Genomic DNA, 72,089 nt, shown 5'->3' with positions numbered 1-72,089 from the left:
TTCCTTATATGACATTAGCCCTTATTTAAGCCGCCATTACTCCCCTGTACCATTATCACTTAAGTTAACCATTATCATTGAATTGAACCGGCAGGTTGCTTTCCTTTCAGTTCGTTTTTGAACATCATGCCATCCAAATCGTCGACTGTCTGCAATTGGGTTCCCTCAATAGTCATTGAGGACACTCTAAAGGACTTCTTTACCATAGGTTTTTTGCCAGGGAAGAATATTATGTCCTACCGTGCGCCTGACCCGGAGGAGGAACGACCCAATCCAAAAGATGGTGAAGTTATCGTCTTTTTTGATCACATGAACCGTGGCTTTTCCCCACCCAGCTCAAAGTTCTTCAGAGATGTCCTCCATTTTTTCAAACTCCATCCTCAAGACCTCGGGCCTAATTCCATATCCAATATCTACAACTTCCAAGTTCTCTGCGAGGTGTACCTTCAAGAAGAACCGACTGTAGAACTCTTTAGAGAGTATTTTTATCTGAACCGTCAGAATGAGTGCACCAATGGCCTTAGCCTGGAACTTGGAGGTATCTCAATTCAGCGTCGACAAGGCGCCGTCTTCCCCCTTATAGTCTTGCCAAGTCATCCCAAGGACTGGAATCAGACTTGGTTTTATTGTCAAGACACTTCACCAGCAAATGAGCATCCACTGCCGGGTTATCGCTCAGAGCGTCTTGACTCCAAATTTGCACTTCCTGACAAACTCACTGCTGCTGAACGCAAGAAGCTGATACCATCCATCAAAAGGATTAATGCTTTATTGGGGAACGGCTTAACCGGAGTTGACTTGACCCGTTGCTGGGTTGCGTGGCGGGTCATCCCTCTAAGCCGTCGATCAAAATTGATGTACGAGTATGGTGGAGGCCCAGATGACTCTCTTCATCACATCTCCGTTCAATTAACTGAAGAAGATATTGTTTCAATGTCAACCCTTCTGGTGAACGTAAAATACGAAGACTATAGTAAAGTTGGGTTAAACCCCTTCTGCAAGCTTAACCCGGTGCCAGAGGTATAGAAACTCTGATATCTCTCCTTTGTATTTTCCCAGCCGTATTGTTTTTTAATACTTGCCTAACCTTTCATCTTGTTTTTACCTGTTTACAGGCCAAATCTGATTTCTAGAAAGTCAAATATGACCATGAAGCTGCCAAGAAAGCGAGAATCGCCGCCATAAACGCCAAGAAAACGACCCGGAGGTCTAAAAAGAAGAAGAGCACCGCTGAAGATTTGATGAAGCTTGACGATACTTCTGAGTCAGAGGTAGCCCTTGACTCCCTTGGCCAATTTTTTAATAATCTTATTAACACTGATCATTACCAGGACGACACTGGGGCCAGTCAGGCCATGGAAGAAGAGGTAACTATTTCCTCCGACTCAGCCCATTTGCCAAGAGAAACTTCGAGTCGTAACCCGGAAAGTAAGTTTTTCACACCCTTTAGCTTATCTGGACCCTCACTTTCTTTTGAAAAAGCAGCAACATGAGAGCCACCGTCAAGCCCGGAACGAAGACGAACCGCCTGTTGTTCTTCAACAAACTCCTCAAAAGCGCCGGAATGAGGTTTACTTCTTTGTCTTTGAGTTTATGTTTAATGGATCCTTTCCCTTGCATTACTTAACTTTATTTTATCTTTGCAGGAGGTGTGTCGCTCTTCTGGCAACTTGTCTTAGACCCAATTTCCGGTCTTTAAGACTGCTCCTGGGTAAGGAAAAAATCCTCTTTCCTCCGTGTTTTTCAAACTGTATCTTTATACTGATAGTCCTATAACATTTCTCTTAGTGGTCAAGCTAAGTCCAAGAAGACAAAGGCAACTAAGCCGGTGGAAGACCCGCCAGTTCCTGTCCTTGAAGCGGCCATGCCATCTTCTCCGTTAACTAACACTCCAAAAGACCCGCCTGTCAATGCATAAGCAAATCCTCCCGAGCCGTTGGTTGACGATACCACCGTTAACCCTTCTGCCACTGGACCATCCAGCTCGGCTAACCCTCCATCACCGTCTGCTCAAGACGTTCTGATCACTGGGAGCCGCTTCGTTGAGCCAGGGAATCCCACCGTGTTGGCTCGTCATACTGCGAAACAAGAGGCACTGGAGAGACAAAAAGTGTGTTTTGATATTTCGCATTATGACCATATGAATGCCAATGACATATTATCCGGCTATCTCAGCCATGTGCACTCCAGCCGTGACTCATAGATCGAAATGGTCAAGCAGTTGCAGCTGAAGTACGAGGTATGTTCTTCCGACTTACTTATATTCTACCAGCCCCCAAGTCTTCAGATTATGAGAAAACCGGAATGATCTGTAGACTTTATGATATATGCTTAGACTTTACCTTTAGATTTTTTTGGAGTCCAATAAAATAGAACAAAGCTTCACCTGTAGTCCCGAAGGGCCGGTTCATTTGACCATAAATGAGCCGGTTCTTTGAATTTTCATAACCGTCTTGTACCGAACTCAACAAATACTGTAGTCCGGCTTACCCTTGAGATACTTGCTGAATATCATACATTAGCCCCCAAGTGCCAAGTGCTGTTACTTTGTAAAGTACTTGGGACTTGAAGTATAGTAGAGTCATAAAAATTTGTTTTGGCATACATTAGCCCCCAAGTGTCAAGTGGCTTTGTAGTGCAAAGGCACTTGAGACTTAAGTCTTGAATTTTGAGCTTTGATACACCTGTATATGTCTTGTAGAACGCCCTATCTGAATTGGGTTCACAATTAACTGACGCCAAGACCCGGCTGGCGGATTAGGAGGCAGAAATCAAGGCTGCCGACTCCAAGCTTCAATTAAGTCTTGGTGAGACGGAAAAACTGAAAAATAGATTGACTACCAAGAAGAAAACCTGGGCTGAAGAGAAAACACTGCTGACACAACGCGCCGAAAAGGCAGAAGCAGCTCTTGAGGAGATTACTACAGAGCTAACCGGTTTAAATAACCGGGTATCTCAAATGGTGTCCGCCATCTTTGGTAAGCCATCTGTACTGACCTTTTGTACCTTATGCTGACCCGGAATATAAACCGATGGCTGATCCTTTGTTTATAAAACATGTGCAGGCCCACGAAGCAAGAATTTGAGCCAAGACAATGTGATTAAACTGAAGGCGGTGTATACCTTAGTATAGCAATTGTACATTGGCGCACAACGGGCACTTGCCGCTATTTCTCCTGCCAATTAAGGACCCAACCGGCTCAGTGATGTCTTAAAAAAGCTGTCAATCCTACCCGCCAGATTCCAAGAAGTTAAGCGATCCTGCGCCAGAGCTGGAGCTTTGACTGCCCTCAGCTGCTCCAAGGCTTGGGTGCCAGATCTAGACTCGGCGGATGTAGCCAGAGGATACCCCACGGTAAAGGAAGACGGGTCTCCGTTTGAACAGGATGACTTCCTTACTTGCGTGAGGGAGGTGAGACCTCAGGCCACCATTCTCGGAGATGAAACAAACATCGATAAATACCAGCCGGGTTTTGATTTGGACAATAATAAGATGGCGACTCCCTCCTACAAGGTGACCGACCTTATCCGCTGGCTCGTCAACATACATTTGCTCCGGATGTTGATCCAGCCGGCTTGATTGATGACGAAGCAGAATTTATTGCCTTGAGCGGTTTTGACTGGTCAAAACCCAGCTTCCAATCAGCAGAAGGCGGCGAGCCAGCGAGGGAGGAGTGAAAACCATCTTCATGGTTTTTTTAAAAGCCTTATAATAGATTAGCTATGAAAACACTGCATAATTTGCCTATGCCATCGCGCATAAGACACTGTGTATGATTCTGTGTTTTGCCGATGTCAATATATGCATCATATTTATGGTTGTCCCCGCAATTTTCCCGTTCTGTTCCTGTAGATAAAAAAGGAAAACCTAGCTTGGCGGCTTAGTACCTAACGGGACAGAACACCCGGTTTACACCCAATATTGTTATCATAGTAGAAAACAGAACCAGACGTAAAAAGAAAACAAGGTTGAAATACCTGTATCTTTGACCTTCGAACCACCGGTTTATATGACCCAGGTGATGAGGTTGATAATCAAGTCTTCGCGAGAAGTCAATGCTTCTGAATACCTGATGATTATCATGCCCTGGCGGCTTGTTGTCAAATAGTCAAGCCGGTGAAAAGACCATGACTGATTATTTTGAAATTGAGACAACAAAACACCAATAAGACAAATAACAGATGGTAACCAAAATTAGCCTTGTAACTAAAGATTGGGGGTTTTCTGATTCAAATACGATCAGCAAACCGGACCAAAGGGGTTAAGCTAAGATTCAAATATGATCATATAGCCCCCAGTGGCTTTGGTGTTGCGCTGATCAAAAGGGTACCGACAGCTATGTTCTCTTTGGTTCGAATACGACCTATGTTTGAACAGGAAGCCCCCAAATGACCTTGAGAGGTTTTTAACGACCCTGATTCGAATGCGATCCAAGTCGGATCCAAAAGGGGTTAAGCTGTGATTCGAATACGATCAAGAAGCCCCCTAGTGAGTTTGGCTTTGAGCCGATCAAGAGGGTTACGACAGCTATGTTCTCTTTGGTTCGAATACGACCTATGTTTGAACAGAAAGCCCCCAAGTGACCTTGATAGTTTGCAGCTAGATTTGAATACGATCATAAGCCGGACCAAAAAAGGTTAGACTTGATTTAAATATGATCAGCTCCTTAATAGTCATTTGAAAATAGTAGTAAAAAATAATAAAGATGCGTATTCTTTCTGAAAAGAAAAGAGACCGATGGTCCTGCTTTATTACTTATCATGGTATATACAACCTCAAAGTATGTACATGATGAGAGCCAGTGGCTCAGGTGTAGTATGGCTGGAGTTGAACAATGTTCCACGGCCGGCGGGTCTCCTCTTCCGACTTACGTGAGTCTTTGTGCTCTCGAACGTCAATGAGGTAATATGACCCATTGTTTAAGTTCTTGCTGACCACAAAGGGTCCTTCCCAAGGTGGGGATAGCTTGTGTGCATCTGATAGATCCTGGATGAGCCGGAGCACCAGGTCACCTTCTTGAAAAGTCCTGGACTTAACCCGGCGGCTGTGATAACGGCGCAGGTCCTGTTGATAAATTGTTGATCGAGCCACTGCTAAGTCTCTTTCCTCATCTAACAAGTCAAGTGCATCCTGTCTGGCTTGTTCATTGTTAGCTTCAACATAAGCCGCCACACAGGGCGAGTCATGACGGATGTCACTAGGCAACAGTGCTTCCGCTCCATAAACCATGAAGAAAGGTGTATAACCTGTAGACCTTTTAGGGGTGGTGTTGATACTCCACAGCACTGAGGGTAACTCCTCTACCCAACAACCCAGTGTTCGCTGCAAGGGAACCATAAGCCAGGGCTTGAGACCTTTTAAGATTTCCTGATTTGCTCTCTTAGCTTGACCATTGGATTGAGGATGGGCTACAGAAGAAACATCAAGCCGGATATGCTCACGCTGACAGAACTCCTCCATAGCCCCTTGGGATAGATTAGTGCCATTGTTAGTGATAATGCTGTGTGGAAAATCAAAACGGAAATCAGCTTTTTCATGAACTGAACCGCTGTGGCCGCATGATGACCCACAAGTATAGGGGATCTATCGTAGTCCTTTCGATAAGTAAGAGTGTCGAACCCAACGAGAAGCAGAAGGAAATGATAAGCGGTTTCCAGCAAGGTATTCTCTGCAAGTACTGAAATAAGTGGTAACAGATAGTTTTGTGATAGGATAATTTGTAACAAGCAACAAGTAACAAAAGTAAATAAAGTGCAGCAAGGTGGCCCAATCCTTTTGTAGCAAAGGACAAGCCCGGACAAACTCTTATATGATGTAAAGCGCTCCCGAGGACACATGGGAATATAGTCAAGCTAGTTTTCATCACGTTCATATGATTCGCGTTCGGTACTTTGATAATTTGGTATGTGGGTGGACCGGTGCTTGGGTGCCACCCTTACTTGGACAAGCATCTCACATATGATTAACCTCTATTGCAAGCATCCGCAACTACAACAAAAGTATTAAGGTAAACCTAACCATAGCATGAAACATATGGATCCAAATCAGCCCCTTACGAAGCAACACATAAACTAGGGTTTAAGTTTCTGTCACTCTAGCAACCCATCATCTACTTATTACTCCCCAATGCCTTCCTCTAGGCCCAAATAATGGTGAAGTGTCATGTAGTCGACGTTCACATAACACCACTGGAGGAGAGACAACATACATGTCATCAAAATATCGAACGAATACCAAATTCACATGACTACTAATAGCAAGACTTCTCCCATGTCCTCAGGAACAAAAGTAACTACTCACAAAGCATAAACATGTTCATAATCAGAGGGGTATTAATATGCATATAGGATCTGAACATATGATCTTCCACCAATTAAACCAACTAGCATTAACTACAAGGAGTAATTAATACTACTAGCAACCTACTACCACCAATCCCCGACTTGGAGACAAGAATTGGATAAAAGAGATGAACTAGGGTTTTGAGATGAGATGGTGCTGATGAAGATGTTGATGGAGATTGCCCTCTCCCGATGAGAGGAGCGTTGGTGATGACGATGGTGATGATTTCCCCCTCCGGGAGGGAAGTTTCCCCGGCAGAACAGCTCCGCCAGAGCCCTAGATTGGTTCCGCCAAGGTTCCGCCTCGTGGCGGTGGAGTTTCGTCCGGGAAGATGTCTTATGATTTTTTCCCCATCGAGAGACTCCATATAGCAGAAGATGGCCACCGGAGGGCCACCAGGGGGCCCACGAGGTAGGGGGCGCGCCCTGGGGGGTAGGGCGCGCCCCCACCCTCGTGGGCAGGGTGTGGCCCCCTGGTGAGTTTCTTCTGCTGAGTATTTTTTATATATTTGGAAAACATCATCCATGAAGTTTCAGGACTTTTGGAGCTGTGCAGAATAGGTCTCTAATATTTGCTCCTTTTCCAGCCCAGAATCCTAGCTGCCGGCATTCTCCCTCTTTATGTAAACCTTGTAAAATAAGAGAGAATAGGCATAAGTATTGTGACATAATGTGTAATAACAGCCCATAATGCAATAAATATTGATATAAAAGCATGATGCAAAATGGACGTATCAACTCCCCCAAGCTTAGACCTCACCTGTCCTCAAGCGAAAAGCCGAAATCAAAAAATATGTCCACATGTTTAGAGATAGAGGCGTCGATAAAAATAAAATACGGACATGAGGGCATCATGATCATTCTTAGAACAACAACTTATATAATTCTTGTCATATAATCTCTTATGCTAGAGTAATAATTCAATCACAATATCAAGTATGAATCGTAAACTTCATTGAAAACTAACAAACTACAATCTCAGTCATTGAAGCAATTGCAATTTATCATAACATCGGAAAGAGTCAATGTATAAGAGCTTTTCAGCAAGTCCACATACTCAACTATCATCTAATCTTTCACAATTGCTGACACTCACGCAACACTTATGGGTATGGAGTTTTAATCGGACACAGAGAAAGAAAGGGGCTTATAGTTTTGCCTCACAACGTTTTTCCTCAAGGGTAATGTCAATAGTAATAGTTCATGAAAACTCACATCCAATTAGCCATATATACCAGGATCTTTCCAACATATTGTGCTTGCCAAAGGATAAAATGTAAAAAGGAAAGGTGAAGATCACCATGACTCTTATGCAGGGTAGGAGATAAAAGTAAAAGATAGGCCCTTCGCAGAGGGAAGCAGAGGTTGTCATGCGCTTTTATGGTTGGATGCACAAAATCTTAATGCGAAAGAACGCCACTTGATATTGCCACTTGTGATATGGACCTTTATTATGCAATCTGTCGCTTTTATTACTTCCATATCACACGATCGTATAAAGCTTATTTCCTCCACACCAATCAATCATACATATTTAAAGAGCAATTTTTATTGCTTTTCATTGATGACAACTTACTTGAAGGTTCTTATTCAATCCATAGGTAGATATGGTGTACTCTTATGGTAAGACTGGTTTAAGGGTATTTGGAAGCACAAGTAGTATCTCTACTTGGTGCAATGAATTTGGCTAGCATGAGAGGGAAAGGCAAGCTCATCATGTTGGAAGATCCAAGACAATATAATTCATCTCAGATGTAAGAAAACATAACCCATTATGTTGTCTTCCTTGTCCAATGTCAACTCTTTAGCATGTCATATCTTAATGAGTGCTCACAATCATAAAAGATGTCCAAGATAGTATATTTATATGTGAGGACCTCTCTTTCTTTATTACTTCCTATTAATTGCAACGATGACCAAAACTATGTTTGTCAACCCTCAACAACTTTTATTCATCATACTCTTTCTATGTGAGCTCATTACTCTCCATAAGACTCACATTATCTCTTTGTTTCTTTTTATTTCTTTCTCGTTTATTTTATTCACTTAGGATCATGGCAAAATAATCAAGCTCTTGACTCAACACTAATCTTTATTATATAGCTCACGGACTCGATTACATAGACGGATAATAAAGCCAAACTCACAACTATATCATACTAAGAACTTTTATTCTACTAGATCAAGATATTACTAAAAGGATCGAACTAAGAAAAACGGTAAAGATAAAAGTGATGGTGATACGATACCAGGGCACTCCCCCAAGCTTGGCAGTTGACAAGTGGAGTGCCCATACCAGATATTCAATTCTTCTTTGTTGATGGAGACGCTGGTGGTTTTGTTGATGGCGTAGGCTTGTCGTCCTTCTTCCAAGGCATAGGCTCACCATCATAGAAAGATGACCGGGTCTCCGGGATCCTCAAATCTGCAGCCAAACTTATCCTTTTGAATCTATATACTCACAGTTTTGGTTTTGCAGGTCATAGATTTGAGCTTGAAGGTGCTCAATTTTCTCATGAAGCTTGAAGATGGTCTCCCCAATGTTGTCGGCTTCCAACTTGTGTTTGTTGGTGAATTCTGTGATCATCATGTGGTTGGGGTTGAGTCCACGCTCCACCATCCCCTGACACTTGAAAACTTGTTGCTCCATTGCTTCGAGTCTCGTCTCCACGCTTCCGGTCCCCTTCGGTCCCTCAGCATCACGGATGTGCAGCAACCCATCACGCATCTCAATGGTTTGAGGGTGTCGCTGCACCTCCGTGAGGTAAGGGTTGATGACCTTCTCAAAGAACTTGTCCTTGGGAGCACTTGGAGATGCCATGATAATCTAGATCTGTCAGAAAAACAGCTCGAAACAAAGATAGGAGATTTTTGCGTGATACGGGAGTCAAAACCCCCGGGAGTTTATATAATGAATTTTTACCGACCAAAATACGTGTCATGTACGAAAACAGAGTCGGGAGAGCACACGAGGTGCCCACGAGGTAGGAGGCGCGCCCAGTAGGGTAGGGCGCGAGCTCCACCCTCGTGGAGGCCTCATGTCCTTCCCGGACTGCTACTTATTTTTCTATTTTTCTAAATATTCCAAAACGGAGAAATATTTCCTTAAAAACTGTTTTGGAGTCGGTTTACTTACCGTACCACATACCTATTCCTTTTCAGAGTCTAAAACGTTCCGGAAAGTGTCCCTTATGTATTCCTCCGGGGTTACGGTTTCAATAACATTGGTTTCAACATTTATGGGATTACCTGAGATATAGTGTTTGATTCTTTGACCATTAACCACCTTCAGATTTGTTCCTTCGAAGTTGTTTATTTTTATGGCACCGAAACGGTAGACCTCCTCGATAACGTAAGGACCTTCCCATTTAGAGAGAAGTTTTCCTGCAAAAAATCTTAAACGAGAGTTGTATAGCAATGCATAGTCACCTATGATAACCCACAAGTATAGGGGATCGCAACAGTTTTCGATAAGTAAGAGTGTCGAACCCAACGGGGAGCTAAAGGTAGAACAAATATTCCCTCAAGTTCTATCGACCACCGATACAACTCTACGCATGCTTGACGTTCGCTTTACCTAGAACAAGTATGAAACTGAAGTATTTTGTAGGTGTTGTTGGATAGGTTTGTAAGATAATAAAGATCAAGTAAATAAAAAGTAGGGGCTGTTTAGATAAAGAAACAATAAAGTAAATATAGCGAGTGTGGAAAAGTGGTGGTAGGAGTTGCGAAATTTCCCCTAAGCAATTGACTACCTTACTAGACCAATAGCAAGTATTATGTGGGAGAGGCCACTGCTAGCATGTCATCCCTGACTTGGAATTCTATGCACTTATGATTGGAACTATTAGCAAGCATCCGCAACTACTAATGTTCATTAAGGTAAAACCCAACCATAGCATTAAGGTATATTGGTCCCCCTTCAATCCCGTATGCATCAATTTCTATGCTAGGTTGAAGCTTCTATCACTCTTTCCCTCCAATACATAGTCCTATCAACATACAACTAACCCTAGGGTGTGATCCACACGCGCACAATCATATGATGGGCACCAAAGGACAACAACATAACCACAAGCAAATTAAATCAATCATAGCGATTCATCAACCACCGATAGGACAACGAAAATCTACTCAGACATCATAGGATGGCAACACATCATTGGATAATAACATGAAGCATAAAGCACCATGTTCAAGTAGAGGGTACAGCGGGTTGTGGGAGAGTGGACCGCTGTAGATAGAGGGGGGAAGGTGATGGAGATTTTGGTGAAGATGGCGGAGGTGTTGGTGTAGATCGCGGTGATGATGATGGCCCTCGGTGGCACTCCGGTGCCACCGAAAGCGAGGGGGAGAGAGCCCCCCTCCTTCTTCTTCTTCCTTAACCTCCTCCCTAGATGGGAGAAGGGTTTCCCATCTGGTCTATGGCCTCCATGGCACGGGAGGGGCAAGAGCCCCTCCGAGATTGGATCTGTCTCTTTGTCTCTCTGTGTTTCTGCGTTCCTAGATTCTTCCCTTTCACCGTTTCTTATATTCTCGGAGATCCGTAACTCCGATTGGGCTGAAATTTTAACACGATCTCTATCCAGATATTAGCTTTCTTGCGGCGAAAGAAGGGCATCAACCGCCTTACGGGGTGGCCACGAGGGTCAGGGGGGCGCCCCCCTACCTCGTGGGCCCCTCGAGCATCGTCTCGCGTGGATTTTTCTTCCCAAAAGTCATATATATTCCAAAAAAATCTCCGTCAGTTTTTATTCCGTTTGGACTCCGTTTGATATGGATATTCAGCGAAACAAAAAACATGCAACAAACAGGAACTGGCACTGGGCACTGGATCAATATGTTAGTCCCAAAAATAGTATAAAAAGTTGCCAAAAGTATATGAAAGTTGTAGAATATTGGCATGGAACAATAAAAAATTATAGATACGACGGAGACGTATCAGCATCCCCAAGCTTAATTCCTCCTCGTCCTCGAGTAGGTAAATTATAAAAAAGATAATTTTTGATGTGGAATGCTACCTAGCATAATCTTGATCATGTAATCTAATCATGGCATGAATATTAAGACACGAGTGATTAAAAGCAATAGTCTATCATTTGACATAAAAACAATAATACTTCAAGCCCACTAATAAAGCAATCATGTCTTTTCAAAATAACAAGGCCAAAGAAAGTTATCCCTACAAAATCATATAGTCTGGCTATGCTCCATCTTCACCACACAAAATACTCACATCATGCACAACCCCGATGACAAGCCAAGCAATTGTTTCATACTTTTGACGTTCTCAAACCTTTTCAACTTTCACACAATATATGAGCATGAGCCATGGACATAGCACTATAGGTGGAATGGAATGGTGGTTGTGGAGAAGACAAAAAGGAGAAGATAGTCTCACATTAACTAGGCGTATCAACGGGCTATGGAGATGCCCATCAATAGATATCAATGTGAGTGAGCAGGGATTGCCAAGAAACGGATGCACTAGAGCTGTAAGAATATGAAAGCTCAAACTGAAACTAAGTGGGTGTGCATCCAACTTGCTTGCTCATGAAGACCTAGGGCATTTGAGGAAGCCCATTGAGGGAGTCCTGGATTAGGGGGTCTCCGGATAGCCGGACTATATCCTTTGGCCGGACTGTTGGACTATGAAGATATAAGATTGAAGACTTCGTCTCGTGTCCGGATGGGACTCTACTTGGCGTGGAAGGCAAGCTAGGCAATACGGATATGCATATCTCCTCCTTTGTAACCGACCTTGTGTAACCCTAGCCCTTTTCGGTGTCTATATAAACCGGAGGGTTTTAGTCCGTAGGACAACATACAATCATACCATAGGCTAGCTTCTAGGGTTTAGCCTCTCCGATCTCGTGGTAGATCAACTCTTGTAATACTCATATCATCAAGAATAAATCAAGCAGGACGTATGGTTTTACCTCCATCAAGAGGGACCGAACCTGGGTAAAACATCGTGTCCCCTGCCTCCTGTTACCATCCGCCTTAGACGCACAGTTCGGGACCCCCTACCCGAGATCTGCCGGTTTTGACACCGACATTGGTGCTTTCATTGAGAGTTCCTCTGTGTTGTTGCCGTTAGGCTTGATGGCTCCTACGATCATCGATAGCGATGCGGTCCAGGGTGAGACTTTTCTCCCCGGACAGATCTTTGTGTTCGGCGGCTTCGCACTGCGGGCCAACTCGCTTGGCCATCTGGAGCAGATCGAAAGTTACGCCCCTGGCCACCAGGTCAGGTTTGGAAGCTTAAACTACACAACTGATATCCGTGGAGACTTGATCTTCGACGGATTCGAGCCCCTGCCTTGTGCGCCACGCGGTCACAATGAGTACGATTTAGCTCTACCATCGGACCATACTCAGGAGATCGCACCGGCAGCCGCTCCGACCCTCAATTCGGAGCCAGTTTCGCCATCCGTGGACGGGCGGATAGACCCCGTCACGAAGGCCGTACCCTCTGCGGCGATCGAGCCGAATATCGACCTTACCCTTCACGAGAGCCGTGTTGCCAAACTACCGGATCCTTCTCCGGCCACGGACTCCGAACCGCCTGCGCTCGTTCCTATCGAATCCGATTGGGCGCCGATCATGGAGTTTACCTCCGCGGATATTTTTCAGCACTCGCCCTTCGGCGACATACTGAACTCATTAAGGTCTCTTTCCTTGTCAGGAGGATCCTGGCCGAACTACGTCCGGCAGGATTGGGATGTGGATGACGAAGAAATTCGCCGCCCACCCACCACCCACTTAGTAGCCACTGTCGATGACTTAACCGACATACTCGACTTCGACTTCGAAGACATCGACGGTATGGACGACGATGCGGGAGTTGAAGAGGAACCACTGCCCACAGGGCACTAGACAGCTACCTCATCATACGATATATACATGGTGGACACACCCAAAGAAAGGCAATGGCGACGAGACAACGGAGGATGACCCCTCCAAAAAGCAACCCAAGCACCGGCGTCAGCGGCGCCGCTCTAAGTCCCGCCAAGGCAAAAGTGGTGATACCGGCACCGGAGATAATAGCACTCCGGACAGTGCCAAAGACAACAACAATCCCCTCCAGCAAGATTTAGAGCAGGAGGATGGAGGAGCCAGCCCTCCTGAGAGAGCGGCAGATGGAGAGGCAGAGGATGATAATTACATGCCCCCCTCCGAAGACGAGGCAAGCCTCGGCGATGATGAATTTGCCGTGCCAGAGGACCCCGTCGAACAAGAGCGCTTCAAGCGCAGGCTTATAGCCACGGAAAATAGCCTTAAGAAAAAGCAGCAGCAGCTTCAAGCTGATCAAGATTTGCTAGCTGACAGATGGACTGAAGTCCTGGAGGCCGGAGAGTATAAACTCGAACGCCCCTCCAAGAGTTACCCAAAATGCCGGTTGCTTCCCTGACTGGAGGAGGAAGCACCAAAACCTACATCCCCGACATATGATGCAGCTGATCGGCCACCTCGTGGCCGCGACAGAGAGACATTCCAGCCAAAAGCTCAGCCAGCACCCCGACGTTAGTCAAATAAAAAGGCATGGGGAAATACGCCAGACCTGCGAGATGTATTGGAGGACAAAGCGAAACATGCAAGATCAATCTACGGATCACGAGGGCACGCCACTATGCGAGACGATAATCGTCACGCCGGATACAGTAAAAGTAAGTCTGGTCGGGCCGAACACAGCGGGCAAGACTCATTCGAGCTGCGTCGTGATATAGCCCAGCACAAAGGTGCCGCACACCCCTTATGCTTCAAGGACGAACTAATGGATCATAATATCCTAGAGGGTTTCAAACCCGTAAATATAGAATCATACAACGGCACAACAGATCCTGCGGTATGGATCGAGGATTTCCTCCTGCACATCCACATGGCCCGCGGTCAACAGCTTGCCAGCAGAGTCCATTGGTTGTTGGGAAGATCTGGAAGCCGCATTCCTCGACAACTTTCAGGGCACTTATGTGCGACCACCAGATGCCGATGACTTGAGCCACATAATTCAGCAGCCAGAGGAATCGGCCAGGCAATTCTGGACATGGTTCCTAACAAAGAAAAATCAAATCGTCGACTGTCCGGATGCAGAAGCCCTAGTAGCTTTCAAGCACAACATCCGCGACGAGTGGCTAGCCCGGCACCTTGGTCAGGAAAAGCCGAAATCTAAGGCAGCCCTCACGACACTCATGACCCGCTTTTGTGCGGGAGAAGACAGCTGGCTGGCTCGAAGTAATAACATATCAAAGAACCATGGTACTTCGGATACCAAGGACGGCAATGGCAGGTCACGTCGCAACAAACATAAACGCCGCATTAACAGCGACAATACCGAGGATACGGCAGTCAATGCCGGATTCAAAGGCTCTAAACCTGGTCAGCGGAAAAAGCCATTCAAGAGAAGCACTCTGGGCCCGTCCAGTTTGGACCGTATACTCGATCTCTCATGTCAAATGCACGACACCCCCGACAAGCCAGCCAATCACACCAACAGGGATTGTTGGGTGTTCAAGCAGGCCGGCAAGTTAAATGCCGAAAACAAAGACAAGGGGTCACATAGCAATGACGAGGAGGAGCCCCGGCAGCCGAACACCGGAGGACAGAAGAGGTTCCCCCCACAAGTGCGGACGGTGAACATGATATACGCAACCCACATCCCCAAGAGGGAGCGGAGGCATGCGCTCAGGGACGTATATGCGTTGGAGCCAGTCGCCCCAAAGTTCAACCCATGGTCTTCCTGTCCGATCACCTTCGATCGCAGGGACCACCCCACTAGTATCCGTCATGGCGGATTCACCGCATTGGTCCTCGACCCAATCATTGACGGATTTCACCTCACTCGAGTCCTAATGGACGGCGGCAGCAGCCTGAACCTGCTTTATCAGGACACAGTGCAAAAAATGGGTATAGACCCCTCAAGGATCAGACCCACCAAAACGACCTTTAAAGGCGTCATACCAAGTGTAGAGGCCCATTGCACAGGCTTAGTCACACTGGAAGTGGTCTTCGGATCTCCGGATAACTTTCGAAGCGAAGAGTTAATCTTCGACATAGTCCCGTTCCGCAGTGGCTACCATGCACTGCTCGGGCGAACCGCATTTGCAGGATTCAATGCGGTACCGCACTATGCATATCTCAAGCTCAAGATGCCAGGACCTCGGGGGGGTCATCACAGTCAATGGAAACACAGAGCGCTCTCTCCACACGGAGGAGCACACTGCGGCCCTCGCAGCAAAAGCGCAAAGCAGCCTCTTAAGGCAATCCACTAGTTCGGTGATTAAGGACCCGGACAACTTCAAGCGCGCCCAAAGTAATCGGCAACTGGACCGCCTGACACGTCCCGAGCTCGCATAGCAATGCGGCCCCCACCCCGGCCCCAGCCAAATGACGAAATCTGTGCCACGCGTACATAATTACGCATTAAAAATACCTTGGGCACAGGCGGGGAGGGGGGCACGACGGTGACACACCCCAAGTCACGGCTTAAACCACACTAGGGGCTTCCCGCTTTGTTATTTTTCTCTTTCAGGACTTCAATCTCTAGAAACCCTGTCCAGCAGCGTGACTGCCGAACACATGATGCAGCATCCAAGGAGGCAGAAAGCTACGCCACACGACGGAACTCCCAGGTGGATTACGATAACGAGTGAAATATTTGCTTTAATACTATTCGTCAGCTTGCCCTTGGAAGGGACATGTCAAACAGTCCTACTTTTTGCTTATCGCATTACTTGTATCATTCTGCTTTAACGCACCTTTTTGAATAAAATATGCATATCATTAAGACTATTATTGCATTCTTCTTTATATATATATGTTCATTCATGACATCCAGCACCCATACACTCTGGTACGACCAATACGCTAGGGGCTTAATCATACCCCGCAATACGGCGTGAGAAGTCCGAACACTTTCGACAGTGCGGCACCCCGAACTTATAGCATTATATGCATCAGCTCTGAATCATGTCTTGGGTCAATAGTTGGGTTTGCCCGGCTCCCATGTTTTGGTACCTTACGTTCCGCTATATCGGCTAAGCTAGCACTGGGAGAACTACTGCGATTGTGCCCCAGTTCTGTTGGGCTAAGCACCTCAGTAGAGAAAGCTAAAACTAACTGTCATGATAAGGCGAGAGACTGGTCGCTGTTCGAGAGGTTTCGAGTCCTTAAAGGCTTATGTCGCTTAGAGCGAGGAGTCGGCCCTGTCTGGCTTAAGGCGTGTATCGCGCCCCGAATTCGGCCTTCCGAATACTAGGGGCTTCGCCGAAATTTAAAATTATAGAATTCTATGGCTAAGTGAGAGTCATAACGCATTATAGTCCGATTGCCTTGTTCGTTGTGCTGAGCACCTCCCTCGAAGGACCCAACAATGGGAACAAGAGTGCTCAGGTTTATCCCAAACACCCCAGCACTCGTGGCGTTGGGGCAGAAGCCGACGACTAGCCATCTCTTAGATTTGATAAACAATCGAACAGAAGGTAATATTTTAAATTCAAACAAGCGTTGCATAGTGCATATGAACAAGTTTTCATAAATACAGGATTACACGAGCGAGTTTACTTGAATATTATATCTTTCGTACACTCGTCCGCTACGAGACGAGCACCCTTCAGGACACCCTCATAGTACATCTCGGGGTGGCAATGCTCCTTGCCCTCCGGTGGCCCTTCCTTAATCAGCTTCACGGCGTCCAGCTTGGCCCATTGCACCTTCACACGGGCAAAAGCCCGGCGTGCACCTTCGATGCAGACGGACCGCTTGATGATTTCCAGCCGTGGGCAGGCATCCACAAGCTGCCTCACCAGGCTGAAGTAGCTATTGGGAAGGGCGTCGCCAGGCCACATCCAGACTATAAAGCCCTTCATGGCATGTTCGGCCGCCTTGTGCAGCTCGACCAGTTGCTTCAGCTGGTCGCTTAGAGGCATCGGTTGTTCGGTCCCAGTATACTGAGACCAGAACAACTTCTCCGTTGAGCTTCCCTCCTCGGCCTGGTAAAATTGTGCGGCATCCGACACGCTACGGGGCAAATCTGCGAATGCTCCTGGAGAGCTCCGGATTCGGGTAAGCAACAGGTAATTTACTTTCACATGCTTGCTTTGCATATAGAATGCCTTACCCGCCGCTATCTTCTTCATCGCATCAATCACCTGGAGTGCCTTTTGGGCTTCGGCCTTAGCACTCTTTGCGCTCTCGAGGGCCGCGGCAAGCTCGGACTCTCGCGTCTTCAAGTCAAGCTCCAACGCCTCGTGCTTCGTCACGAGAGTGTGGAGCTCTTGCTGCACCTCGCCCACCCGAGCCTCGTGCCTCTCCCGCTCGGTGCGCTCCTTGGCCGCTTTGTTTTCGGCCTCGGATAGCGCTTGCTTCAGGGTCGCCACCTCGGTCGTGGCCCCTGGCAAATTTATGATGATCCTGTCATTTTGCAATCGCATTCTTTTTATACATATCCATAGATTACCTTTGTTCTCGTCGAGCTGCCTCTTGGCAAGGCTGAGCTCGTCCTTGGACCCTTTAAGGTCGTGCTTCAGTGCGGCGACCTCCGCAGTCAGTGTGGCAGAGGCCAACAGCAAAGCCTGCATACACATATAGACATACTTATATTAGACTCCTGCGATATTGTTTGATCCTCTGTTCGGCTTTTCTTCATGAACACCGAACAGAGCATCAGGGGCTACTGTCTATGCGGTAATATTTTTCCTATATTTCAAAAACATACCTCAAAGCCTGTTAGAAGGCTAGCACAGGCTTCAGTCAATCCGCTCTTGGCGGACTGAATCTTGTGGACCACCGTACTCATAATAGTGCGGTGCTCTTCGCCGATGGAAGCGCTGCGAAGCGCTCCCAGCAGATTGTCCGGTGCCTCTGGATGGAGAGAGGTCACCGGCACAGGCGTCTTGCCCCTTTTGGAAGGAGGCCGCCTGCCTGAGTCCGGAACCACTGGGGGTTCCGGCGCTGTGTTCGGCTGAGGGCCAAACTCGGAGCCCTCGGGAGCCTTGCTCCCTCTGCTCCTGGAGTCCGGAAGGTCGCCTTGAGGCACCTCCAGGACTGTCTCCCCTTGACCCGGTGCCTTTTGAGACAATACCTCGGCGTTGTCCGTAGGGCAAGGGGAGGTGGCGGTCGGAAGTGCATCGCTATCCATATCCGACGAACCCAGGGAGCCTTCCGACGATACATCGATACGGGCTCGTGGCAGTCTACATAATCATAATTCGGCGTTAGAAGAAACAGTGCGACAAATGTATGCTATGAGTTACTCTGGCATCTGAATACTTACGACTTTGCCAGGGGCTTAGACCTGAGCAGCCACTCGTCTTCGCCTTCGGCGGCGGTGGTGGAGTAGTCCAGAAGGAGAGTCCTTCCCTTCTTAGACCCTTCGCCCCCCCCGGTTGGGGTGGCCTTCCTTTTCTTGTCTCCCCCGACTGGAGGGGGAGTATCTTCATCTTCCTCCTCATCTTCGGGGGAGGAGTGCGTTGCGGAGTTATCGGACGATGAGTCCGATAACACCTGGCGTCGGGAACTCTTTCGGGTTCCCTTGGCCTTCTTGGTCTTCTCCGACACCTTGTAAGGAGCCGGAGTCAGCATATTCGTCAGGAGAGCGTCCGCAGTGTCTTCGGGCAGAGGGGCCGGACAGTTAATCTGCCCCGACGTCTCCACCCAGTCCTGTCAAAGGCATGGAGCTCAGACCTTGCACATGGTTAAGCTAGGGGAAACAAATATCCTACCGGATGTATAGAACTCACCGAATGCGCTCGACGCTTCGCGCTTAGCCCACGGTCCTCGGTGAGAGAGGGAGGGACCTCAGCGCCCTTGAACAGCACCTTCCAGACATCCTTGTGCGTCGTGTCGAAGAGCTCGCTCAGAGTCTGGTGCTGGGCCGGGTCAAACTCCCACAAGTTGAAGTCCCGTTGTTGGCACGGGAGGATCCGACGGATGAGCATGACTTGGACTATGTTGACAAGCTTGAGCTTCTTGCCTGCCATATTCCGGATACATTTCTGGAGTCCGTCCAGCTCTACCGATGGACCCCAAGACAGGCCCTTCTCTTTCCAGGAGGTGAGCCGCGTGGGGATTCCGGATCGAAACTTGGGGGCAGCCACCCATTTGGCGTCGCGCGGCTCAGTGATGTAGAACCACGCCGATTGCCACCCCTTTAGGGTCTCCACGAAGGAGCCTTCAAGCCATATAATGTTGGGCATCTTGCCCACCATGGCTTCGCCGCATTCTGCTTGTTGGCTGCCCACCACCTTCGGCTTGATATTGAAGGTCTTTAACCACAGGCCGAAGTGGGGCCGGATGCGGAGGAAAGACTCACACACGACGATGAACGCAGAAATGTTGAGGACGAAGTTCGGGGCCAGATCATGGAAGTCCAGCCCATAGTAGAACATGAGACCACGGGAGAATGGATGGAGGGGAAACCCCAGTCCGCGGAGGAAGTGGTGGAGGAAGACTACCCTCTCGTGAGGTTCAGGGGTAGGAATGATCTGCCCCGCAACGGGCAGCCGATGCGCAATATTCGCGGCCAAGTATCCGGCTCCGCGCAGCTTCTTGATGTGTCCCTCCGTAACGGAGGAAGCCATCCATTTGCCTCCCGCTCCGTACATGATTGGAGAAGGTTGAGGGGAAGGATGTGGACTTGGGCGTTGGATCTCGAGTGCGCAAGAATGGATGAGCAAGGAGGAAGAAGGCGTGGGTAGAAAAAGGTTAAACCTTGTCCCTTTATAAGGGCGGCCGAAACTATGCGCCCCCACTAGCCTGGTAAAACTCGCTTATCCCCCAAGCGCCATAATCGATGGCGCGGTTGGGTTACTCACGCCCGTATTGATGAGAATCCCGCAATAAGGGGGACACGATCTCTGCTTTGACGAGACGTGTCAAAAAACTGCCTCGCGTTATGTGCGGGGCTAGTTAAAGGAAACGGTTCGAATAATCACCGGGCCATGGCATAATGTCATGTTGCCAAAACGTGTCAGTAGATTAGATTTGTGGAAATATTATTCTCTCTATGGTGGTATGTGGAACTTATTTTGTAGGGTCAGACACTATCCTTGTATTCAAATTCTTCCGTGGTATATTCGGAGGAGGAACCCGCCTTGCAATGCCGAAGACAATACTACGCGCCGGACTCATCGTCATTGAAGCCTGGTTCAGGGGCTACTGAGGGAGTCCTGGATTAGGGGGTCTCCGGACAGCCGGACTATATCCTTTGGCCGGACTATTGGCCTATGAAGATATAAGATTGAAGACTTCGTCTCGTGTTTGGATGGGACTCTACTTGGCGTGGAAGGCAAGCTAGGCAATACGGATATGTATATATCCTCCTTTGTAACCGACCTTGTGTAACCCTAGCCCTTTCTGGTGTCTATATAAACTGGAGGGTTTTAGTCCGTAGGACAACATACAATCATACCATAGGCTAGCTTCTAGGGTTTAGCCTCTCCGATCTCGTGGTAGATCAACTCTTGCAATACTCATATCATCAAGAATAAATCAAGCAGGACGTAGAGTTTTACCTCCATCAAGAGGGCCCGAACCTGGGTAAAACATCGTGTCCCCTGCCTCCTGTTACCATCCACCTTAGACGCATAGTTCGGGACCCCCTACCCGAGACCCGCCAGTTTTGACACCAACACCCATCGTTGGAATATACAAGCCAAGTTCTATAATGAAAATTCCCACTAGTATATGAAAGTGATAACTCAAGAGACTCTCTATATGAAGAACATGGTGCTACTTTGAAGCACAAGTGTGGTGAAAGGATAGTAACATTGCCCCTTCTCTCCTTTTCTCTCATTTTTTCTTTTTTTCTTTTTTTGTAGGCTTCTTTGGCCTCTCTCTTTTTTTTGGGGGGGGGGCTTCTTTGGCCACTTTTATTTTGATAACCTCGCATGGGACAATGTTCTAATAATGATGATCATCACACTTTTATTTACTTACAACTCAATATTACAACTCGATATCTAGAACAAAGATATGACTCTATATGAATGCCTCCGGCGGTGTACCGGGATGTGCAATGATCTAGCGTAGCAATGACATCAAAAAACGGACAAGCCATGAAAACATCATGCTAGCTATCTTACGATCATGCAAAGCAATATGACAATGAATGCTCAAGTCATGTATATGATGATGATGATGAAAGTTGCATGGCAATATATCTCGGAATGGCTATGGAAATGCCATGATAGGTAGGTATGGTGGCTGTTTTGAGGAAGGTATATGGTGGGTTTATGGTACCGGCGAAAGTTGCACGGTACTAGAGAGGCTAGCAATGATGGAAGGGTGAAAGTGCGTATAATCCATGGACTCAACATTAGTCATAAAGAACTCACATACTTATTGCAAAAATCTATTAGTCATCAAAACAAAGTACTACACGCATGCTCCTAGGGGGATATATTGGTAGGAAAAGACCATCGCTCGTCCCCGACCGCCACTCATAAGGAAGACAATCAATAAATACCTCATGCTCCAACTTCGTTACATAACGGTTCACCATACGTACATGCTACGGGAATCACAAACCTCAACACAAGTATTTCTACAATTCACAACCACCCACTAGCATGACTCTAATATCACCATCTTTATATCGCAAAACTATTGCAAGGAATCAAACACATCATATTCAGTGATCTACAAGTTTTATGTAGGATTTTATGACTAACCATGTGAATGAGCAGTTCCTGTCATCTCTTTAAATAGATATAAGTGAAGCAAGAGAGTTTAATTCTTTCTACAAAAGATATGCCCATGCTCTAACAAATATAAGTGAAGCAAAAGAGCATTCTACAAATGGCAGTTTTCTATGTAAAGAGAAACAGGCAATCCAAACTTCAAATGATATAAGTGAAGCACACGAAGCATTCTATAAAGCCATACTCAAAAGATATAAGTGAAGTGCATAGAGAATTCTATAAATCAACCAAGGACTATCTCATACCAGCATGGTGCATAAAAGAAAAATGAAAACTAAATGCAAAAGATGCTCCAAGATTGCACATATCGCATGAACGAAACGAATCCGAAAACATACCAATACTTGTTGAAGAAAGAGGGGATGCCTTCCGGGGCATCCCCAAGCTTAGACGCTTGAGTCTCCTTGAATATTTACTTGGGGTGCCTCGGGCATCCCCAAGCTTGAGCTCTTTCCTCTCTTCCTTCTTCTCACATCGAGACCTTCTCGATCATCGAACACTTCATCCACACAAAACTTCAACAGAAAACTCGGTAAGATCCGTTAGTATAATAAAGCAAATCACTACTCTAAGTACTGTTGAAAACCAATTCATATTTTGTTTTTGCAGTGTGTCTACTGCAGTATAACTTTTTCATGGCTTAATCCACTAATATAAATTGATAGTTTCATCAAAACAAGCAAACTATGCATCAAAAACAGAATATGTCTAAAACAGAACAGTCTGTAACAATCGGAACATTAACCATACTTATGATACTTGAAAAATCCTACCAAAATTAGGAAAAATAAACAATTTGTATAGGAAGATAGTGCAAAAAGAATCAGAACCATTTGACGTTCCAGCTAAAAATGTAAAATCGCACACTACAGCCAAAGTTTCTGTCCTGCACCGTACAAACCATCAAGCAAATGTAAACATCCTAAAGGCAAACCTTGGCACATTATTTTTATATTTCTAAACTTTATAAAAGCACACAACAGAAATAAATGACTCTGTAAAACTTCCGGGTTGTCTCCCTGGCAGCGCTTTCTTTAAAGCCATTAAGCTACGCATAAAGTGCTCAAGTAGTGAATCCACCCGGATCCCAAGGTATACCAAAGCCAATTTTAATTAGAAATGATTTGGCAGTTAGTAGTGAGCACAAAGAAACATATATCAAGTAATTATGAAGTCTAACTCTCTTCCTATGCATCGGCATGTCATAAAAGAACAATTCATGCACACATAGTAAAGGCCAATGCATAGTATAAACAATTTCTTGCAATTTTATCGTATTGGAAACATAGAGAGGTGGAGATATAGTTACTCTCTCATAATAATTTCAAGTAGGAGCAGCAAGCACATGCATATTATATTCATCAAAATCATCATGTGCAACGGTAAAAGGCAACCCATCAATATAATCCTTAATAAGTGCAAGCTTCTCCGATATAGTGTAGTCAGGAGAATTCAAAAAGATAATAGGACTATCATGTGTGGGTGCAATAGCAACAATTTCATGTTTAACATAAGGAACTATAGAAAGTTCATCTCCATAAGAATAATTCATATTGGCATCTTGGCCACAAGCATAGCAAGCATCATCAAAAAGGGATATTTCAAAAGAATCAACGGGATCATAACAATCATCATAGCAATCATCCTCCGGTAAGCACGAAGGGAAATTAAACAATGTATGATTTGAAGAGTTACTCTCATTAGAAGGTGGGCACGGGTAGCTAATCCGCTCTTCCTCCTTTTGTTCTTGGCTCTCCTCCTCATCTTTTTCGTCCAATGAGCTCACAGTTTCATCAATTTCTTCTTCCATAGACTCCTGCAAAATATTAGTCTCTTCTTGGACAGCGGAGACTTTCTCAACAAGTGCATTAATTTCATAATTGTATTCATAATTCTCATAACAATATTTAAGGATAGCTAAATTTTCAGGTCTATAAACTGAATCATCAAAATCTTCAAACTCTTTAAACATAGATTCATTTTCATAAGCACCCATAAAAGCAACAAATTCTTCTATTTGTTCCACATCATAGTAATCATATATACCTCTGGCATAAGAATCTAAGGTTTCATTATCATTAAATTCACATGAAAAGGGAAGGTGTGGAGCCTTCACCTTAGAGCAACAAGTATAATCATATCTCAAGCATAGTTTCCTAGCATACCAATTCAATATATGAATTTGATCCCATAATAGTTTCCCTTTATGTGTCAAGCGGTAATCCCTAAAGTATTCACGTTGATCCAACGTTACTCCCATTACATAATTGAATGGGGTTTTCTCAGGATTATTAAAGTAATACATAATATTTTTCACATAACCAGCATTGAGGGTTTTAGGAGGTTCCCCATATCCATGAGTAGCAAGTACACCTATTTTTTTGGTATTTCGTGTTCCATATCCATAACTAAAGATAGAGAACAACTAAGAACAGCAAATAAAAATTACTTAGTGATAAAGCAAACAAGCACACATGAGAATATTCACCCCACGCTATTGCTCCCCGGCAACGGCGCCAGAAAAAGGTCTTGATAACCCACAAGTATAGGGGATCGCAACAGTTTTCGATAAGTAAGAGTGTCGAAGCCAACGAGGAGCTAAAGGTAGAACAAATATTCCCTCAAGTTCTATCGACCACCGATACAACTCTACGCACGCTTGACGTCCGCTTTACCTAGAACAAGTATGAAACTAGAAGTATTTTGTAGGTGTTGTTGGATAGGTTTGCAAGATAATAAAGAGGAAGTAAATAAAAAGTAGGGGCTGTTTAGATAAAGAAACAATAAAGTAAATATAGCGAGTGTGGAAAATTGGTGGTAGGAGTTGCGAAATTGCCCCTAAGCAATTGACAACCTTACTAGACCGATAGCAAGTATTATGTGGGAGAGGCCACTGCTAGCATGTAATCCTTGACTTGGAATTCTATGCACTTATGATTGGAACTATTAGCAAGCATCCGCAACTACTAATGTTCATTAAGGTAAAACCCAACCATAGCATTAAGGTATATTGGCCCCCCTTCAATCCCGTATGCATCAATTTCTATGCTAGGTTGAAGCTTTTGTCACTCTTGCCCTCCAATACATAGTCCTATCAACATACAACTAACCCTAGGGTGTGATCCACGCACGCAATCATATGATGGGCACCAAAGGACAGCAACATAACCACAAGCAAATTAAATCAATCATAGCAATTCATCAACCACCGATAGGACAATGAAAATCTACTCAGACATCATAGGATGGCAATACATCATTGGATAATAATATGAAGCATAAAGCACCATGTTCAAGTAGAGGGTACAGCGGGTTGCGGGAGAGTGGACCGCTGTAGATAGAGGGGGGAAGGTGATGGAGATGTTTGTGAAGATGGCGGAGGTGTTCGTGTAGATCGCGGTGATGATGATGGCCCCCGGTGGCACTCTAGTGCCACCGGAAGCGAGGGGGAGAGAGCCCCCCTCCTTCTTCTTCCTTGACCTCCTCCCTAGATGGGAGAAGGGTTTCCCCTCTGCTCCATGACCTCCATGGAACGGGAGGGGCGAAAGCCCCTCCGAGATTGGATCTGTCTCTCTGTCTCTCTGTGTTTCTGCGTTCCCAAATTCTTCCCTTTCACCGTTTCTTATATTCCCAGAGATCTGTAACTCCGATTGGGCTGAAATTTTAACACGATCTCTATCCGGATATTAGCTTTCTTGCGGCGAAAGAAGGGCATCAACCGCCTTACGGGGTGGCCACGAGGGTCAGGGCCGCGCCTGCCTCCCTGGGGCACGCCCCCCCTACCTTGTGGGCCCCTCGAGCATCGTCTCGCGTGGATTTTTCTTCCCAAAAATCATATATATTCCAAAAAAATCTCCGTCAGTTTTTATTCCGTTTGGACTCCATTTGATATGGATATTCTGCAAAACAAAAAACATGCAACAAACAGGAACTGACACTGGGCACTGGATCAATATGTTAGTCCCAAAAAATAGTATAAAAAGTTGCCAAAAGTATATGAAAGTTGTAGAATATTGGCATGGAACAATCAAAAATTATAGATACGACGGAGACGTATCAACCTACATTAAACTCACGCTTTTGTATCCTTTTCTCATGCTATCTTTTAGCTTTTTCTTTAAACAACTTGGCATTTTCGTAGGCTTGGGTTCTCCATTCATCAAGTGAGCTAATATCAAATAACCTCTTCTCACCGGCAAGTTTAAAATCATAATTAAGTTCTTTAATAGCCCAATAAGCCTTGTGTTCTAGTTCGAGAGGTAAGTGACATGCTTTTCCATAGACCATTTTATACGGAGACATACCCATAGGATTTTTATATGCAGTTCTATAGGCCCATAATGCATCATCTAGTTTCTTGGACCAGTTCTTTCTAGACCTATTAACAATCTTTTGCAAAAGTAATTTGATTTCTCTATTACTCAATTCTACTTGACCACTAGACCGAGGATGATAAGGAGATGCAATTATATGATTAACATCATATTTAGCAAGCATTTTACGGAAAGCACCAGGAATAAAATGTGAACCACCATCAGTCATTAAATATCTAGGGACTCCAAATCTTGGAAAATAACTTCTTTAAGCATTTTAATAGAAGTGTTATGATCAGCACTACTAGTTGGAATAGCTTCTACCCACTTAGTAACGTAATCAACAACAACTAAAATATGTGTATATCCATTAGAGGAAGGAAAAGGTCCCATATAATCAAAGCCCCAAACATCAAATGGTTCAATAACAAGTGAATAATTCAAAGGCATTTCTTGACTTCTACTAATATTACCAATTCTTTGACATTCGTCACAAGATAAGACAAACTTACGGGCATCCTTGAAGAGAGTAGGCCAATAAAAACCAGATTGTAGTACCTTATGTGCAGTTCTATCTCCAGCATGGTGTTCTCCATAAGCTTCGGAGTGACACTTGCGTAGGATATGTTCATGCTCAGGTACACAACGTCTAATAACACCATCCACTCCTTCTTTATAAAGATGTGGGTCATCCCAAAAGTAATGCCTCAAATCATAGAAGAACTTTTTCTTTTGTTGGTATGTGAAACTAGGTGGTATAAACTTACCAACAATGTAATTAGCATAATCAGCATACCATGGAGCAGTATGAGAAGCATTTATGACATTTAATTGCTCATCAGGAAAGCTATCATCAATAGGTAGTGGGTCATCAAGCACATTTTCTAACCTAGACCAGTTGTCTGCAACGGGGTTCTCAGCTCCTTTTCTATCAACAATATGCAAATCAAATTCTTGTAGCAAGAGAACTCATCTAATAAGTCTAGGTTTAGCATCTTTCTTTTCCATAAGATATTTAATAGCAGCATGATCAGTGTGAATAATTACTTTAGAATCAACAATATAAGGTCTAAACTTATCACAAGCAAATACAACTGCTAAGAATTCTTTTTCAGTAGTAGCATAATTTCTTTGAGCATTGTCTAGAGTTTTACTAGCATATTGAATAACATTTAGTTTCTTATCAATTCTTTGCCCTAGAACAGCACCTACAGCATAATCACTAGCATCACACATAATTTCAAAGGGTAAATTCCAATCAGGTGGCTGGACAATAGGTGCAGAGATCAATGCTTTCTTAAGTATTTCAAATGCTTCTACGCAATCATCATCAAAGACAAATGGTATATCTTTTTGTAATAAATTAGTCAGAGGCCGAGAGATTTTTGAGAAGTCCTTAATAAACCTCCTATAAAAACCGGCATGACCAAGGAAACTTCTTATACCTTTGATGTCCTTGGGACATGACATCTTTTCAATAGCATCAACCTTGGCTTTATCAACTTCAATGCCTCTTTCAGAAACTTTATGCCCTAAGACAATACCTTCATTAACCATAAAGTAGCACTTTTCCCAATTCAAGACAAGATTAGTTTCTTCACATCTCTGCAAAACTCGATCAAGGTTGCTCAAGCAATCATCAAAAGAAGATCCATAGACGGAAAAGTCGTCCATGAAAACCTCACAAATCTTTTCACAAAAGTCAGAGAATATAGCCATCATGCATCTTTGAAAGGTAGCGGGTGCATTACATAAACCAAAAGGCATACGTCTATAAGCAAAAGTACCAAAAGGGCATGTAAAAGTAGTCTTTGATTGATCTTTGGCCGACACAGGTATTTGGGAGAAACCAGAATAACCATCTAGAAAGCAAAAATGTGTATGTTTGGATAATGTTTCTAGCATTTGATCGATAAAAGGTAAGGGGTAATGATCCTTTTAGTGCCCTTATTTAATTTGCGGAAATCAATTACCATCCTATAACCTGTAATAATTCTTTGAGGAATCAATTCATCATTATCATTAGGAACAACAGTAATACCTCCCTTCTTAGGGACACAATGGACAGGGCTTACCCACTGACTATCAGCAACGGGATAAATTATACCTACCTCAAGGAGCTTTAGTATCTCCTTCCTTACCACTTCTTTCATTTTAGGATTCAGCCGGCGTTGATGATCACGAACTGGTTTAGAATCTTCTTCCAAATTAATTTTACGTTGACATAGAGTGGGACTAATGCCCTTAAGATCATCAAGAGTATACCCAATAGTAGCACGGTGCTTCTTCAGATTTTTCAATAATCTCTCTTCTTCATGCTCTGAAAGGTTAGCACTAATAATAACATGATATATCTTTTTCTCATCAAGATAAGCATATTTAAGAGTATCAGGTAACGGTTTAGGCTAAAACACGGGATCACCCTTGGGTGGAGGAGGATCCCCTAGGATTTCAACAGGTAAATTATTTTTCAGAATAGGTTCCTGTTTAAAGAATACTTCATCAAATTCCCTTCTTTCATTCATAAACATATCATTTTCATGGTCTAGAAAATAATGTTCTAAATGATCACTTGGAGGTACGGCAATAGAAGCAAGACTAATAATTTCATCCTTACTAGGTAATTCTTCTTCACGGCGTTGTCTACTAAATTTAGAGAAATTAAATTCATGAGTCATATCATCTAAACCGACAGTAACAACATCTCGTTTGCAATCTATGGTAGCATTAACAGTGTTTAAGAAGGGTCTACCAAATATAATGGGCCAAAAGCTATCTTGTGGGGAACCAAGAACAAGAAAATCAGCAGGATATTTAGTTTTCCCACACAAGACTTCAACATCTCTAAAAATTCCCATTGGTGAAATAGTATCTTTATTGGCAAGTTTAATTGTGACATCAATATCTTCTATTTCAGCAAGTGCAATATCATGCATAACTTATTGGTATAAGGAATAAGGTATTGCGCTAGCACTAGCACCCATATCACATAAGCCATGATAACAATGATCTCCTATTTTAACAGAAATAACAGGCATGCCTACCACAGGTCTAGGTTTATCTTCATCACGGGGTTTAGCAATTCTAGCAGCTTCATTACAGAAGTAAATAATAAGCCCAACAATATTATCAGACAAGAGATTTTTAACAATAGCAATATTAGGTTCAACTTTAACTTGCTCAGGAGGTGTATATGTTTTAATATTTCTTTTACGAACCACAGTTGAAGCTTTAGCATGATCCTTTATCCTAACAGGGGAAGGTGGTTTCTCAACATAAGAAGTAGGAACAATAGGATCATTATAAGTGATAGTCTTTTCTTCAACTTTAATAGGTGCAACTACTTTTACTTCTATGGGAGGACGATATTTAAACCACTTCTCCTTGGGGAGATCAACATAAGTAGCAAAAGATTCACAGAAAGAAGCTACTATCTTAGAGTCAAGTCCATATTTAGTGCTAAATTTACGAAAAATATCGGTATCCATAAAAGATTTAACACAATCAAAACTAGGTGTCATACCTGACTCCTTACCATTGTCGAGGTCCCAATCTTCAGAGTTGCGTTTAATTCTTTCCAATAAATCCATTTGAATTCAATAGTCTTCATCATAAAAGAGCCAGCACAAGAAGTATCAAGAATGGTGCGATTGTTACTAGAAAGCCGAGCATAAGATTTTTGAATAATCATTTCTCTTGAGAGCTCATGATTGGGGCATGAATATAACATTGATTTGAGCCTCCCCCAAGCTTGAGCGATGCTTTCTCCTTCGCGAGGCCAAAAATTATATATGTAATTGCGATCACGATGAACAAGATGCATAGGATAAAACTTCTGATGAAATTCCAATTTCAATCGTTTGTAATTCCAAGACCTCATATCATCACATAGCCTATACCATATCGATGCATCTCCCCTCAGAGATAAAGGGAAGACCTTCTTCTTAACAACATCTCCGGGTACACCTGCAAGCTTAAATAATCCACAAACTTCATCCACATATATCAAATGTTCATCAGGATGTTTTGTTCCATCTCCTAAAAAGGGATTAGCTAGCAGTTTTTCTATCATACCCGTAGGAACTTCAAAGCAAGCATTTTCATTTTCAGTAAGTTCGGTAGGTTGAGGAGCAACTCTTTGCTCTACTGGTTGGGGTGAAGATACTCCGAACAAGCCCCTCACAGGATTACTTTCCATAGTAATAAGTGACAGTAAATTTCAGCACACTGTATAAATTTTTCCTTACCAAATTCCACCTACCAAAGGCGCTTCACTCCCCGGCAACGGCGCCAGAAAAGAGTCTTGATGACCCACAAGTATAGGGGATCTATCGTAGTCCTTTCGATAAGTAAGAGTGTCGAACCCAACGAGGAGCAGAAGGAAATGATAAGCAGTTTCCAGCAAGGTATTTTCTGCAAGTACTGAAATAAGTGGTAACAGATAGTTTTGTGATAGGATAATTTGTAACGAGCAAAAAGTAACAAAAGTAAATAAAGTGCAGCAAGGTCGCCTAGTACTTTTGTAGCAAAGGACAAGCCTGGACAAACTCTTATATGATGTAAAGCGCTCCCGAGGACACATGGGAATATCATCAAGCTAGTTTTCATCACGTTCATATGAGTCGCGTTCGGTACTTTGATAATTTGGTATGTAGGTGGACCGGTGCTTGGGTGCCGCCCTTGGACAAGCACCCCACTTATGATTAACCTCTATTGCAAGCATCCGCAACTACAACAAAAGTATTAAGGTAAACCTAACCATAGCATGAAACATATGGATCCAAATCAGCCCCTTACGAAGCAACGCATAAACTAGGATTTAAGCTTCTGTCACTCTAGCAACCCATCATCTACTTATTACTCCCCAATGCCTTCCTCTAGGCCCAAATAATGGTGAAGTGTCATGTAGTCGACGTTCACATAACACCACTAGAGGAGAGACAACATACATCTCATCAAAATATCGAACGAATACCAAACTCACATGACTACTAATAGCAAGACTTCTCCCATGTCCTCAGGAACAAAAGTACCTACTCACAAAGCATAAACATGTTCATAATCAGAGGGGTATTAATATGCATGTAGGATCTGAACATATGATCATCCACCAATTAAACCAACTAGCATCAACTACAAGGAGTAATTAACACTACTAGCAACCTACTAGCACCAATCCCGGACTTGGAGACAAGAATTGGATACAAGAGATGAACTAGGGTTTTGAGATGAGATGGTGCTGATGAAGATGTTGATGGAGATTGCCCTCTCCCGATGAGAGGAGCGTCGGTGATGACGATGGCGATGATTTCCCCCTTCGGGGGGAAGTTTCCTCGGCAGAACAGCCCCGCCAGAGCCCTAGATTGGTTCCACCAAGGTTCCGCCTCGTGGCGGCGGAGTTTCGTCCGGGAAGATGGATTATGATTTTTTTTCCCATCGAGAGACTCCATATAGCAGAAGATGGCCATCGGAGGGCCACCAGGGTGCCGACGAGGTAGGGGGGCGCGCCTTGGGGGGTAGGGCGCGCCCCCACCCTCATGGGGAGGGTGTGGCCCCCCTGGTGAGTTTCTTCCGCTTAGTATTTTATATATATTTGGAAAACATCATCCGTGAAGTTTCAGGACTTTTGGAGCTGTGCAGAATAGGTCTCTAATATTTGCTCCTTTTCCAGCCCAGAATCCCAGCTGCCGGTATTCTCCCTCTTTATGTAAACCTTGTAAAATAAGAGAGAATAGGCATAAGTATTGTGACATAATGTGTAATAACAGCCCATAATGCAATAAATATTGATATAAAAGCATGATGCAAAATGGACGTATCACCGCATCACACTTACTCACTGGTTCTGCCTCAACCCACTTTATGAATTTGTCAACTGCCACTAAAAGATGTGTCTTTTTATCCTTAGACCTTTTGAAAGGTCCAACCATGTCAATCCCCCAGACCACAAACGGCCAAGTGATGGGAATCATCCGCAGCTCTTGAGCCGGCACATGTGCTCGTCGTGCAAATTTTTGACATCCATCACATCTACTGACCAGATCTTCTGCATCAGCATGAGCCGTCAACCAGTAAAAACCATGACGAAAAGCTTTGGCCACCAGAGATTTTGACCCGGCATGATGACCACAATCGCCTTCATGGATCTCACGAAGTATTTCTTGGCCTTCTTCAGGGGAAACACACCGCTGAAATGCTCCAGAGACGCTGCGATAGTATAGTTCTCTGTCAGAAATCGTCATTGACTTAGACCACCAGGTTATCTGTCGGGCCAGGGTCTCATCCGCTGGCAACTCGCCCCGGGTCATGTAAGCCAAGAACGGCACTGTCCAATCTGGGATGACGTGAAGAGCCGCCACCAACTGCGCCTCTGGGTCAGGAACGGCTAGATCTTCTTCTGTAGGTAACTTAACAGATGGGTTATGCAAAACATCCAAAAAGGTGTTATGTGGCACCGGCTTACGCTGAGATCCCAACCGACTTAAATCATCAGCTACTTCGTTCTTCCTACGGTCAATGTGCTCCACCTGATAACCTTTAAAATGCCCTGCAACAACATCAACTTCACGGCGATAAGCCGCCATGAGAGGATCTTTGGAATCCCACTTGCCTGACACATGTTGAGCTACCAAATATGAGTCGCCAAGACACCGGACCCAGCTCAGGCTCACCTCTTTAGCCATTCGAAGACCATGGAGCAACGCTTCATATTCCGCTGCGTTGTTAGTGCAAGGAAACATCAGCCGCAACACATAACACAATTTGTCACCTCGAGGGGAGGTTAAAACAACTCTAGCCCCCGAGCCTTCCAACTGTCTGGACCCATCAAAGTGAATAGTCCAATATGTGTTATCTGGTTTTTCCTCTGGCATCTGCATCTTTGTCCAGTCATTAATAAAATCAACCAGTGCTTGAGACTTGTCGGGGGACTGATCCACGGACACCTATGGGACCGGAGGGCCGAGTCCCTTTCGGTTGGGCAGGGGCGGAGGTCGTGCAAAGAGCAGATCGAGGCGAAACACACGAGCAGTTACCCAGGTTCGGGCCGCACGGATGCGTAAAACCCTACTCCTGCTTTGTGGTTTGTATTGAGTTCTTGCTCGGGAGCGCGGAGTGCTACCGTACACACCAGCAGCTAATGAGACCGAGCGTGAGTGTTCTGTTTCCCCCCCCCCTCCTCTACGTTGCGCATGGGCCTCCTTTTATATGCACAAGGGGTCACCGACAGGTGGCAACGGAGACAAAGGGTAAAAATTAAAAAGATGAAGCGGTAGGTACAGCTACCTACTACAGTGTATCATACCTAACCCTGACGGCAGGGGACAAGGGCCTTAAATGCCCGTCTGCGTTGCCTAAACAGTGTAAAAGGGACCGTCAGGGACGCCACCGCTCGCCACGATGGCAATCTTGTCAGCGCCGCTTGCCACCGCTCACCGCTGGCTGCACAGCCGCCCGCCACGCACGCCTAGAAGGGTCCCAGAGCGACACGTTGGTGGATGTGCTGGAGCGCGGGCACAGAGTGGTGGCTTGTCGCGGCAAGCGCCTTGCCGCGGTCGTTGTCTTGTCGCGTCCGGGAGCTTGTCGCTCTCCGGGCCTTGTCGGGACGTGTGGCGCGCCGCGGCAAGTTCCTTCAGATGCCTTGGGTGGCCTTCCCGGCAAGCTCCTCTTGCCGGGGTCTTGAGGTGCCTTGGGTGGCCTTCCCGGCAAGCTCCTCTTGCCGGGGTCTTGACTTGGATACTTTGTTCTTGAATGGCTCCAAAGGAACCACGGAGGACCTTGGCGGTCACCCGGCAAGCCTTGCCGCGGGATGCTGCGACTGCCTGTGCACAAGTTCGGGATACTAGGGTACCCCTACTCTAGTACACCGACAAGACTTGATCGCAGTACGTGGTGCATACTTCAACCCATGAGATCCAAGCTCAATGGCCCACTTGGTGACTCGTCCAGTGGCTTCTCTATTTTGAATGATGTCTCCCAAAGGAGCAGAGCTAACCACAGTGATTGGGTGACCCTGAAAGTAATGTTTGAGCTTCCGGCTCGCCATGAACACCCCATATACGTGCTTCTGCCAATGTGGATATCTTTGTTGTGATTCAATCAACACCTCACTGACGTAGCAAACCGGCCGTTGAACCGGATGTTCCTTGCCAACCTCCTTGTGCTCCACCACGATTGCCACACTAACAGCTTGTGATTTGGCGGCAACGTATAACAACGGTGGCTCTTTCTCAACTGGAGCAGCAAGGACCGGCGGCTTAGCAAGTTGTTTCTTCAGATCCTCAAAAGTAGAGTTCGCAGCATCGCTCCAAACAAAATCATCCGTTTTCTTCATCATCTGATGCAAAGGCATCGCCTTCTCCCCTAACCGGCTTATGAACCGGCTCAGAGCAGCAACAGGACCCGCCAGTCGTTGAACGTCATTGATGCATGCTAGTTTGGCCAGGGATGTGATTGCCTTAATCTTCTCCGGGTTAGCTTCAATACCTCGGTTGGACACCAAAAAACCCAAGAGCTTGCCAGCTGGGACTCCAAAAACACACTTGGCCGGGTTAAGCATCATTTTGTAGACCCGGAGGTTATCAAAGGTCCCTTTCAGATTTGTGACCAAGGTTTCCTCTTTCCTGGATTTTACTACTATATCATCTACATAAGCATGAACATTACGCCCAATCTGATTGTGAAGGCAATTCTGCATACACCGTTGATAAGTTGCCTGGGCACTCTTGAGCCCGAAGGGCATAGATACATAGCAGAAGGCTCCAAACGGAGTGATGAAAGCTGTCTTCTCCTGGTCCTTGACTGCCATCTTGATTTGATGATAACCTGAATAAGCATCCAGAAAACTCAAACATGCGCAACCCGACGTAGCATCAATGATCTGATCAATACGGGGAAGAGCAAAAGGGTCATCTAGACAAGCCTTATTTAAATCGGTGTAATCCACACACATACGCTAGGTGCCGTTCTTTTTTAGTACAAGCACCGGGTTGGCTAACCACTCTGGCTGAAAGACTTCCACAATGAACCCGGCCGCCAAAATCCGGGCCACCTCTTCTCCAATGGCCTTGCGCCTTTCCTCGTTGAATCGTCAGAGAAATTGCCTGACCGGCTTAAACTTTGGATCAATATTGAGAGTGTGCTCAGCGAGTTCTCTTGGGACACCCGGCATGTCAGAATGTTTCCATGCAAAGATGTCCCGGTTCTCATGGAAGAACTCGATGAGCGCGCTTTCCTATTTTGGATCCAAGTTGGCACTGATGATGAACTGCTTGAATGAATCACCGGGGACAAAATCAACCATCTTGGTGTCATCAGCTGACTTAAATTTCAACACCGGTTCATGCTCCGTTGTTGGCTTCTTTAAGGACGTCATGTCCGCCGGGTCAACATTATCTTTATAAAACTTTAGCTCCTCTGTTGCACAAACAGACTCAGCATATGCAGCATCTCCCTATTCACACTCCAGGCTATTTTCCGGCTTCCATGTACTGTAATGGTGCCCTTGTAACCCGGCATCTTGAGCTACAGATACACATAACACGGCTGAGCCATGAACTTGGCGTAAGCCGGCCGTCCAAACAAAGCATGATATGGGCTTTTGATCTTAACCACCTCAAAGGTTAATTTCTCCGCTCTGGAATCATATTCATCTCCAAAGGCTACTTCTAGTATCTTGCCAACTGGGTATGCCGACTTGCCGGGAACCACACCATGAAAAACAGTGTTGGATTGCTTAAGACTCTTATCAGTCAACCCCATCCGGTGAAACGTCTCATAATAGAGGATGTTGATGCTACTGCCTCCGTCCATGAGCACTTTAGTGAATTTGTATCCACCAACCTAAGGCGCCACTACCAAGGCCAAGTGACCCGGATTGTCGATCCGGGGAGGATGATTGAGGGAGTCCTGGATTAGGGGGTGTCTGGATAGCCGGACTATATCCTTTGGCCGGACTGTTGGACTATGAAGATACAAGACTGAAGACTCCGTCCCATGTCCGGAAGGGACTTTCCTTGGCGTGGAAGGCAAGCTTGGCGATACGGATATGCAGATCTCCTACCATTGTAACCGACTTTGTGTAACCCTAACCCTCTCCGGTGTCTATATAAACCGGAGGGTTTTAGTCTGTAGGACAACATACATAACAACGATCATACCATAGGCTAGCTTCTAGGGTTTAGCCTCTCCAATCTCGTGGTAGATATACTCTTGTACTACCCATATCATCAATATTAATCAAGCAGGACGTAGGGTTTTACCTCCATCGAGAGGGCCCGAACCTGGGTAAAACTTCGTGTCCCTTGCCTCCTGTTACCATCCGGCCTAGACGCACAGTTCGGGACCCCCTACCCGAGATCCGCCGGTTTTGACACCGACATTGGTGCTTTCATTGAGAGTTCCTCTGTGTCGTCGCCATTAGGAAGGATGCCTCGCCTCGTCTTTAAAGATGGCACCGTTGCTAAGGGAGCTTTGGTTGTCGGCCAAACCCTCCGGCTAGGTGGTTTTCTTATGACCGCCTGTTCGGCTTCTGCGCCGATGATGACCTCTCGAGCCATCGAAAACAATCTTCATGTCAGCTCGGAACTCGCTGAGCAGTTAGATCCAATGGAGCTTTCCTCCATAAACGAGCTCTTGGATCGCTTCGCCGCCCTGGGAGTCGCTACGGATTACGACCAGATTGGGCCTAAAACCGATCTGAGAGAGATTAACTCTCCCCAAGTCGCCCATCACGTTGCCGTGGTGGAGGGATAGTGCGGCGACCCTTCATCTATCTTAAGGACTCGCTACGTCCGGATCCCCATCCCTCCAAGCCGGATACCCGCGGATGGGAGGATATCACTCAAGACCTGAACTTAGAGTCAGGCGACGGGCTGGATTCATTAGACAACATCCAGGAATCCAAATTTTTGAGTTCGGAAATTCCTCGGCCTCTGAACCTTAGATGGGGTGAGGCTTCAGATTTAATTCCACCCACCCAGCCCAACATAAGCGATCTATCCAAAATCAAGCAAGAACCCGATGAAACAGTACATCATTACTGGTCCAGATTCCTCTTGGTTAAGAACAGGCTAAGGGACTGCCGCGAGGAAGACGCAATCTCAATCTTCTGCAATAATTGCACGGACAAGGGAATACTCAACGCCATAAGTCGCCGTGATATTACACGCTTCGTTGACTTGGCGTCCATTGTACGAAAGTACTGTGCGACGGAAAGCGCCTGGAAAACCGAAATAAAATTTTGGGACAATCCGGCCCTGAATACAAACCCAGTCCGAAATAAAAGGGTGCATCATCACCAGTCACCCGGGTCAAGCACTAAAAAGAAAAAACCCTCTACATGGCATGGAACCGTGCTGGAAGGATGGCTTAATGGACCCTGTAAAATTCACAGTACAGAGGACGCCACACCAACTCACAGCCTCAGAGCATGTTGGATACTCCGGAAGGTGGCCAAAATTGGCAAAAATCTCCTAATTCCAGAGGCCACAGAAAGCCACCCCAGAGACACCAATATGGTATTAACAGTCTTTGATACTTTCGCATCAAATAATATGCGAAAAAGGACACTCCACAGCCTTGCCGAAGTCTACCAAGTAGCAACAATAAACCCATGGAGTGACACAGCTATTACCTTTAACGCCAGTGATGAACCTAAATTCCGAACATCCTGAGCACCAACCGCATTGGTCCTCAGTCCAATAGTGGACGGCTTTCGTCTTACCAAGGTACTCATGGACGGCGGTAGCGGATTGAACCTCATTTATGAGGAGACCCTTCAAAAAATGGAAATAGACTGGAACCGCATTGAGCGAAGCAGCACAACCTTTAGAGGAATAATCCCCAGTCGGGAAGCGCGCTGTACAGGAAAAATCACACTAGATGTGGTGTTCGGCACGCCGGATAATTACAGGTCCGAAGAGGTCATGTTCCAGGTGGCTCCGTTCATCAGCGGTTATCACGCTCTGCTAGGGCGGGAAGCGTTTACAATCTTCCAAGCAATACCCCATTACGGGTACATGAAGCTCAAGATGCCCGGGCCTAACGGGATCATCACTCTCGCTAGTGATCCGGACATAGCACTCCGCGCCGAAAACAAGACAGCCGCACTGGCCCTCGAGGCACTATCCGAAGCCCTAGCGGCTGAGTTGCTGACTGCGCTGCGCTCTACGGTGAATAGGATGATGTGGTACTCGACAAAAGATCCAAGTCCGCCTCCTTTAAACCAGCGGATGAAATAGTCAAATTCCAAGTCCATCCAACGGACCCCAATAAAACAGCTTCCATCGGGGCACAGTTAAACCCTGACATCGACGCCGCATTGCGAGAGTTCCTATGAGAGAACTGGGACATTTTCGCCTGGCACCCTTCAGACATGCCAGGAATCCCACGCAGGCTGGCTGAGCACAGCTTAAATATCCAAACAGGATTCAAACCTGTCAAACAGGCTCTTCGGCGTTTTTCCAAACCTAAGAGACATGCCATGGGAGAGGAGCTAGCAAAGCTATTGGAGGCCGGATTCATCAGAGATATAAAACATCCGGACTGGCTAGCAAACCTGGTGATGGTACCAAAGAAGGACAAATCCTGGCGCCTGTGTGTTGATTTTAAAGACCTTAACAAGGCTTGCCCAAAGGATCCCTTCCCCCTCCCCCGCATCAATCAAATTATCGATGCTACCGCAGGACACGATTCGTTGTGTTTCCTCGACGCATATTCTAGCTACCATCAAATCAAGATGGCAGAACTAGACCAAGCCGCAACGACATTTATCACACCATACGGGCCATTCTGCTTCAACACGATGCCCTTCAGGCTCAAAAACGCCGGCGCAACATATCAGCGCATGATTCAGACATGTCTGGCAAGCCAGATCGGCAAAACAGTGGAGGCATATATAGATGATGTGGTCGTCAAAACAAGACATGTTGAATCTCTAGTAGGCGACTTGAGGCTCACATTTGATAACCTCCGAACATACGACATCAAGCTCAACCCGAAAAAATGCATTTTCGGCATTCCAACCGGAAAGCTCTTGGGCTTCATTGTATCCGGTAGAGGAATTGAAGCAAATCCAGCCAAGATCCGAGCTCTGTCACAATTGGATATCCCAAAAGACCTCAAACAAATACAAAAGTTAACCGGATGCATGGCGGCTCTAAGACGCTTTATCTCCCGCTTGGGAGAAAAGGACCTACCCCTTTACCGCCTCCTTCGGTGCACCGAACACTTCAAATGGACGGATGCAGCCACGGCCGGACTCGACGAAATAAAAGCCATACTGGCAACAAACCCAGTCCTGGCCGCGCCAAACATTGGCGAACCAATGCTATTATACATTGCAGCAACACATCAGGTTGTAAGCGCAGTGCTCGTCGTCGAACGAGAAGCGGACGGACACAAATTCCCCCTTCAAAAGCCGGTCTATTATGTGTCCACTGTCCTCACTCCCTGCAAATCACGGTACCCGCATTATCAAAAGATTGCGTACGCAGTATTCATGGCATTCCGGAAGCTACGACACTACTTTCAAGAGTGTTCAATAACAGTAGCCTCGGAAGTACCACTTAACAATATTATAAACAACCGTGACGCAACGGGCCGGATTGCAAAATGGGCCATTGAGCTCCTCCTGTTCGACATAACTTATAAGCCACGACGAGCCATCAAGTCGCAAGTCTTGGACGACTTCGTCGCAGAATGGACGGAGGCCGAACTCCCTAAAGAGTACGGCAGATATTCAAATTGGATCATGCATTTCGACGGCTCCAAGTTGTTGGCCGGACTGGGGGCTGGCGTCGTTTTGACGTCCCCCACAGGAGACACAGTTCAATACGTACTACAGATTATGTACACGGACTCCAATAATGCAGCCGAATATGAGGCCCTTTTACATGGTCTCCGGATGGCAGTATCCATGGGCATCCAACGCCTAGAGGTGCGCGGGCACTCGAACCTCGCAATATCCCAAATAAATGGAGACTTCGATGCCAAGGATCCAAAAATGGCAGCTTACCGCAACGCCGTCCTAAAAATGTCAGCTCGGTTCGAGGGGCTTGAATTTCACCATATAGCCCGGGAAAATAATCAGGCGGCAGATGTCCTGGCACGCATCGGCGCAAAACGCGATGTAGTCCCCCCCAACATCTTCTTGGAAAGGCTGTTCAAGCCATCCGTAGTATGGGAAGGGGAGCCGAACAATAACAGCCCAGACCCAACCGCACTGCCCGACACCGAACATTCTGACACAATCGGAGGCTCTGCCAATGAAATAACACCTTCAGCCCACGTAATAATGGATGTCATCGCCCCGTGGACAGAACCATTCCTTGCCTACCTTACTAGGCAGGAACTCCCCGAGGACCAAAATGAGGCACGCTGCATAGTGCGGTGATCCAAAGCCTACAGAGTCCACGAGGGAGAGCTTTATAAGAAAAGCACTATCGGAGTCCTTCAAAGGTGCATCTCCGAAGAGGAGGGGCGGAACCTCCTGGCTGAAATTCATGCCGGACTCGGCGGTCATCACGCTACAGCCCGGTCCCTTGTAAGCAAGGCCTTCCGTACAGGCTTTTACTGGCCGACGGCCCAGGCAGACGCTCAGGACTTAGTCCAACGATGCACCAGTTGCCAGCTCTTTGCAAACCAAAGCCATATGCCACCCACCGCCCTCCAAACTATCCCCATTACTTGGCCCTTCGCGGTCTGGGGGCTTGACATGGTTGGACCCCTTAAAGGCGGAACCCACAAGCAAAAATACTTACTGGTCATGGTGGATAAGTTCACCAAATGGATAGAAGCCAAGCATGTTAAGACGGCCGAATCCGGACCGGTGATAGACTTTATATCCGGGGTTGTACACCGTTATGGCGTCCCCCATAGCATCATCACTGATAACGGCACGAACTTCACGGCCGACGAGGTAAAACTCTGGTGCAAAAACATGGGCATCAAGCTCGATTATGCTTCCGTCTATCACCCACAAACTAACGGCCAGGTCGAACGTGCAAATGGTCTTATCATGAGCGACATCAAACCCAGATTAGTGCAGTCCCTCAAGGAATCTAACACGCACTGGGTAGAGGATCTCGACTCCGTACTCTGGGGGCTGCGGACCACGCCGAATCGCACCACCGGATACACACCATTCTTTATGGTGTACGGCGCAGAGGCAGTTTTGCCTTGCGACATAATTCATGACTCACCTCGAGTGCGCATGTACGAAGCAAGAGAAGTCGAGCTCGATCGGCAGGACAGCTTGGATGCATTGGAGGAGGAGCGTGACGTGGAAAAAGCCCGTTCCGCATTCTATCAACAGCAGACTCGAAGATACCAAAGCAGAGAAGTACGGGCCAAAAATTACAATGTTGGCGAATTAGTTCTACGACTACCGGACAAGAAAAAGGACAAACTCAAGCCCAAGTGGGAAGGTCCCTTCATAATTGACCAAGTCCTGACTGGTGGAGCGTACCGCCTACGGGATGCATCGGATAACCGACTCGAGCCAAACCCATGGAACGCAGCCCGTCTCCGAAGATTCTATGCCTAGCGCGGGACTCTGTGTTCGTCTCCTTCCTCTGTCCATTTTTTATATATTTTCTGTCTTACATTTCTCTTCTTCTCTCTCTCTCTTATAGCCTCTAAAGGCTCATAAAGTGATGCGCTATCCACGCTCATTAAACCTGGGGGCTTCTTTAAATAGAAGCTTATTCATACGAGCTTCATGCCCAACACATGTGTCACACTTCCGCATGTACCTTTTATTCACCATTATATGCATCGATATGACTTAAGTTTGGCCAAGCTGGGTTGCCTGGCTCCTGTGCTTACCCCTACGTTCCCGATTGTTCGGCTAGGTGGTAAAGGGAGCACCTCTGCGATTGTTACTGCCAGGTCAGCCGGACGTGTACCTCAGACTGGGTGAAGCCGAAAGCTAGCGTTCTTAAGGGAATATTCGGTCGGTGAACTAAAGATGATCTTTTTTATTTTATCTATACGCCCCCAGATGTTTTTCCTGCGTTTCTTTTCGCAGCATGGACATGCACCTTAGGGCATGCCTCCCAGGGAAAGGAACCCCTAACGGAACTATTCTCCCTAGAAGATGTTTCTTACTAACCATGTAATATAACATAACTAGTCGGGCACTTGTCTGTTCAAGCCCTAATGACCCCTACGCCTGGTCTCCATGCATTCCCCGGTTCTATATAACCGCATAGGAATTCGGACACACTCCGGACCGTCAGGTCCTGAGGCTGAAGCGAAAAGGTCGGCCATGACAAATGATCTACAATCCGGCTAGAAGTCATTATAAATGTCAATTAAATTACATAGTCATTTTGACTGATTGTATTCCTCTTCAATACCATCTAATAGGCTGTCTAATTTACAGTCCTGCTGGGAATACTTAGCGGCCAACTCTACTTGGCCGTATACTAAGCTTACAGGGATCTCCTTCCCATCGGGCCCTACAGGACCGACCTCAGCCATGTGGTTGGGGTCAGCCTTTGCGTACCGCGTCTTCACCATGGCCCAGGCCTCCCTAGCGCCTTGACGGCGGGCTGATATCTTCCACAATCGGAAGCACCGTCATGCTCCCTTTAGCTTCTCCGCAAGCTCTCCAAGACCTTCGGGCATGGAGATGGATGGCCACAGGGCCTGGGCGACGCCTTGCATCGCCTACCGAACTCGATCGAGCAGTTGCGAGAGCTCGGGAAGAAGGTCACCCGTAGAACCGGGCATCTCCTCTGCAGGACGACCTGTTAGCACACCTACAGACATTGCTCTGTTAGTCGACTTCCCCGCCGAACTTTCTTCCAAAGGTTCGTTCAAGCACTTACTAAATATGCCGCGCCGAAGCCGCTGATTCTCCTTCACGGAGTCTGACAGCTAGGCACGAACATCTTTCAGCTTGACGCCCAGCTTGGTGTTGGCATCTTGGAGATCGTTCTTCTCCCGCCTCACCTTTGTCAGCACCTTCTCACCAGCCTTTAGTTGGCGTAGGAGGTGTTGCCTTTCCGGATTCAATCCGGCGCCATCTGCAATTTCATTTGTCAGATTCGCACCCATGCCGTGCTTCGCAAAATACTTATCTTTCGAAGTGTATATTACCAGAGGGGGTCTCCTTGGGCTCCCCTGCCGCGGCTAGTGCGGCCTCAAGTTGGGCTTTGCACTCTTCCAGCTCCTTGGACAGTAGGGAATTCTTTTCTATAAGAACCTGCATAACAAATGATCCTTAAATCAGTTATTCTAACTGTTTCAAGTCTCGAGGGCTACTGGTATATATATATAATTACCATAATTTTCTTACCCATATGTCTTTTACATACTGCTCCGTGGCTCTGGCTAGACCATTTTGAGCGGCATGGAGGTACGCATCTCCCGAGTTGAAGGCATCTAATGCCCCTTGGGAGAAACAAGCGTCGCAAAGAATTGTCCGGCGACGCCTGTGGTTCATGGCACTCTCCACCTCAGAGTTGGTGGCAGACAACCCGTCCACATCCTCCATCGGAGGAGCATCTGGTGTGCGCCTTGTGTTCGCCTCCGCCTCCGGACCAGGCTTTGGAGCCTGGCTGGTGGAGGCGCGATTGGAAGCCTCTCTGGATATAGTCCGGCGAGGTCTCTTTGTCCTAAAGAGAGCGCGAGTGTCATTGTGCCCCGAAGGTATAACACCTGGGATAAGGGGGCGCGCCATACCTTTGCGCTGACGTCTCGGTCCGGACTGCACTTCTTTTTTGCCCACGGTGCCCTACGGCCCCTCGTTGGCTTGTCGCCGCAGGTTCGGCCTTCCGCCTGAAAAACCTCCCCTGCAAAGTTCGGTTGTAATCAGGAAACTGAAAACACAAGTGGGCGGACACCTATTCGGGGTACTGGGACTTTGATCTCAGTTACCTGGGGGGTCAGGATTAGCCCTGGGTAATCGGCCGTAATGGCCACCAAGATGTTGTCCTTGCTCAATTGATGGAACACTCCATCAATCAGCTCCACAGATATGTCCGGATCCTCTTGAGAGGCCGGGTCAAGGGACCATCCTGGGTCCTCGGGTTGTGGAGGAGGGATGCTTATTTCCTTAACAGCCCGGCGCAGTTCCTGCGTTGAAGTCGTCAGACTGAATATTTAACAATGGGAATACAAAACGGATGGGCAAGTAAATGCGACCGCTTACCCAGCTTGGGGGATTGTGCATAGAGAATCCACCCTGTGGGTTGACGCGGAGAAATTCCTCCTCTTCTCCCTTATACAAAGTGGACAAGATCTTTAGTAGAGCGGCGGCTGAATCCGGCCCCTTACGGCCGTAGCGGGTGGCGTCGTCCTCCCCGCTGAAGTCCCACATGGGTGGCTTCTATACTGAAGCGGCTGCACCCCCCGCATAATGCATTCGGCCGTAACCCCGATCATGGTTAGTCCGGAATGGGCTAACAATCTTATTCAGTCCATCAGGTAAATGATGTCCCTGTCACTTTCCCTCTGAGGGCTCCGCGGGCGCCAGCTTAGGCGCTTCTTTAAGGGAGCACTGTTGAATTCAGGGAGGCCGATCCGGACAGGATCCCGCAGCGGGACGTCTTCTATATAAAACCATTCCGAGGGCCAGTCTTCGGACGCCTTCTTTGGGGTTCCAGACAGATATCCGGTCCCGGCGATGCGCCACACTTCGGCTCCGCCCACTTGATACATTGACCCCTTCTTGGAACGGGGCACGAGGCAGAATAGCTCCTTCCACAGTCCGAAATGAGCCTCAACACCCAAGAACAGCTCGCAGAGGGCTACAAAGCCCGCGATATGCAATACGGAGGCAGGCGTGAGATTATGTAGCTGGAGGCCGTAGAACTGCAGCAGCCCCCAGAGAAATGGATGGATTGGAAATCCGAGCCCCCTTATTAAATAAGGGACGAGGCACACCTGCTCTCCTTTGGAGGTATTAGGGGCACTCTCTGCTTGCTCTCCGCCGTTGTAGACGGCAAGACTGGCTCGAACCGGGACCATATAGGCCGGAGGGAGAAATCCCTTGGTCTGGAGCGTCACTAGCTCACTATGCGGGATGGAGCATCTCTCCCAATATCCAGTCTTAGGGCTGGAAGGGCGAGGAGAGGAGTTGCGGCGGCTGGCCATGGTGGAATGGACCTTTGTCGGATGCACTCTGATGAACACTCGCGAAGGGGAGAAGGTGTGGTTTGGATCTAAATCCTCATCCCCTTAAATAGGGCAACTCATTTACGCGGCTAGGGGTGTGAATGTAAAAACACTCGGGCTTTTCATATTCGTTTGACACGTGGGAAGCGGCCATTATTGGGCGTAGAAGCCAAGGAGCGCAACATCTACAAGAAACCGGACTTTATTCAACAGGTACACGGAATTTGGAGGAGAACCCGCCTTGCAATGCCGAAGACAATCTGCGCGCCGGACTCATCGTCATTGAAGCCTGGTTCGGGGGCTACTGAGGGAGTCCTGGATTAGGGGGTGTCTGGACAGCCGGACTATATCCTTTGGCCGGACTGTTGGACTATGAAGATACAAGACTGAAGACTCCGTCCCGTGTCCGGAAGGGACTTTCCTTGGCGTGGAAGGAAAGCTTGGTGATACGGATATGAAGATCTCCTACCATTGTAACCGACTTTGTGTAACCCTAACCCTCTCCGGTGTCTATATAAAACCGGAGGGTTTTAGTCCGTAGGACAACATACATAACAACGATCATACCATAGGCTAGCTTCTAGGGTTTAGCCTCTCCGATCTCGTGGTAGATCTACTCTTGTACTACCCATATCATCAATATTAATCAAGCACGACGTAGGGTTTTACCTCCATCGAGAGGGCCTGAACCTGGGTAAAACTTCGTGTCCCTTGCCTCATGTTACCATCCGGCCTAGACGCATAGTTCGGGACCCCCTACCCGAGATCCGCCGGTTTTGACACCGACACTGATCCTCTCTGCACCACACAATAGGCTGTTCTGACCATCGTAAGTAACGCGGAATCGCCGGCTCAACGGCATTGACAACCCTTTTGTGAAGCTTTTGGTCCCTCTTGCACAAGCTAGTGGTAAATACATGATATTGTCCACTATTCAACTGTTTTGGGTTGCTCTGATATCCGGATTGCTGCTGATTACCTTGGCCGGGCTGTGGATTATAACCTCCTTGGTTACCCGTATGCCCCTGACCTTGAAAACCGCCTCCACCTGAACCAGCGCCTGGGCCATGAAAGCCGCCTCCACCTGAACCGCCGCCAGGGCCGTGACTTCCATCAAACACATTTGAATTCTTGAATGCCTTCATGATTGTACAGTCCTTCCACAAATGGGTGGCTGGCTTCTCCCGGGTGTCATGTCTTGGACAAGGTTCATTCAACGGTTGCTCAAGGGTGGGACCTGACCCGCCCGACCGAGGGGTTGCCTACCCTTGCACCGTTGATTGTTTCCCTATGCATTGGTGTTAGCCACAAATTCGTCAGCCTTACGTTTATTACCTCCTTGATTTGCTGGGTTATGCTGGTGACCCTTGTCGTTGCCGTTCTTCTTTCCCTTCCCTGTCTTTTCTTCATCAGACATAGGGTCCTTGGTACTATCAGAATCGGCATACTTGACGAGAGCCGCCATCAACTGGCCCATGTCATGGCGGTCACGTTTAAGCCGCCCCAGCTTCTGCTTCAGAGGTTCAAAACAACATTTTTTCTCCAACATTAAGACTGCCGAACCGGCATCCATCTTATCAAATGAATGAATTATCTCCTTGACCCGGCGCACCCAATGGGTTGTGGACTCACCTTCCTCTTGTTTACAATTAGTCAAGTCCACGATTGACATAGGTTGTTTGCATGTGTCCTTGAAGTTCTAAATGAACCGGGCCTTTAACTCCGCCCATGAGCCGATGGAATTGGGGGGCAACCCTTTTAGCCAAGTACGAGCCGTTCCATCCAACATCATGGTGAAATATTTAGCCATTGCCGTGTCGCTGACCTCCAACAGCTCCATGGCCATCTCATAACTCTCAATCGAGGCCCCAGGCTGCAAATCGGCCGTGTAATTAGGCACCTTACGAGGCCCCTTGAAATCCTTTGGCAAACGCTCATTATGTATGGCCGGAACTAGGCAAGGAACACCTCCAGTTCCTGTTGCCACTCCTGCCTCAACCGAGGTTGCTGGATAAGCCGGAAACGTCTGATGAGCCGCTTGTTCTGCCGCCAGTTGAACCGCTCGCTCAGCCTCTTGTCGGATCCTCTCCTGATCCGCCAAGTTAAGGGCTCCAGCCTGTCTCGGCTCATGCATGTGCGGCCGGTTCCGGTGTTGAACATTGCTTGACATGTCAGCTGAATCCATACGCCTACTGTAGCTTGGGCTCCGGCTCGGGTGAGGGGTTGAATGGATCCTGTCTCGACTGTAAGAGTACGCATTCTGCTGCGCCAGAGCTGTTTGAACAAGTTCTCTCACCCTTTGTGTTTCAATCACCGCCGGAGAGTCGCCCTCCATCGGGAGAGCCGCCAAACGAGCCGAAGCTGCAATGAGATTTTCCAAGGGATTGGAGAAGTGACCCGATGGTGTTGGTACATAATGAGGCGGAGTGGTATGTATACGAGGTGGTTCCATGGCGCGCGGCTGAACCGGTGCCCCAGGTGTCATGATCTGATTTGCCTCTGGCGGGTTACTTGTCTCGGCCCCGAGCGTATGAAAAAGGTTCCTAGGATCGAGCGTCACAGGTAGACGTGACTGAGTTTTCTGATGCCTTCTTCTCATGACCTCGTTTGACACGTTCAGATCCACCGAGAGCCGGAAAGTCTCTGCTTGAAGCTGTTGAGCACGAGCGTCCAAAGCCGCCCGCTCCACGGCCATCCTGACCTCTTCTGCTGCTAAATTTTCTTTAGCTTGTACCATCTCCTCATGTACGCATGCCACCTCTGTGTCATGCTGAGCTTGATCCGCCAACTCTACCACGGCAGTCAACAGGGTCGTCAGTTTATCCATGAGGTCCATCAGAATCTGAGTTGGGGGGGCGCGCGGGGTCTCCTGACCCGGCTGCGGCCGACACGGTGGTTGTTGCTGCCGCTGCTGTGGAGTTCTGCCCCAACTGTGTGTTGGGGAACGTAGTAATTTCAAAAAAATTCCTACGCACACGCAAGATCATGGTGATGCATAGCAACGAGAGGGGAGAGTGTGATCTACGTACCCTTGTAGATCGACAACGGAAGCGTTAACTTGGTTGATGTAGTCGTACGTCTTCACGGCCCGACCGATCAAGCACCGAAACTACGGCACCTCCGAGTTCTAGCACACGTTTAGCTCGATGACGATCCCCGGACTCCGATCCAACAAAGTGTCGGGGAAGATTTCTGTCAACACGACGGCGTGGTGACGATATTGATGTACTACTGTCGCAGGGCTTCGCCTAAGCACCGCTACAATATTATCGAGGACTATGGTGGAAGGGGGCACCGCACACGGCTAAGAATATGATCACGTGGATCGACTTGTGTGTCTAGGGGTGCCCCCTGCCCCCGTATATAAAGGAGCAAGGGGAGGAGGCCGGCCGGCCCCTATGGCGCGCCAAGGAGGAGTCCTCCTCCTAGTAGGAGTAGGACTCCTACTAGGAGGGGGAAAGAAGTGGGGAGGGAGAAGGAAAGGGGGGCGCCGCCCCCCCTCTCCTAGTCCAATTCGGACCAGGGGGGAGGAGGCACGTGGCCCACCTTTGGCTGCCCCTCTCTCTCTCCACTAAGGCCCATATGGCCCATTACTTCTCCCGGGGGGGTTCCGGTAACCCTCCGGCTCTCCGGTTTTCTCTGAAATCACCCGGAACACTTCCGGTGTCCGAATATAGCCGTCCAATATATCAATCTTTATGTCTCGACCATTTCGAGACTCCTCGTCATGTCCGTGATCACATCCGGGACTCCGAATAACCTTCGGTACATCAAAATGCATAAACTCATAATATAACTGTCATCGTAACCTTAAGCGTGCAGACCCTACGGGTTCGAGAACAATGTAGACATGACCGAGACACGTCTCCGGTCAATAACCAATAGCGGAACCTGGATGCTCATATTGGCTCCTACATATTCTACGAAGATCTTTTATCGGTCAGACCGCATAACAACATACGTTGTTCCCTTTGTCATCGGTATGTTACTTGCCCGAGATTCGATCGTCGGTATCCTATACCTAGTTCAATCTCGTTACCGGCAAGTCTCTTTACTCGTTCTGTAATACATCATCCCGCAACTAACTCATTAGTTGCAATGCTTGCAAGGCTTAAGTGATGTGCATTACCGAGAGGGCCCAGAGATACCTCTCCGACAATCGGAGTGACAAATCCTAATCTCGAAATACGCCAACCGAACATGTACCTTTGGAGACACCTGTAGAGCTCCTTTATAATCACCCAGTTACGTTGTGACGTTTGGTAACACACAAAGTGTTCCTCCGGCAAAAGGGAGTTGCATAATCTCATAGTCATAGGAACATGTATAAGTCATGAAGAAAACAATAGCAACATACTAAACGATCGGGTGCTAAGCTAATGGAATGGGTCATGTCAATCAGATCATTCAACTAATGATGTGATCCCGTTAATCAAATAACAACTCTTTGTCCATGGTTAGGAAACATAACCATCTTTGATTAACGAGCTAGTCAAGTAGAGGCAAACTAGTGACACTCTGTTTGTCTATGTATTCACACATGTATTATGTTTCCGGTTAATACAATTCTAGCATGAATAATAAACTTTTATCATGATATAAGGAAATAAATAATAACTTTATTATTGCCTCTAGGGCATATTTCCTTCAGTCTCCCACTTGCACTAGAGTCAATAATCTAGATTACACAGTAATGATTCTAACACCCATGGAGCCTTGGTGCTGATCATGTTTTGCTCGTGGAAGAGGCTTAGTCAACGGGTCTGCAACATTCAGATCCGTATGTATCTTGCAAATCTCTATGTCTCCCACCTGGACTAGATCCCGGATGGAATTGAAGCGTCTCTTGATGTGCTTGGTTCTCTTGTGAAATCTGGATTCCTTCTCCAAGGCAATTGCACCAGTATTGTCACAAAAGATTTTCATTGGACCCAATGCACTAGGTATGACACCTAGATCGGATATGAACTCCTTCATCCAGACTCCTTCATTCGCTGCTTCCGAAGCAGCTATGTATTCCGCTTCACACGTAGATCCCGCCACGATGCTCTGTTTAGAACTGCACCAACTGACAGCTCCACTGTTTAATGTAAACACGTATCCGGTTTGCGATTTAGAATCGTCTGGATCAGTGTCAAAGCTTGCATCAACGTAACCGTTTACGATGAGCTCTTTGTCACCTCCATATACGAGAAACATATCCTTAGTCCTTTTCAGGTACTTCAGGATGTTCTTGACCGCTGTCTAGTGATCCACTCCTGGATTACTTTGGTACCCTCCTGCTAGACTTATAGCAAGGCACACATTAGGTCTGGTACACAGCATTGCATACATGATAGAGCCTATGGCTAAAGCATAGGGAACATCTTTCATTTTCTCTCTATCTTCTGCAGTGGTCGGGCATTGAGTCTAACTCAACTTCACACCTTGTAACACAGGCAAGAACCCTTTCTTTGCTTGATCCATTTTGAACTTCTTCAAAATCTTGCCAAGGTATGTGCTTTGTGAAAGTCCAATTAAACGTCTTGATCTATCTCTATAGATCTTTATGCCTAATATGTAAGCAGATCACCGAGGTCTTTCATTGAAAAACTCTTATTCAAGTATCCCTTTATGCTATCCAGAAATTCTATATCATTTCCAATCAGTAATATGTCATCCACATATAATATCAGAAATGCTACAGAGCTCCCACTCACTTTCTTGTAAATACAGGCTTCTCCAAAAGTCTGTATAAAACCAAATGCTTTGATCACACTATCAAATCGTTTATTCCAACTCCGAGAGGCTTGCACCAGTCCATAAATGGATCGCTGGAGCTTGCACACTTTGTTAGCTCCCTTTGGATCGACAAAACCTTCCGGTTTCATCATATACAACTCTTCTTCCAGAAATCCATTCAGGAATGCAGTTTTGACATCCATCTGCCAAATTTCATAATCATAAAATGCGGCAATCGGAGTGACAAATCCTAATCTCGAAATATGCCAACCCAACATGTACCTTTGGAGACACCTGTAGAGCTCCTTTATAATCACCCAGTTACATTGTGACGTTTGGTAGCACACAAAGTGTTCCTCTGGCAAACGGGGGTTGCATAATCTCATAGTCATAGGAACATGTATAAGTCATGAAGAAAGCAATAGCAACATACTAAACGATCGGGTGCTAAGCTAATGGAATGAGTCATGTCAATCAGATCATTCAACTAATGATGTGATCCCGTTAATCAAATAACAACTCTTTGTCCATGGTTAGGAAACATAACCATCTTTGATTAACGAGCTAGTCAAGTAGAGGCATACTAGTGACACTCTGTTTGTCTATGTATTCACACATGTATTATGTTTCCGGTTAATACAATTCTAGCATGAATAATAAACTTTTATCATGATATAAGGAAATAAATAATAACTTTATTATTGCCTCTAGGGCATATTTCCTTCACTGTGTTCCTGCCATGAAGACTCCGGCCCAATCTGGCGGCTCAAGGGGGTCCGGAATACTGCTGCCATCGGAACAGCCCCCGAGCATGCCATCCTGCAGCTGATACAGACTCCGTCTCTCCCGTTGATGATGTGGCATCAGAACAGACGGTCGTCTCACCGCCATCCACCGATTCTTCAGAATATTCACTGTCGTGGATGCAACCTACGAAGGCATGCTTCACGATAGATTGAACACGGGTGGACCTCGCGCGCTGAGCCATTTCGATGAGGTCGGTGTGGACGTCCGGCTCAGGGCCCGACTCGCTGATCCGGCCGATGAAGACATGAATTCCGCCGAAGGGGACCCGGTACCCGCACTCAATTGAGCCGGCCTCGGGGCCCCAGCCTTCGTTGTCGATGTAGAGCTTGCTGCAATGATTCTTGGTCATCCGGCCCATAGCGTATCCCTTGAGCCCTTCGAAGTTGCCCTTCAAGAACTCAAATCCACCATGCGCTGGCCCCACGGTGGGCGCCAACTGTCGTGGAATTGTCACGGTAGATGTCCTAGCAAAAGGACTTAGTCGTAGGGCCATCGCAACTAGAAAGCTTAAAGGGGTTAATCGGGACAAAGGACACGAGGGGTTTTATACTAGTTCGGCCCCTTACGATGAAGGTAAAAGCCTACGTCTAGTTTTGTTGATATTGCTGGGGTTTCGATCGCCAAGAGGCTAGTTCGCCGGCTTGGTTATCGATCTCTTGTTTCTTGCCCCAAGTCGTCACCGGGTCGTCCCCTTATATACACGGGTTGACGCCTGCTGGCCTACAGAGTCCCTGTCGGCTCATAAATCGCGTCTGGCTCGGTGAATTCTTTACATGCCTTTCTTTACAAGTCTTTCCTTACATACGGCGGTTTACAATATTGGGCCTTAAACCGCCCCAAGCCCTTTACGCCTTCTATAAGATTTAACAGACTATCGCCTTGAGTGTTTACTGGGCTTCCTTTGTGACCCGCCATTGGGTCTTGACCCGGCCCCTCCTGGGCAGGTCATAACTGATAGCTATATCCCGAACAGGTCTGTTTTTATCTTTAGCACAAGGTTTAGCAATTCTAGCAGTCTCATCAAGGAAATGAATAACATGCCCATCAATATTATCAGACAAGAGATCTTTAATAGTAGCAATATCAGGTTCAACTTTAATTTTCTCATGAGGTGTATAAGTTTTAATATTGCTTTTATGAACCACAGTTGAAGCTTTAGCATGATCCTTTATCCTAATAGGAAAATGTGGTTTCTCAACATAAGAAGTAGGAACAATATGATCATTATAAGTGACAATCTTTTCTTCAACTTTAATAGGTGCAACTACTTTTACTTCTATGGGAGGATGATATTTAAACCACTTCTCCTTGCGGAGATCAACATAAGTAGCAAAAGATTCCCAGAAAGAAGCTACTATCTCACAGTCAAGTCCATATTTAGTGCTAAATTTACGGAAAACATCGGTATCCATAAAAGATTTAACACAATCAAACCTAGGTGTCATACCTGACTCCTTACCTTTGTCGAGGTCCCAATCTTCAGAGTTGCGTTTAATTCTTCCCAATAAATCCCATTTGAATTCAATAGTCTTCATCATAAAAGAGCCAGCACAAGAAGTATCAAGCATGGTGTGATTGCTATCAGAAAGCCGAGCATAAAAATTTTGAATAATCATTTCTCTTGAGAGCTCATGATTGGGGCATGAATATAACATTGATTTAAGCCTCCCCAAGCTTGAGCGATGCTTTCTCCTTCGCGAGGCCAGAAATTATATATATAATTGTGATCACGATGAACAAGATGCATAGGATAAAACTTCTGATGAAATTCCAATTTCAATCGTTTGTAATTCCAAGACCCCATATCATCACATAGCCTATACCATGTCGATGCATCTCCCTTCAAAGATAAAGGGAAGACCTTCTTCTTAACAACATCTCCGGGTACACCTGCAAGCTTAAATAATCCACAAACTTCATCCACATATATCAAATGCTCATCAGGATGCTTTGTTCCATCTCCTAAAAAAAGATTATCTAGCAATTTTTCTATCATACCTGAAGGAATTTCAAAGCAGGCATTTTCATTTTCAGTAGGTTCAATAGGTTGAGGAGCAACTCTTTGCTCTACTGGTCGGGGTGAAGATACCCCGAACAAGCCCCACAGAGGATTACTTTCCATAGTAACAAGTGACAGTAAATTTCAGCACACTATATAAATTTTTCCTTACCAAATTCCACCTACCAAAGGCGCTTCACTCCCCGGCAACGGCACCAGAAAAGAGTCTTGATGACCCACAAGTATAGGGGATCTATCATAGTCCTTTCGATAAGTAAGAGTGTCGAACCCAACGAGGAGCAGAAGGAAATGATAAGCGGTTTCCAGCAAGGTATTCTCTGCAAGTACTGAAATAAGTGGTAACAGATAGTTTTGTGATAGGATAATTTGTAACAAGCAACAAGTAACAAAAGTAAATAAAGTGCAGCAAGGTGGCCCAATCCTTTTTGTAGCAAAGGACAAGCCTGGGCAAACTCTTATATAGAGAAAAGCGCTCCCGAGGACACATGGGAATATCATCAAGCTAGTTTTCATCACGCTCATATGATTCGCGTTCGGTACTTTGATAATTTGGTATGTGGGTGGACCGGTGCTTGGGTGCTGTCCTTACTTGGAAAAGCATCCCACTTATGATTAACCTCTATTGCAAGCATCCGCAACTACAACAAAAGTATTAAGGTAAACCTAACCATAGCATGAAACATATGGATCCAAATCAGCCCCTTACGAAGCAACGCATAAACTAGGGTTTAAGCTTCCGTCACTCTAGCAACCCATCATCTAATTATTACTTCCCAATGCATTTCTCTAGGCCCAAATAATGGTGAAGTGTCATGTAGTCAATGTTCACATAACACCACTAGAGGAGAGACAACATACATCTCATCAAAATATCGAACGAATACCAAATTCACATGACTACTAATAGCAAGACTTCTCCCATGTCCTTAGGAACAAACGTAACTACTCACAAAGCATAAACATGTTCATAATCAGAGGGGTATTAATATGCATATAGGATCTGAACATATGATCTTCCACCAATTAAACCAACTAGAATCAACTACAAGGAGTAATTAACACTACTAGCAACCTACTAGTACCAATCCCGGACTTGGAGACAAGAATTGGATACAAGAGATGAACTAGGGTTTTGAGAGGAGATGGTGCTGATGAAGATGTTGATGGAGATTGCCCTCTCCCGATGAGAGGAGCGTTGGTGATGACGATGGCGATGATTTCCCCCTCCGGGAGGGAAGTTTCCCCGGCAGAACAGCTCCGCCAGAGCCCTAGATTGGTTCCACCAAGGTTCCGCCTCATGGCGGCGGAGTTTCGTCCGAGAAGATGGCTTCCTATTTTTTCCCATCGAAAGACTTCATATAGCATAAGATGGCCACTGGAGGGCCACCAAGGGGCCCACGAGGTAGGGGGCGCGCCCTGGGGGGTAGGGCGCGCCCCCACCCTCGTGGGCAGGGTGTGGCCCCCCTGGTGAATTTATGTTGGAAATATGCCCTAGAGGCAATAATAAATTGATTATTATTATATTTCCTTGTTCATGATAATCATTTATTATCCATGCTAGAATTGTATTGATAGGAAACTCAGATACATGTGTGGATACATAGACAACACCATGTCCCTAGTAAGCCTCTAGTTGACTAGCTCGGTTATCAATAGATGGTTACGGTTTCCTGACCATGGACATTGGATGTCGTTGATGATGGGATCACATCATTAGGAGAATGATGTGATGGACAAGACCCAATCCTAAGCATAGCACAAGATCGTGTAGTTCGCATGCTAAAGCTTTTCTAATGTCAAGTATCATTTCCTCAAACCATGAGATTGTGCAACTCCCGGATACCGTAGGAATACTTTGGGTGTGCCAAACGTCACAACGTAACTGGGTGGCTATAAAGGTGCACTACAGGTATCTCCGAAAGTGTCTATTGGGTTGGCACGAATCGAGACTGGGATTTGTCACTCCGTGTAAACGGAGAGGTATCTCTGGGCCCACTCGGTAGGACATCATCATAATGTGCACAATGTGACCAAGGAGTTGATCACGGGATGATGTGTTACGGAACGAGTAAAGAGACTTGCCAGTAACGAGATTGAACAAGGTATCGGGATACTGACGATCGAATCTCGGGCAAGTATCGTACCGCTAGACAAAGGGAATTGTATACGGGATTGATCGAATCCTCGACATCGTGGTTCATCCGATGAGATCATCGTGGAACATGTAGGAACCAACATGGGTATCCAGATCCCGCTGTTGGTTGTTGACCGGAGAATGTCTCGGTCATGTCTGCATGGTTCCCGAACCCGTAGGGTCTACACACTTAAGGTTCGATGACGCTAGGGTTATAAGGAATAGATATACGTGGTTACCGAATGTTGTTCGGAGTCCCGGATGAGATCCCGGACGTCACGAGGAGTTCCGGATTGGTCCGGAGGTAAAGATTTATATATGGGAAGTCCTGTTTTGGTCACCGGAAAAGTTTCGGGTTTTACCGGTAGTGTACCGGGACCACCGGAGGGGTCCAGGGGTCCACCAAGTGGGGCCACCAGCCCCGGAGGGCTGCATGGGCCAAGTGTGGGAGGGGACCAGCCCCAGGTGGGCTGGTGCACCCCCCCACCAAGGCCCAAGGCGCCTCCAAGAGGGAAGGGGGGCAAACCCTAGGGCAGATGGGCCCTAAGGCCCACCCCAGGTGCACCTCCCCCTCTCCCCCTTGTGGCCGCCACCCAGATGGGATCTGGGGGGCTGCCGCCACCCCTAGGGAGGGAACCCTAGGTGGGGGCGCAGCCCCTCCCCTCCCCCTATATATACTTGAGGTTTGGGCTGCCCAAGACACACGAGTTCCTCTCCTTCTTGGCGCGGCCCTACCCCTCTCCCTCCTTGTCTCTTGCGGTGCTTGGCGAAGCCCTGCTAGAGTACCACGCTCCTCCACCACCACCATGCCGTTGTGCTGCTGCTGGATGGAGTCTTCCTCAACCTCTCCCTCTCTCCTTGCTGGATCAAGGCATGGGAGACGTCACCGGGCTGTACGTGTGTTGAATGCGGAGGTGCCGTCCGTTCGGCACTAGGATCTTTGGTGATTTGGATCACGACGAGTACGACTCCTTCAACCCCGTTCTCTTGAACGCTTCCGCTTAGCGATCTACAAGGGTATGTAGATGCACTCTCCTCCCCCTCGTTGCTGGTTTCTCCATAGATAGATCTTGGTGACACGCAGGAAAATTTTGAATTTTTGCTACGTTACCCATCAATTTATTCCACTGAGTATTTTATATATATTCTGAAAACGTCTTCCGTGAAGTTTCAGGACTTTTGGAGCTGTGCAGAATAGGTCTCTAATATTTGCTCCTTTTCCATCCCAGAATCCCAGCTGCCGACATTCTCCCTCTTTATATAAACCTTGTAAAATAAGAGAGAATAGGCATAAGTATTGTGACATAATGTGTAGTAATAGCCCATAATGCAATAAATATCGATATAAAAGCATGATGCAAAATGGACGTATCAAGCACTACGACAATATGACCGAGGTGTAAAACTGTGGAGGGGGGCACCGCACACGGCTAAAGATCAACTTGTGTGTCTATGGGGTGCCCCCCTCCCCCGTATATAAAGGAGGGGAGGAGGAGAGCCGGCCACAAGGGGCGCACCCAAAGGGGGGAATCCTACTCCTAGTAGGAGTAGGTTTCCCCCTTTCCTAGTCCTAGTAGGAGAAGAAGGAGAAGGAGAGGAAGAAGAGAAGGAAAAGGGGGGCCACCCCCTAGCCCTAGTCCAATTAGGTTTGGGCTAGGGGAAGGCACGCGCCACACCTTGGCCTGCCTCCTCTCTTCCACCATTAGGTCCATAAGGCCCAATAACTTCCGTGGGAGGGGGGGGTTCCGGTAACCCCAGTACTTCGAAACGACCCGAACCATTCCGGTGTCTGAATGTAGCCTTTCAATATATGAATATTTATGTCTCGACCATTTCGAGACTACTCATGATGTCCGTGATCTTATCTGGGACTCCGAACAACCTTCGGTACATCAAGTCACATAACTCATAATACATATCGTCATCGAACGCTAAGCATGCAGACCCTACCAGTTCGAGAACTATGTAGACATGACCGAGATACATCTCCGGTCAATAACCAATAGCAGAACCTGGATACTCATATTGGTTCCTACATATTCTATGAAGATCTTTATCGGTCAAACCGCACAGCAACATACGTTGTTCCCTTTGTCATCGGTATGTTACTTGCCCGATATTCGATCATCGGTATCATCATACCTAGTTCAATCTCGTCACCGGAAAGTCTCTTTACTCGTTCCATAATGAATCATCCCGCAACTAACTCATTAGTCACATTGCTTGCAAGGCTTATAGTGATGTGCATTACCGAGAGGGCCTAGAGATACCTCTCCAACAATCGGAGTGACAAATCCTAATCTTGATCTATGCCAACTCAACAAACACCATCGGAGACACCTGCAGAGCATCTTTATAATCACCCAGTTACGTTGTGATGTTTGATAGCACACTAAGTGTTCCTCCGGTATTTAGGAGTTGCATAATCTCATAGTCATAGGAACATGTATAAGTCATGAAAGAAACAATAGCAATAAACTAAACGATCATAGTGCTAAGCTAACGGACGGGTCTAGTCCATCACATCATTCTCTAATGATGTGATCCCGTTCATCAAATGACAACACATGTCCATGGCTAGGAAACTTAACCATCTTTGATTAACGAGCTAGTCAAGTAGAGGCATACTAGGGACACTCTGTTTGTCTATGTATTCTCACATGTACTAAGTTTCCGCTTAATACAATTCTAGCATGAATAATAAACATTTATCATGATATAAGGAAATATAAGTAACAACTTTATTATTGCCTCTAGGGCATATTTCCTTCAGCTGTTGCATGGGCGAAGCCGATGACGAGGACGGCCGGCGAGTGGCTGGGACCGGCGACTAGGATGGCCGGCGAGGACGACCGGCAAGGACGTCCGGCGAGGGCAGTGACCAGAGATGAGGACCCAGGCGAAAGGCGCCTGCGGGAGAACGCGTGCGGCCGAGGAGTACGAAAGGGACGATGAGATCGATGCAGATGGATTTCCTCGTACGGGTGCTGCGTTGACCAAGACGAAGTGCATCGGACGGTTCCCAACAAACAAATCAGACGGCTGCGGGCTGACCGGCCCAACAGTTGGGCCGGTGCGCCGGCGCAAATTACCTCCCTACAAATAACGTCTTGGTGCGAGAAGAGTCGTGGACTCTTTTGACTCCGAAGCAGTCGCGAACTAGTGTCTTTTTTTTCTTGACCTGCGAACTAATAGTGTCTTGGTTGTTGTTACCTTTTCCCGTATAAACTATGGAATAAGCAATAGAACTGAGCCCAATACTTAGAGCATCTACAACTGGGCGCCTGAAACGCCTGGGCGGGCGAACCGGTCATTGACCATTCAAAAAACTGACCCACTTAAAGCATCTCCAACAGTGGCTGTAAAAAACGCGCGCGGTAAAAGTGAGTTTTAGCGCGCAGGGCGGTTTCGATGAGAGGGACGTTGATGTGGTCGCTCTCTGCATCGATTGCTTCGCCGGCGGCTTGATTGGGCTGGCAGCAGCGGCTGCAGCTCGCGGAGCGACACGCCATCCCCCTTCACCCGTGGCCGCAGTGCGGGCGACGTTGTCATCATCCACGACTACTACTTCCATAGCGCATTTTTTGTGCCTCTGGCTTTGTGTGGCATCACCATACATGACGACTACATCATCGACCACGACTACCTCGATCACGACTACATCATGATTGGCTACCTCGACCTCGACATACAGGGCTACGTCTATAGCTACTCATCGGCAACAATTCCAGTCAACGACGTCTGGGCTGTCACTAGCGTCCATGCCACTCTCACTTTGACTACAGGAGGGAACAGAGGAGAGACAAGGAAGGCACCAGAATGGGGCGTAACCACCGCCCTAGGTGCCGATCTATCAACCATTAGAGACGCAGTTGATGATGGAGCGATGGAGAAGACGACGGAAGCGCATGACTTCAAATTCAGTTGCAATCATCGCCGGCTTCACTCCCACTCTGACTGAGGGGGGTGTTAGAATTATATACATGTAATTAGAGATAAGGAGCTATAGAGATAGAATTAGTTTAAGCATATCATGTCTTATACTCGAAGTCTCTCCCCTCACGATGTACTCTATATATACCCCATGAGGGTCAGATCAATACAACACTGAAATAGTCAGCCATCCTACAATTTCTCCAGTGACTTGGGGGATGCTGGCGTGGTGGTGCTCACGATTGGTGGTGGATCGAGGAAAACCATGGTGGATTGAGGTGACGCGGTGGCCTACAACCATGATATTGGAGGCTGGCGCGCGGTGGTGTGTTCTATGGATCGCGCGCTATTGTGGCTCGACAATGACGGGGCAAGATGTTGTGCCTTTGGGTTTGGCAAGATGTTGTGCCGTTGGGTTCGGTGATCTCCAGGTGAAAGCCTATCACCAACTTTGAAAATGCCGGCGACGATGTTATTACCCTCCTTAGAGCCATTGTTATTGAGCCCTCTCATCTCCCTTTGTCACTTGGATCCACTGTTTTCTAGCAGAAAACCCAAATTTCAGCTTTGGTGGAGCATGCGTCGATGATGTACCCATCGCTCCTCCCTTGAGGGCGTCACGTTGGAGGTCCGGTCCTCTTTAAAAGTTAGTGGAGCGTGTTGTTCTTCAGTGTTGTTGACGGCTTGATGGATGCGAGGCCTCAGGGCGATGTGGTGTGTTGTAGTTTGTAAGCCGGAGTGGTGACTCTGTGTCATGAAGCAAGATGTTGTCTCAGGCCGCTTCGGGTGACGGAGTCCTCGCCTCGTTTGAGACACGGCCATGGGACTGGTGTGCTTGTGATTCGTTTGTATCGGTTTTCGACCAATTTTTATTATTAACCGATCAATAATCTTCTTTCAAATTAAAAAAAGGCCGAGCTAAGCTACTATCGCTTGCTTAAAAAAAGTAGAAAAAGAAAAAGAAAGTACATGGATTGGTGGGCAGTGGCGGAGACAGGGGGTGCCAGCACGGGCCCTGGCCCCCCTAACAACATGAATTTACTACTAAATTATTGGTGAATAGTGCTGAATTAGAATTTTTTTTTTTACTACTAAACATCTATTTTCCTATGGATTGGCCCTCCCCAATCTATTTCAGTGGCACTTGGCCCCCCTAATCCAAATTTTCTGCCTCTGCCACTGTTGGTGGGTGTAGCAACTCGATCTGTGCACAGGAAGTGTACTATGGATTCGGTAGGTCGGCATATATTGTGTTTCTGTGTTGTTCCACTCGATCGGAGCAGATCACGCCTTCCAAAATGGACAGTCTTCTATGTGCACGGCGCGTTGCTTGGTTGCGCCGCAACGGACGATTCTACTCTTCATCGCGACGAAAATATTAATTGATCGATCGCTCGCGCGCGCGTGCGTGCATGCTTGTGGCCGTTGCTTAACGTGATTAGACCGGTCGGTCGAGCAGGCAAGATTCGGGCACAATCGTCGTGTCCATACTCTAGCACAGACCGGTTACACGCTTTTAGCCGTTTTTTGTCCCGTGAAGCCATGCATTCCAACGCTCTACGCTTCAACAAATCACGAATTAGTTACACCGTCGATCGTCACCGGCCGGCCGCCGACATATATGCAAGTGAAATATACGGTGGCGAGGGCGGCCTTTGGCTAGCTACCTTTCGTGTTGTGCAATCTTCAGTGTCACTCAAGAGCAGCAGCATACCAGAGAAAGAGAGAGAGAGAGAGAGAGAGAGAGAGAGAGAGAGAGAGAGAGAGAGACTCAAGAGCAGCAGCATACACAGAGCGTTCGTTGCTTCCGGTTTGTGCCTGGTTCGTTGCTACTCTTCACCGTTACTCTTTAGATTGTGATTGTGATACGACTCAACTGTGTCTGTCTGTATCCATCTCGAGACATCGACGGCCGCCGCCAAAATTTCCCTTTAAATACCGCAGCCACTGGAAAGAGCTGCAGTGCAGAGTGCAGACCACAACAGAAAGAGCTACCTAGCTAGCTCTGCTTGTTTCGCTCTTCAGAACTCTCGGTCAGTCGGCTCGCGTAAGATAGATGGCAGGCAGACAGGTATGTGCTCCTACTTTGCTAGCGGAAGTCTGGTAGCACATGATCGCTCGAGTATATATTACTGTACATACGATGAGTTCATGAGTCTAGCTCATTCATTTGCATGGTACACATGTGTGCTTGTTTCAGGACGTGAACGTGGACGATAGCCTCGCCGGCATGACGACGCTGTCCGTGCACAATGAGGAGCAGACGGCAATGCTCCCCGTCAGCGTGGATGGCAGCAAGCCCAGCGGCCGGTACGTCCTCGTGGCGGGCCGCGCCCATGAGAAGGATGGCCTGCGGCAGACTATCACGACGGGCGTCGTGAAGCCTCGGGTCACGTACCGCGTGGCCGGGTGGATCAGCCTGGGCGCAGGCGCGGCGTGGGGGACGAGCCACCCGGTGCGCGTCAACCTTGGTGTCACTACGGACGATGATGAGAATGAGAGCCTGCAGGTGGAGTGTGGCGCGGTCTGCGCCGTGGCTGGCGGGTGGACGGAGATCATGGGCGCCTTCCGCCTCAGGACGGAGCCGCGCAGCGCCGCGGTTTACGTCCACGGCGCCCCTGCCGGCGTCGACGTCAAGGTCATGGATCTCCGCGTCTTCCAGACAGACCGCGAGGCGCGCTTCAGGCAACTCAAGGACAAGACTGACAAGGTGAGCGTGCACTACGTAGCCATGTTTCACCATGTGCCGCCTGCATATATAATTATTGACGTGGGCTTTTGTGGCACCTAATGATGCAGGCGCGCAAGAGGGACGTGATTCTGAAGCTGGGAAGGCAGACCGGAGCGGCGGCGTCCGTGCGCGTGGTGCAGTTGGACAACGCCTTCCCCTTCGGGTCATGCATCAACACGTCCGTCATCCAGAAGCCGGCCTTCCTCGACTTCTTCACCAACCACTTCGACTGGGCCGTCTTCGAGAACGAGCTCAAGTGGTACCACACCGAGGCGCAGCAGGGCCAGCTCAACTACGCCGACGCCGACGCGCTCCTCGCCTTCTGCGACCGCCTCGGCAAGAGCGTCCGCGGCCACTGCGTCTTCTGGTCCGTCGACGGCGACGTGCAGCAGTGGGTCAAGAACCTCGACAAGGACCAGCTGAAGTCCGCCGTCCAGAGCCGCCTCGAAGGCCTGGTGTCCCGCTACGCCGGCAAGTTCCCGCACTACGACGTCAACAACGAGATGCTGCACGGCCAATTCTTCCGGGACCGCCTCGGCGACGACCACGTGCCGGCGTTCATGTTCAAGGAGGTGGCGCGGCTGGACCCGGAGCCCGCGCTCTTCGTCAACGACTTCAACGTGGAGTGCGGCAACGACCCCAACGCGACCCCCGACAAGTACGCCGAGCAGGTCGCATGGCTGCAGAGCTGCGGCGCGGTGGTGCGCGGCATCGGACTGCAGGGCCACGTGAGCAACCCGATCGGTGAGGTCATCTGCGCCGCGCTCGACAGGCTCGCCACCACCGGCGTGCCCATCTGGTTCACGGAGCTGGACGTGTCCGAGCCCGACGTGAGCCTCCGCGCCAAGGACCTGGAGGTGGTGCTCCGGGAGGCATACGCGCACCCAGCGGTGGAGGGCGTCGTGTTCTGGGGGTTCATGCAGGGCACGATGTGGCGGCAGGACGCCTGGCTCGTCGACGCCGACGGCACCGTCAACGAAGCTGGCCAGATGTTCCTGAACCTCCAGAGGGAATGGAAGACGGACGTGCGAGGGAGCGCCGACGGCGATGGGAACTTCATGTTCAGGGGCTTCCACGGCAGATACTTCGTCGAGGTCACCACGGCGACGGGGTGTCGGATGCTCAAGACCTTCACGGTGGAGAAAGGGGACAGCACAACTCTCATGGTGGATTTGGGCGATGCCTGAGTGCCTGATGGTGGATCTATCTACACTTTTATACAAGTATACATAGAATAGATACTTACCCATCTGATTACATTTATGTTACATCGGTCATACGCTGATGTGATTAACATGTTAAGGAATAAAGTGCTCTATATTTACTGTATGAAACGATGAAAAAATAATATTTACTGTACGAAAATTATGTGGGTACGACATTCTTTTCTTGAATACGCAAAGCTGCGTGTCTTTAAGAAGTAGAAATGAGTACAATTGAGATACAACGCTTGAAACAACCACAAGATGGGGTAAAAAACATGATGCCAAGAACAAAGAGGAATGAGATGCTTGGCCCAAACAAAAGCCACACCATAGCACAAAACTACCCTAGCAAAGAAAACGCCCTGAACCGAAGTGGTGTCCCAAATCTCAAAATTCATCACAGGGCACAACACGAGAAACAAAGACGATGCCTTCATGAAGGTAAAGAACGTCGTGACGTTGCCGCCGTCCGATCCGTGAAACCAGACCCGGGGTTTCCCCGGCACTTGAAGAGGGGCACGAAGAAAGGCCATGGCAACGTCTCCAGGATGGGTATGGCACCCGCTAGTGTAGCCGCTGCTAGCATCAGCAAGTCAAGCAGGGATTTCTCCCTGGCCTATGTCCGAACAATCCCAAAGCCGCCGGACAAGATCCATTGACGGGAATAGGTCGGAAGGTGGGGTCGCCACGTCATAAGGAGAGCTATGCCCGCCGCCGAGGGATGGCAACGAGGACCGCCGGGTGCACGAGCATTGGACCCGGCGGAGGAGAGGCGAAGCAAGGGGTGGCAGTCGTGGTCAGAGAGGCGACGACAAGGTGTAGAGAGCCCACACACGAGATGCGAGGGTTGTCAAAGCGTCAGCAACACATGTCTGGACCGAGGATGCCAGAGTCGCCAAGATGCCGGCGAGCCAAGAAACCGAAAAGGACGCAATGTTTTGAGCACCGAGGCTGAAGCTGCTACGGGAGAATGCTAGTGAGGCATGGACGCAGGAGAACACAGGCCCACGCTCATCGGTATCGAAGCAGACACGTTAGCATCCACCATGTGCACGACACCATGCTGCCAAAGACCGCAAGATCTACACTACAACCTAGCATAAGGATGCACGCCCAAATCAGGCCCACCTGCAGCACCATCACGCAGACTAGCCACCGGCACACCAAAGCAGCAGCCAGGGCTCACAGCATCGGCTAGCGCCGGGCGGATGAGCGGCAAGAGACGCCGACGCACGCGGGAGCACTCCATCGTGGCCCCCAAGTATAGGACCGCCGCCCAAAATCACGCATGTCGCCATGAGGGCATGAGGAGGGAGGCACTACTGCGGAAGGAAGGGCAAGAGGAGGGAGGCGCTACCGCGGAAGGAATAGCTAGAGATGGCACTGCGGCCGACCAGGAGGAACGTCGGAAGACCTGGATTGGAGCTCGCCCCGCACCCAAGGCTCCCACACCGCGACGCCACTAGAAGGCAGGAGCGTCCCGCAGCCACCTTCCCTGGGCATGCGCGGGCTTCGCCGGCATCCCCTTCAGTGGCAGCGACGCGAGAGAGGCGTCTTGGAGCATCGGCGACACGGCTTTGGGCCCCCCCATGTCGCCTGGGGTGGGCGGCACGGGGGTCGGGGTGTCTCCACCCGTTCACTTGTTTGGTATGACTTTTTTTTGTCCGAAGCTTGTACGTCTAGACACATGATATATGCTGTATGCTATGGCCGAGAAACTGTTTTTTGTCGCTAATCGTACCTGCGTCGGATGAAGTTTCATCGTACATATAGCATTGCTGTTCTATTTATATGCATCAACCAATGCATCCAAGTCCATCCAAAAAAAGACGATGCATCAAGAGGGTGTCTCCTTTAATCGACGCATCCAAGTCCAATGACCTTTATAACCTGATGCATCTCTACTCCTAACGTCTCAGTTGGTAGGCAGCGTTTCGGTTTTATTTTTGTCTCACAATTTTCGTCCGGTTTCTTTTCGCTGGTTTTTTTTCACCGGTTTTTTTGTCCCCTGCCCCCACCCACCCCACGCACGAACCGCTCCCCTCCCTCTCCTCACGCGAGCGGATCCTCTCTCTAGTACCCTCGCACGCGCTAGGGTTCCTGCGCCGCCGCGAGCTCGTCGACCAGCCCAACGTCCTGCTACTCCGCGCCTCGTTTCCCTCGTCGCTCGCCTTCGGACTCCTCGCTAGCCTCAGGCGATCCATCGCTTGTCTGCAAGCCAAGCCGCCGCCTCTCCGCCGAGAAAGAGGGCTCCCGATCTCCGCCGATGTCGACCAACAGCTCATCGCGCCTGCTCCGTCGCCTCGTCACGCGTGCTGTCTGCTCCGCTGCCTCGCCGCCTGCTCCGTCGCCTTGCCACGCGCCGGCCGCCTTCTCCCCCTCGTCTCGCTGATTCTCTCCGTCCGCACTAGGAGATCAAGAGGGAAGGGATCCCCTTTTCTGCAAAGCTCGTGCCTTGCCGGCTTCAACGGCGGCGCTCGATGACCCGCTCCTCGTCCTCGAGCACCTCCTCCAGACCTCGAGCTCCGGCGGCGGCGGCGTGGGAAAGACGACCAGGGCATGGGGAAGACGAAGACTTGCTCCACACACATGCCACTGCCACGTGCTTGTCTTGCTCCTTGAGTTGGCGGGCTGATGATGGAGGATCTGCACTCTTCGCTGCACTGGCGCCGTCGCTGCCGCTTCTGCTTCTGCTCCCCGCTCGCCCACGGCGAAGGCTGTCTTCTGAATTTACAGGTGATGTCTGTCTGTTGAAGCAAGCAGGTGAGCTGATTTTGTGCAGCGATTGGTTTGTGCAACGATTGGAGGAGGAATGGAGTATTGCATAGGATTGGATGTTGCTTCCATTGGTGCAGGTGAACATACAGTATACATTCAGTTAGCCTTACACTTTGTATGCTTTCAGTATTGGTGAACATACAGTAGATAAACATACAATATAAATTCAGTATGAACAGTACTGGTGATAATTGAATTCAGATGGGAACATCCTCAGGCCCCTGTTCTTATTCTTATTCTGAAAATTTATTCTTTACACTTTATTCTTTGGTTACTTCAAGTGAGTAACTACAATAACTTCAAGTGGGTAACTTCATTTTCTGATTTTTTTACACATTAACCATGATATTTGTTCCTCTGTTCTGGTCATAATGATAATCTGATTGCTGAACCCTTAATCATTCTCATAATCTGAATGCAACAAGAGCATCCAAAATATGGAGCAAACAATGTTTGAAATTTTCCAAACTTCTGTTGAAAAGTTAACTGAATTTTTTGTATCAACATTGCAACATTTCAGCATGACAACTCAACTCAACTCAATTCAGTAAATTAAATGGCATATTGCAATATTTACAAATATTCAGATAACTTCTATTAACATTCAGTTAACTGAAGAACATGTTTATCCAGACCAAGAACATTCAGTTAACTTCTTTGACATTGGAGATGAACACATTCAGTTAACTTTTTTGCAACATTTATGCAGAATACATGATCAATTGCGTTTGAAATTAATGAACAAGCGCAATTTGCAGAAATTGGAGCCCGGGTTCTTCCTCTCACCGGCAGCAGCACGAGCAGGGGATTAGTGTTTGAAATTAGGGTCTTCTGAATGTTGTTTCCTTGTTGCTGAAGATAGGTGACTCTGAGGAATGTAGGTAAGCTGGCTATGTCGCCGAGGTTGAGAGGGAGAGCCCACCACCTTTTCTGATTAATGTTGTTTAGGTTTAGAGATGGTCCTAATCCTAATCTAATGTTATCTCACCTAAAAGAAAAGCATCCTAATCTAATGTTATCTCTGATTTCTTTTGCAAATGTTACTGTTCGTAATTCCCGAGCTTGTGTAACGTCTTTGTTTTATTGTTGTCCATTGTGAGTATTCTTATGCATGATTGCTTCTTCAGACTGCAAATGTAGCTAGTGCACTCCGGGAGGCGAAGAATAAACTTGAGAAGAAGTTGGATGATCTTACTTTGTAAGACTTACTCTCGAAAGGAGAATGCGGGTATATTTTTCTCTGTCTTCAGTGCTTTTATGTTTATTGTGGTCCCTTTATTTTCGATGTGCTACCCTGCATGTCGTAGTTTGAGACAGTTCTGCTTGTTCCTGCCAGTATAAGGACAAATACAATTTCGCCTACGAAATTTCCATTCTTTCCCTGTTCTGTTTGTGTAGATTTTCTTCTTATATAAGATACACATAATTTTTTTTGTTACAAGCAAATTAGATTGGTCTTCTGTATGTTCAAATGTATCCATAATTTTTTCTGTTTTATATGCACGTACCAATCTTGGTCTTCTGTATGCAGGGTACACTCCTGATGACTGATGATGTTTCACAACCTCTTCTGCAGATTTTCAGAATACCGACGGAAATATTGCGTTGGAACGATCCCGGGTCGGCGGGGGCGGCCAGACTAGGTGGCAAATGCGGTGCACAAGTTGAGGAGCGAAGGTAAAGAGGAAAGGCCACAACAACCTGAGCAGCGGCGAGGGGATGGAGCAGCAGCTGCGCAGCTGCGTCGACCCGAGCAGTTGCGAGAGCGAATGAAGTTGCGGTTGCACAGACAAGCTTGTGGAGGTGTCAGTATGCACGCATGCGTCCCTGATTTGGAGCACGCCTCTGGCCTGGTAGGATTCTCGCTCTGCCCCGACCTCAAGGGTGTTCGTCTATCTGTGTCGTGCTCGGGACGATGCACTAATGCAGGTGTGGTTCTTCAGCTTTTCTTTGTCTTTTTGTTGGTATGTATATCTCCGAATCTTGTGAGCCGTGATTTTCATGCTGCCATGTATGCCATTGTGTCCTGTATAATGATTCTTCTTATTATTTTTGAATGGCATAATTATTCTTATTAAGGCACTGCCGCTGCCTATTTTGCTTATAGTAACATACTAATTAATACAGGGAGAGAGTATGATTTTTTAACACAATCTGCAGTACCCGTGAGCCTGCCCATAGGTAGATATGGATACATTTTGTAGCTTCCATTCTTGTTTTCTCTCATTGAAATTATGAATTTGGAAACTAATCATGGAGTGTCTAGATTGTCTGCTATATTACCAAGTGCGCTGAAGGAAAAGCTGCTGCCACTATTGATGACCACTCTAGGTGATATAATTCATGTTTGCTTTGTTGTTTCAGTAACTTCCTGTAGCATATTGGTTCCATCTTTTTTTTGCATCATGGTACATTATTCTCATCTTGATATATATAATTTGGTCAACTGAAGATTTGAGTGCAGGGTAGAATTCTTGGTTGATTTTAGAATTTCGTTGTTGATTACTTGGCCAACAGACTTTTATGAAATTCAAGGCGTCATTTAGTGTACTATATGTCATATTTGTCTTATTTCTATACTCACAATATTTCGGCATCGTCTGAACAAATGATGCTAAATTGATATAATCATTTTGGATCAGTGTCATCTTCTCAATGCTGAACAGCCAAAATATATACATAGTGAGCAGTTCACCGCACATGCTCATACGTCATATTTATGTACTGTTTAACATGGCAAAAATTGGTCAAACATTTAAATATTTCTACTGTTTAACACAGCCAAAGTATATACATAATGATCAGTCCTCCGCTGCACATTAGATCCAGCCTCCCTCCCTTGACACCATTCTTCTTACTTATTATTATTTCTTTTAAAAATATCTTTAGTTTTATTTTCTAGCTACTTCAATTCATTCGTATATGGTTAGTTCCATCACACTACGAGGATGATCCATGGCTGGTCGCGGACGATCACCTGCGAGGACGATTCATGGCCGGTTGGGGATGGTCAGTTCCATCACACTGCGAGAAGATGATTCATGGCCGGTCGGGGATGGTCACCTGCGGTGAGCACGAGTACCTCCTCCATATCCTCCCTATACTAGCACCCTTGGCGATGAAAATGACAGCCAGGAGAATCCCTCCTTCACACCTCTTTTCCATCTCCGTCAGATTGTCCTCTCCAGCAAGATGTCTATGCATGAATCATATTTATGATTTCTTTGCATTTTTAACAATTAATATAGATTTTTGTACCCACAGCCCGAAGGCCAACCTTAATACTGGACCTCGAGAGGGGCATCTGGCCAACCATGCCGGAGGATGCAGAGGAGTTGTTTGGGAATGTTATCATCAGAGGACCCAAGAAGTAGCCCACCAAGGATGCATGGATCAACCATGCAAGTCCATTGTGAGTTTGATGCTTCTCATGTGTTCACTGTGGTGCAATGAAGATCTGATGGGCAATGGTCTCATGACATTTCCTTTCTGAAAACTTAAATTTATAGCTTGCAATCCATCTGTGGCGAGGGTTTATGACAGACAAGCCAATAGATTTGGGGGTCCACTTCCCGGTGAAACAAATGTTCATTGCGGACAATACGAAGACGATGATTGGTACAATCAGGTGAATATATTAGAATTTTTATTCTTCTCTCTCCATGTCTATGTTTGTGCTTGATCAACTGTCCACTTAATGATTTTAGTTGTACAAAGTCCTAAGCTGGTCTCACTAGGTCGTACCCAGTGGCGGAGACAGGGGGGCCAGCAGGGGCCCTGCCCCCCCCCCCCTAACACCATGATTTTGCATGTAATTTGCTATGAACAGTGTACTAATTTGCTGCTAAAAAACTATTTGTCAACACTTTGGCCCTCCTCAACCTGTTTTAGTAGCACTTTGCCTCCCTTATAGATATTTTCTGGCTCCGCCACTGGTTCGTACTCGTACCACACCATGCGAAGGTTATGGGCAAGGTGGTTGAGCTTGATGCCATAGAGTTGGAGGTTATTGCTTTGGCGACGCCGAAGGCCGTTCACGCGAAGAGGAGATGTGCCTGGTGACAAGAAGTCTTAGACCATCGGTGAGTTTTGCTTCCTATCAGTTCAGCAGTGTGTGTACATGTTCAAAATTGTTGGCTATAAACACTTGAATTATCTCCAATCATGTACTTTAGTTTCTACCATCTCCCATATTTACATGTTTTGTCACTTAACAAAATTTTACATAACTATTTTGTGTATGCATGCAAAATTCTGGTTTACAAACTTAATGCTGAATTATGAACAAAATTATCATTCAGTATTAAGAATTTACATTTATCATAATAAATGGAAAACTCATAGGTATTTCAATCTAGAAATTACAATGCATGTTCAGGGAAGATGACGAGCTTCTAATTAGCGGTAACTTTATTCTGTTGAAACCGAAAGATATGGATGAGCCATGATAATGAGTGTTAGGGGGTTGGACGGCACGATGTAAAAAGATATCATTTTTACTAAATAACTTCATTTTCTGCAGAAACTTCCTTGCACTGAACTTAAAATATTGGCTTCTCCAGATGTACATAAGCTATTAGCTCTTAGCTCTATTTAATTCGACTCATATATACGAAAGTCCTCTTTTGATCCCGAGTTCACAAGCTCCCTGATGAACAGTAAAATCCAAAAAAAATAGTTAAAGAATTCAAAAAATTCTGGATTTAAACATCGATGAAAATTTTAACTTCCTGCAAATTTTGGTGATGAAATAACATCGGTGGAGGTCTAGACAAAAAGAAAAAAACGATGCTCCAAAATGCTTCCGAGAACAAATCTTTTGGAGCATCGATTTTCTTTGCCCAGACCTACACGAATGTCATGTCATCAAAAACATTTGCAAGAAGTAAAAACTTTCATAAATGTTTATAAAAAATTATTTTTTTATTTTTTTACTATGTTTTCGGATTTTACTGTTCATCAAGGAGCATGTGAGCTCGGGTTCAAATACTCCACGTCCTCATATTTATTCCTATTCTCCTTTTGTCATTTTTTACATCTAGGCATATAGTGTTTTGCTGTGTCTCAAAGTTTTACCTTTTTAAAAGTGATATGTGTTTATATTTTGTGGACGTTTTTGTTGCTGGTATATATTCTCAAGTGATAATCATCATATCTTGTCAATCTCTATGTTATGAGAGGTATAAAAATATAATCGGCTATAAATTTGATAGTATGCTACCTTGGCCAATATACTGCATCATGTGAATGTTTCTCGTTCTCAAAAGTGCACTATATCTGGC

The 72,089-nt window shown here is 47.0% G+C and overlaps 1 protein-coding gene and 1 pseudogene across 1 annotated transcript; both read left to right on the top strand.

The window, feature by feature from the left end:
• Positions 1–62,043: 62,043 nt before the first annotated feature.
• Positions 62,044–64,191, top strand: LOC125506152 (endo-1,4-beta-xylanase 3). Its single transcript, XM_048671014.2, has 3 exons — positions 62,044–62,164; positions 62,294–62,803; positions 62,893–64,191. Exons 1-3 carry the CDS (start codon positions 62,150–62,152, stop codon positions 64,009–64,011), a joined length of 1,644 nt encoding a protein of 547 aa, XP_048526971.1. The 5' UTR covers positions 62,044–62,149; the 3' UTR covers positions 64,012–64,191.
• A 4,427-nt stretch (positions 64,192–68,618) lies between these two features.
• LOC125506151 (uncharacterized) lies at positions 68,619–70,882 on the top strand (annotated as a pseudogene).
• The last annotated feature ends 1,207 nt before the right edge of the window (positions 70,883–72,089 follow it).

Source organism: Triticum urartu, chromosome 5A, assembly GCF_056163025.1.
Source record: "Triticum urartu cultivar PI428250 chromosome 5A, HENAU_Tu73, whole genome shotgun sequence".
Lineage (NCBI taxonomy): Eukaryota > Viridiplantae > Streptophyta > Magnoliopsida > Poales > Poaceae > Triticum > Triticum urartu.
This window is presented reverse-complemented; position numbering and strand designations above follow the sequence as displayed.

Excerpts from the sequence above, each read along its gene's own strand:
- LOC125506152 (XM_048671014.2), top strand. Across the intron at positions 62,804-62,892 it reads TCAAGGACAAGACTGACAAG|GCGCGCAAGAGGGACGTGAT; the intron begins GTGAGCGTGCAC and ends CTAATGATGCAG.